This window comes from Rutidosis leptorrhynchoides, chromosome 3 (assembly GCF_046630445.1).
Source record: "Rutidosis leptorrhynchoides isolate AG116_Rl617_1_P2 chromosome 3, CSIRO_AGI_Rlap_v1, whole genome shotgun sequence".
In the NCBI taxonomy this organism is placed as follows: Eukaryota; Viridiplantae; Streptophyta; class Magnoliopsida; order Asterales; family Asteraceae; genus Rutidosis; species Rutidosis leptorrhynchoides.
The window spans coordinates 308,893,745-308,965,833 of NC_092335.1; the positions used below are offsets into that span (position 1 = coordinate 308,893,745).

General features: G+C 31.1%; 1 protein-coding gene across 1 annotated transcript; it reads right to left on the reverse strand.

Annotated features, from left to right (window-relative positions):
* Positions 1-31,210: 31,210 nt before the first annotated feature.
* LOC139897444 (uncharacterized) lies at positions 31,211-34,813 on the reverse strand. The gene is made up of 6 exons (XM_071880142.1): positions 34,706-34,813; positions 33,285-33,372; positions 33,001-33,065; positions 32,119-32,187; positions 31,688-31,737; positions 31,211-31,597 (listed from the first exon to the last, which is right to left on the reverse strand). Exons 1-6 carry the CDS (start codon positions 34,769-34,771, stop codon positions 31,489-31,491), a joined length of 447 nt encoding a protein of 148 aa, XP_071736243.1. The 5' UTR covers positions 34,772-34,813; the 3' UTR covers positions 31,211-31,488.
* Positions 34,814-72,089: the final 37,276 nt, after the last annotated feature.

A 72,089-nucleotide genomic window follows, 5' to 3' on the forward strand; every position in this document is an offset into this window, starting at 1 on the left:
GTTCATAAACTTTGTATAGAGCTGAGAAAATTATAAAAATTAATTTATGGGTCTAATTAATAATTATTACATAATTAAACACTATTATTATGTAAATAGGAGGTAAATAAGGAAATAATTGTAAAAATAAATAAATACTTTTATAAATACTTTTATATAGGTTATTTAACTATAAGAAACTTATAAAATTTTAAAAATAATTATTTATGTTTATTTGGTATTTTATGTAGAATTAAACTTATTTTGTGATTAAATTAAGAATAAAAACAAATATAAATACAAAATTGTAATAAAAATACTTTCTTAAATTTTTTTACTGATTTTTATAATTAACTAAGACTATAAAAATTATGTATATGATTATTAGGTATTTAATTAATTATTTAGGTATTTATGGATAATATTGGGTTAATAAGGTACTATATTATTAAGTATCTTGTAAATTAAACAACAAATAGTATAACCAATTATGTTATATATTGTATGTGTTAGTAATTAGTATATTATAAGTATTAATTAATCTATGTCATAAGTTAGTAATATTAGCTTGAATAATAATACATATATAATTATTAAACTATTAATAGTTATATAATATAAATACTATTTATATATATATATATATATATATATATATATATATATATATATATATATATATATATATATATATATATATATATATATATAATTAACTTAGTTATATAATAGAAGTCTATACACCTATAATATGTGAAGGTTATAATCAAGATAACGTGCATTATATACGAACCTCACCACTACATATGGCATAAGGTGGTCCTTGTTGCCTTATGGGAACCGCTTGTGGATTTCGAATGCCATGACATAGATTTTGGTCAAGAATCCTGGGCGCCCAGTAATAACTGATCATTCAAGTGACTTGTATGATAGCAACGAGATTTGGGTAAAGGTGTACAACGTCTTATTATAGATTATAACCCGAACTTTCTATAATTAGAAAGTTACTATAAGTGGAAACTTTCCATAAATGGTAACTTTCCGAAAATGGAAATTATTTTGGAAAATCATCATCATTAGTATAATTATTATACTTATGTCTATTAGGCTATATCTTATCGTACATTCTAACTCTAGGTTGAGATTCCGATCACATTCTTCCATTCAATTCATTTCTCTTGTGGAATAACTCTTCTGTGCTACTAAGGTGAACTCATAGCCCCGCTTTTACATGTTTTAATGTATATTATAAATCTTGGGGTGAGACACATGCTTGCTTTTAAATGATTTACAATTTAGACACAAGTGCCTAAACTTTTGATATGCAACTTCGTGAGACTTTGTTAACGTGTATTCTTACATGTAAATCCCCGCCATAATTTCGTTAATTGCTGGAATTGAAATGTTGCAAGCTTAATTATTGTGAGTAGGCCTATTGAGAGCGACGTCTCTACCCATTGACCGATCGTCAAGGGGGTACAAAATAATGAGTACTGACACCCGTACAGTGTCAGGGGTTAATGTTTAGCTCGATATTATAACTCATGACATATTAAATATTTTTATTTTTTGAAATAAATCTTGTGGTCTAAACTTATTAATTATTAAACCTATGATGTTCACTCAACCATTGTGTTGACATTTTAAGCATGTTTGTCTCAGGTGATGAATAGCTTATGTGCTGCCCTATGTTGCTTGCTTGCTGTTGCATTGGTATGATGACCCGGATTTTTCCGACTACTTGATTATACTATTAACATGAATTAATAATTTTGACTTAATAAGCAATGAATATTGATAAATCTTGAACCTCCAAATAGAGTTTTATACATACATTTGGTCATCCTTTTATTCCTACAATTCACGAACGTCATAACTTGTATTAATTATATATATGTACATATGTATATAATTTAATATAAACAAAAGTATATATAATAATTTAAAATAATAACATATAATTTAAACATTAGATTTAAATATATAAAAAAACAAAATACAAAATAATTAAGTCATAATTTAAAAAGAAACTATATATAAATAGACATGATTTGTATGTATAATTATTATTAAATATATATTGTAATATATATAAATAGTGTATAAATGTTCAAATATATATTAGATGTGATTATAAGTTTAAATATAAATGTTATATTAATATTATTATTATTACTTTCTTTATTATGATTAATGTTAATGTTAAATATTAAAATTTGTGTTATTAATATTGTTATTTCTAATATAAAATTTAATACATATAACTTGTTATATTTAAATTGTTAATTGTATGATTATTAGATATTATTATTACCTTTATCATTAAAAATCATTATTATTATCAGTAATAATATTATTATTATTATTTTTAAAAATAGTATTATAATTATCATTATTTATCATTACTAATACTAGTATTATTGATATTATTATCATTATCATTATTTCTATTATTATTCTATTGTTATAATTATCAGTATTTTTATAATATTAATAATATTAATATATTTATATTTACTAATTATTAATATTAATATTAATTATAAATAAAAACTTTATACAGAATCAAATTCTGTTTTGCATCCCAATCATACTATTTTACTTTCTTGTTTCTGCCTCTAAACATGTACGAATCAAAGACTTAATTAGATAAAAATCCAAATCAGTTGAAGGTCCCTTTCTATTTTTGTTTTTTTCTCTATATTTGTTTATACGATCGAATATTTCTGTTTAATCCTGTCGACCATCTTCCATTATATAATCGATCAATTCTCATGTAATTTAGTCATTCCAATTCCTTTACACAATCACTATCAATTACTAATTATAATTAATTCAAATTTCAAATTGAAATATAAGCTGAAACCGTCGGTCTCTCTGTTCTTGAGTTTAATGATCAAAAGCTCAAATTCGTAATGTTTTTCAAAATCTAAAAATATGGTCTTGTTAGGAATCTCCTACCTTAACTATCTGCAAAAGTTCAAAAACAAATTTTTCATATCGAGTATGAATTTAAGAGTCAAAGTTAATTTTACAAAAGTCAAACTATATGTTCTTGATAAAATTCGAACTCTAGTTGCTGTTTCTGATTCAATTGGTGATTTAGAAAGTTTCTTTGAAAGATTTAAAGGGTATTTCATGTTGTAAATATAAGCTAATACGACCTGGAATTCAAAATCAAATTTTTAGTTTTTGGGTTCTTCAAGAGCTGTTTTATTTTTATTATAATTTTTTTTCTTTCTGTTATTCTTTGAGTCTACTTTGAAAATAACCATTACAAGTTGTGTTGTTTCGTTGCAATTCAAAAACCCAATCTTGTTTGCTGCTATGGATTGAAGGTCACAGTCGTTTGATTTGGTAGAAGATGATGAAAACTTAAATGGTATTTAATAAAATTAAAATTCATAATATAAACAGAAAAGTAATCACAGAGCAATGGTTTGATGTGTGTTGGGTTAAGCAAGAGGTCGGGGGTTCGAGCCTAGGTATGGGCTGTTATTTTTGGAAGTCATTCCATTTAAGGTAGTTTTCAAATTTTATTATTATTATTATTATTATTATTATTATTATTATTATTATTATTATTATTATTATTATTATTATTATTATTATTATTATTTCTATTATTATTATTATTATTATTATTATTATTATTATTATTATTTTTAGTATTATTATGGTTATAATTATAATTATTGTTGTTATCAAGATTGTTATTATTATGGTTATTATTATTATTAATTAGTGTTATTTTTACTAGTATTATAATTATTATTAGTATTATAAATATTATTATTATTATTATTATTATTATTATTATTATTATTATTATTATTATTATTACTACTAATAAAAGTGTATTTATAAAAGTTATCATCTAGTACTATTATAATATTAGAAACAAATATGATTATTATTAAGATTATTATGAAAGTAATAAAAATTATTATTATTTTCATTAATATTAGTATTAGTATCACTTTTGTAACTATTAGTATTATTATTATTAAACAAATGTATCATTATTAACAATATCAATATTATTATTAATATTATCATTTTTAATAAAGTTATTATTATTATTATTATTACTAAATCATTAATATCATAACTATCATAAACAGTAAAATTAATATTTTTACAAGTATTATTATTAATATCATTGTTATTATCACTAATAGAGTTATTATTAACATAAGTATATTATTAATGTTATTACCATTATTTTTACTAATATTAACTTAGTATAATTAGAACTACTGTTTCGATAAACAAATGAAATACATACATAAATATATATATATATATATATATATATATATATATATATATATATATATATATATATATATATATATAGATTTAACACATATAACATAACAAAATTTAATATTTTTATATGCAAAATGAACATATAAAACATATATATATTATTAACATAAAAATGATATAACTAATACATTTATATATATATATATATATATATATATATATATATATATATATATATATATATATATATATATATATATATATATATGTGTGTGTGTGTGTGTGTGTGTGTGTATATGTGTGTGTGTGTGTGTGTGTTCAATTGCAACTATGAATATTAATAAATATACAAATGATATAGGTTCGTGAATCTGAGGCCAACCATGCATTGTTCAATGTTGTCATATGTATTTTTACTACAAAATACAGTATTGTGAGTTTCATTTGCTCTCTTTTTATATGCTTTTGCAATATATATTTTTGGGACTGAGAATTCATGCGCTGTTTTATCAATGTTTGACGAAATAGACACAATTACTTAAAACTACATTGTATGGTTAGATTATTAAACCGAATATCGCCCCTTCAAGTCTGGTAACCTAAGAATTAGGGAAATGGCCCCTAATTGACGCGAATCCTAAAGATAGATCTATGGGCCTAACAAACCTCATTCTGGAATTTGGAATGCTTTAGTACTTCGATTTAAATGGTGATTGTGATTGCCAATATTAATGGCATACTTGCGAGTATGCGGGGGATATTCTATATGCATCATGTTAACGTCGGTTACCAGGTGTTCATCTTACGAATGGATTTTATACACTTGCGAGTGTAATGATATTTATGAAAATATGAAATCTTGTGGTCTATTAAAATGATGGAAATGAATATTTACGATAAACTAATGAACTCACCAACCTTTTGGTTGACACTTTAAAGCATGTTTATTCTCAGGTATGAAAGAAATCTTCCGCTGTGCATTTAATCATTTTAGAGATGTTACTTGGAGTCATTCATGACATATTTCAAAAGACGTTGCATTCGAGTCATTGAGTTCATCAAGATTATTATTAAGTAATTATAGTTGGATATATTATGAAATGGTATGCATACCGTCAACTTTCGATGTAATGAAAGTTTGTCTTTTAAAAACGAATGCAATGTTTGTAAAATGTATCATATAGAGGTCAAGTACCTCGCGATGTAATCATATGTTATTGTATTCGTCCTTATGGATTAGGACGAGTCGCTTCATGTGGTATCAGAGTGGTGGTCTTAGCGAACAAGGTCTGCATTAGTGTGTCTAACTGATAGTCATTAGGATGCATTAGTGAGTCTGGACTTTGACCATGTCTGCATGTCAAAAGTTTTGCTTATCATTTTGTGTCAAAAATTACCTGCTTATCATTCTTAGGGAATCACTTGCTTATTATTCTTAGTCTAGACACATCTTACTGCATTAATTGCATGAATAGTGTATAGACAAAATTCATATCTTAGCGTATCTGCTAATTCATATCTTAGCATATCTATTACTGTAAATTTTGCCTGACATATCCCGCAAATTCCTCCGTAATCTACGGGATCTTCTGTACTATGTATAGATATTCTATGTAATTAGAATACCATCTGATCGCCAGAAATCATTTCATATCAAAAAATCCTTTATTCAATCATATGAAATGGAACTCGCCACTAGTTCAAGTTCCTCGGATTCCGACAGCTATTCCGATATGGAAACACACTTGAGCTCCGAAAGTAGTATAACCGGAATGGATCAACAAATCAGTCATCACCAATTCTAGATGAATTGGGGATGGGTTCGTAGTCGACTTAATCAATGGAGACGCGAAGAAGGCGATCCCTTCCACTGAAATGTCCCGTTCATATTGATTATAAACGTTCCATATTAATTGATTTCGTTGCGAGGTTTTGACCTCTATATGAGACGTTTTTCAAAGACTGCATTCATTTTTAAAACAACCATAACCTTTATTTTATCTATAAAGCTTTAAAAAGCATTACGTAGATTATCAAATAATGATAATCTAAAATATACTGTTTACACACGACCATTACATAATGGTTTACAATAAGAATATATTACATCAAAAATAAGTTTCTTGAATGCAGTTTTTACATAATATCAGACAAGCATGGACTCCAAATCTTGTCCTTATTTTAGTATGCAACAGTGGAAGCTCTTAATAATCACCTGAGAATAAACATGCTTAAAACGTCAACAAAAATGTTGGTGAGTTATAGGTTTAACCTATATATTATCAAATCATAATAATAGACCACAAGATTTCATATTTCAATATACATCCCATACATAGAGATAAAAAATCATTCTTATGGTGAACACCTGGTAACCGACATTAACAAGATGCATATAAGAATATCCCCTATCATTCCGGGAAATCCTTCGGACATGATAAAAACGAATTCGAAGTACTAAAGCATCCAGTACTTTGGATGGGGTTCGTTAGGCCCAATAGATCTATCTTTAGGATTCGTGTCAATTAGTAGATCGGTTTACTAATTCTTAGGCTATCAAGCAAAAGGAGCATATTCGGCTTCGATCATTCTGAAATGTCCCGTTTTATTGATTAAAAACGTTCCATATTAATTGATTTTGTTGCGAGGTTTTGACCTCTATATGAGACGTTTTTCAAAGACTGTATTCATTTTAAAACAAACCATAACCTTTATTTCATCAATAAAGGTTTAAAAAGCTTTACGTAGATTATCAATTAATGATAATCTAAAATATCTTGTTTACACACGACCATTACATAATGGTTTACAATACAAAATATGTTACAACAAAATAAGTTTCTTGAATGCAGTTTTTACACAATATCATACAAGCATGGACTCCAAATCTCGTCCTTATTTAAGTATGCGACAGCGGAAGCTCTTAATAATCACCTGAGAATAAACATGCTTAAAACGTCAACAAAAATGTTGGTGAGTTATAGGTTTAACCTATATATATCAAATCATAATAATAGACCACAAGATTTCATATTTCAATACACATCCCATACATAGAGATAAAAATCATTCATATGGTGAACACCTGGTAACCGACATTAACAAGATACATATATAAGAATATCCCCATCATTCCGGGATCCTCCTTCGGACATGATATAAATTTCGAAGTACTAAAGCATCCGGTACTTTGGATGAGGCTTGTTAGGCCCAATAGATCTATCTTTAGGATTCGCGTCAATTAGGGTGTCTGTTCCCTAATTCTTAGATTACCAGAGTTAATAAAAAGGGGCATATTCGATTTCGATAATTCAACCATAGAATGTAGTTTCAGGTACTTGTGTCTATTTTGTAAATCATTTATAAAACCTGCATGTATTCTCATCCCAAAAATATTAGATTTTAAAAGTGGGACTATAACTCACTTTCACAGATTTTTACTTCGTCGAGAAGTAAGACTTGGCCACTGGTTGATTCACGAACCTATAACAATATATACATATATATCAAAGTATGTTCAAAATATATTTACAACACTTTTAATATATTTTGATGTTTTAAGTTTATTAAGTCAGCTGTCCTCGTTAGTAACCTACAACTAGTTGTCCACAGTTAGATGTACAGAAATAAATCGATAAATATTATCTTGAATCAATCCACGACCCAGTGTATATGTATCTCAGTATTGATCACAACTCAAACTATATATATTTTGGAATCAACCTCAACCCTGTATAGCTAACTCCAACATTCACATATAGAGTGTCTATGGTTTTTCCGAAACATATATAGATGTGTCGACATGATAGATCGAAACATTGTATACGTGTCTATGGTATCTCAAGATTACATAATATACAATACAAGTTGATTAAGTTATGGTTGGAATAGATTTGTTACCAATTTTCACGTAGCTAAAATGAGAAAAATTATCCAATCTTGTTTTACCCATAACTTCTTCATTTTAAATCCGTTTTGAGTGAATCAAATTGCTATGGTTTCATATTGAACTCTATTTTATGAATCTAAACAGAAAAAGTATAGGTTTATAGTCGGAAAAATAAGTTACAAGTCATTTTTGTAAAGGTAGTCATTTCAGTCGAAAGAATGACGTCTAGATGACCATTTTAGAAAACATACTTCCACTTTGAGTTTAACCATAATTTTTGGATATAGTTTCATGTTCATAATAACAATAATTTTCTCAGAATAACAACTTTTAAATCAAATTTTATCATAGTTTTTAATTAACTAACCCAAAACAGCCCGCGGTGTTACTACGACGGCGTAAATCCGGTTTTACGGTGTTTTTCGTGTTTCCAGGTTTTAAATCATTACGTTAGCATATCATATAGATATAGAACATGTGTTTAGTTGATTTTAAAATTCAATTTAGAAGGATTAACTTTTGTTTGCGAACAAGTTTAGAATTAACTAAACTATGTTCTAGTGATTACAAGTTTAAACCTTCGAATAAGATAGCTTTATATGTATGAATCGAATGATGTTATGAACATCATTACTACCTTAAGTTCCTTGGATAAACCTACTGGAAAATAGAAAAATGGATCTAGCTTCAATGGATCCTTGGATGGCTCGAAGTTCTTGAAGCAGAATCATGACACGAAAACAAATTCAACTAAGATCATCACTTGAAATAAGATTGTTATAGTTATAGAAATTGAACCAAAGTTTGAATATGATTATTACCTTGTATTAGAATGATAACCTACTGTAAGAAACAAAGATTTCTTGAGGTTGGATGATCACCTTACAAGATTGGAAGTGAGCTAGCAAACTTGAAAGTATTCTTGATTTTATGTAACTAGAACTTGTAGAATATATGAAGAACACTTAGAACTTGAAGATAGAACTTGAGAGAGATCAATTAGATGAAGAAAATTGAAGAATGAAAGTGTTTGTAGGTGTTTTTGGTCGTTGGTGTATGGATTAGATATAAAGGATATGTAATTTTGTTTTCATGTAAATAAGTCATGAATGATTACTCATATTTTTGTAATTTTATGAGATATTTCATGCTAGTTGCCAAATGATGGTTCCCACATGTGTTAGGTGACTCACATGGGCTGCTAAGAGCTGGTCATTGGAGTGTATATACCAATAGTACATATATCTAAAAGCTGTGTATTGTACGAGTACGAATACGGGTGCATACGAGTAGAATTGTTGATGAAACTGAACGAGGATGTAATTGTAAGCATTTTTGTTAAGTAGAAGTATTTTGATAAGTGTATTGAAGTCTTCCAAAAGTGTATAAATACATATTAAAACACTACATGTATATACATTTTAACTGATTCGTTAAGTCATCCTTAGTCGTTACATGTAAGTGTTGTTTTGAAACTTTTAGGTTAACGATCTTGTTAAATGTTGTTAACCCAATGTTTATAATATAAAATGAGATTTTAAATTATTATATTATCATGATATTATCATGTATGAATATCTCTTAATATGATATATATACATTAAATGTCTTTACAACGATAATCGTTACATATATGTCTCGTTTAAAAATTATTAAGTTAGTAGTCTTGTTTTTACCTATGTAGTTCATTGTTAATATAATTAATGATATGTTTACTTATCATAGTATCATGTTAACTATATATATATCCATATATATGTCATCATATAGTTTTTACAAGTTTTAACGTTCGTGAATCACCGGTCAACTTGGGTGGTCAATTGTCTATATGAAACATATTTCAATTAATCAAGTCTTAACAAGTTTGATTGTTTAACATGTTGGAAACATTTAATCATGTAAATATCAATCTCAATTAATATATATAAACATGGATAAGTTCGGGTCACTATAGTACCTACCCGTTAAATAAATTTCGTCCCGAAATTTTAAGCTGTTGAAGGTGTTGACGTATCTTCTGGAAATAAATGCGGGTATTTCTTCTTCATCTGATCTTCACGCTCCCAGGTGAACTTGGGTCCTCTACGAGCGTTCCATCGAACCTTAACAATTGGTATCTTGTTTTGCTTAAGTCTTTTAACCTCACGATCCATTATTTCGACGGGTTCTTCGATGAATTGAAGTTTTTCGTTGATTTGGATTTCATCTAACGGAATAGTGAGATCTTCTTTAGCAAAACATTTCTTCAAATTCGAGACGTGGAAAGTGTTATGTACAGCCGCGAGTTGTTGAGGTAACTCAAGTCGGTAAGCTACTGGTCCGACACGATCAATAATCTTGAATGGTCCAATATACCTTGGATTTAATTTCCCTCGTTTACCAAATCGAACAACGCCTTTCCAAGGTTCAACTTTAAGCATGACCATCTCTCCAATTTCAAATTTTATATCTTTTCTTTTAATGTCAGCGTAGCTCTTTTGTCGACTTTGGGCGGTTTTCAACCGTTGTTGAATTTGGATGATCTTCTCGGTAGTTTCTTGTATAATCTCCGGACCCGTAATCTGTCTATCCCCCACTTCACTCCAACAAATTGGAGACCTGCACTTTCTACCATAAAGTGCTTCAAACGGCGCCATCTCAATGCTTGAATGGTAGCTGTTGTTGTAGGAAAATTCTGCTAACGGTAGATGTCGATCCCAACTGTTTCCGAAATCAATAACACATGCTCGTAGCATGTCTTCAAGCGTTTGTATCGTCCTTTCGCTCTGCCCATCAGTTTGTGGATGATAGGCAGTACTCATGTCTAGACGAGTTCCTAATGCTTGCTGTAATGTCTGCCAGAATCTTGAAATAAATCTGCCATCCCTATCAGAGATAATAGAGATTGGTATTCCATGTCTGGAGACGACTTCCTTCAAATACAGTCGTGCTAACTTCTCCATCTTGTCATCTTCTCTTATTGGCAGGAAGTGTGCTGATTTGGTGAGACGATCAACTATTACCCAAATAGTATCAAAACCACTTGCAGTCCTTGGCAATTTAGTGATGAAATCCATGGTAATGTTTTCCCATTTCCATTCCGGGATTTTGGGTTGTTGAAGTAGACCTGATGGTTTCTGATGCTCAGCTTTGACCTTAGAACACGTCAAACATTCTCCTACGTACTTAGCAACATCGGCTTTCATACCCGGCCACCAAAAATGTTTCTTGAGATCCTTGTACATCTTCCCCGTTCCAGGATATATTGAGTATCTGGTTTTATGAGCTTCTCTAAGTACCATTTCTCTCATATCTCCAAATTTTGGTACCCAAATCCTTTCAGCCCTATACCGGGTTCCGTCTTCCCGAATATTAAGATGCTTCTCCGATCCTTTGGGTATTTCATCCTTTAAATTTCCCTCTTTTAAAACTCCTTGTTGCGCCTCCTTTATTTGAGTAGTAAGGTTATTATGAATCATTATATTCATAGATTTTACTCGAATGGGTTCTCTGTCCTTCCTGCTCAAGGCATCGGCTACCACATTTGCCTTCCCCGGGTGGTAACGAATCTCAAAGTCGTAATCATTCAATAATTCAATCCACCTACGCTGCCTCATATTCAGTTGTTTCTGATTAAATATGTGTTGAAGACTTTTGTGGTCGGTATATATAATACTTTTGACCCCATATAAGTAGTGCCTCCAAGTCTTTAATTCAAAAACAACCGCGCCTAATTCCAAATCATGCGTCGTATAATTTTGTTCGTGAATCTTCAATTGTCTAGACGCATAAGCAATCACCTTCGTTCGTTGCATTAATACACAACCGAGACCTTGCTTTGATGCGTCACAATAAATCACAAAATCATCATTCCCTTCAGGCAATGACAATATAGGTGCCGTAGTTAGCTTTTTCTTCAATAACTGAAACGCTTTCTCTTGTTCATCATTCCATTCAAATTTCTTCCCTTTATGCGTTAATGCAGTCAAGGGTTTTGCTATTCTGGAAAAGTCTTGGATGAACCTTCTGTAGTAACCAGCTAGTCCTAAAAACTGGCGTATGTGTTTCGGAGTTTTCGGGGTTTCCCACTTTTCAACAGTTTCTATCTTTGCCGGATCCACCTTAATACCTTCTTTGTTCACTATGTGACCGAGGAATTGAACTTCTTCCAACCAAAATGCACACTTTGAAAACTTAGCGTACAATTCTTCCTTCCTCAATACTTCTAGCACCTTTCTCAAATGTTCACCGTGTTCTTGGTCATTCTTTGAGTAAATAAGTATGTCATCAATGAAAACGATGACAAACTTGTCAAGGTATGGTCCACACACTCGGTTCATAAGGTCCATGAACACAGCTGGTGCATTAGTTAAACCAAACGGCATGACCATAAACTCGTAATGACCGTAACGTGTTCTGAAAGCAGTCTTTGGAATATCATCTTCTTTCACCCGCATTTGATGATACCCGGAACGTAATTCAATCTTTGAATAAACAGACGAGCCTTGTAGTTGATCAAATAAGTCATCGATTCTCGGTAGTGGGTAGCGGTTCTTGATGGTAAGTTTGTTCAACTCTCGGTAGTCGATACACAACCTGAATGTACCATCTTTCTTCTTGACAAACAAAACAGGAGCTCCCCACGGTGATGTGCTTGGTCGAATGAAACCACGCTCTAAAAGTTCTTGTAATTGACTTTGCAGTTCTTTCATCTCGCTGGGTGCGAGTCTGTAAGAAGCACGAGCTATTGGTGCAGCTCCTGGTATAAGATCTATTTGAAATTCAACGGATCGATGTGGGGGTAATCCCGGTAATTCTTTCGGAAATACATCGGGAAATTCTTTTGCAATGGGAACATCATTGATGCTCTTTTCTTCAGTTTGTACTTTCTCGACGTGTGCTAGAACAGCATAGCAACCTTTTCTTATTAGTTTTTGTGCCTTCAAATTACTAATAATATGCAGCTTCGTGTTGCCCTTTTCTCCGTACACCATTAAGGGTTTTCCTTTTTCTCGTATAATGCGAATTGCATTTTTGTAACAAACGATCTCTGCTTTCACTTCTTTCAACCAGTCCATACCGATTATCACATCAAAACTCCCTAACTCTACTGGTATCAAATCAATCTTAAATGTTTCGCTAACCAGTTTAATTTCTCGATTCCGACATATATTATCTGCTGAAATTAATTTACCATTTGCTAATTCGAGTAAAAATTTACTATCCAAAGGCGTCAATGGACAACTTAATTTAGCACAAAAATCTCTACTCATATAGCTTCTATCCGCACCCGAATCAAATAAAACGTAAGCAGATTTATTGTCAATAAGAAACGTACCCGTAACAAGCTCCGGGTCTTCCTGTGCCTCTGCCGCATTAATATTGAAAACTCTTCCGCGGCCTTGTCCATTCGTGTTCTCCTGGTTCGGGCAATTTCTAATAATGTGGCCCGGTTTTCCACATTTATAACTAACTACATTGGCATAACTTGCTCCGACACTACTTGCTCCGCCATTACTCGTTCCGACACCATTTGTTCCTTTCGTTCTATTAACCCCTGGTCCGTAGATCTCACACTTCGCTGCGCTATGACCATTTCTTTTACACTTGTTGCAAAATTTGGTGCAGAACCCCGAGTGATACTTTTCACACCTTTGGCATAGCTGCTTCTGATTGTTGTTGTTGTTGCGGTTATTATTGTTGTTGGGATGATTGTTGTAGTTGTTGTTGCTGTTGTTGTTGTTTTTGTTGTTGTTGGGCCGTTTGTTGTAGTTGCGATTGATGTTGCGATTGTTGGGATAATTGTTGCGATTATTGTTGTAATTGCTGTTGTTGTTGTATTGGTGATTCTTATCACCGTTTTCCTCCCACTTTCTTTTGACTTGCTTCACATTGGCCTCTTCAGCAGTCTGTTCTTTAATTCTTTCTTCAATCTGGTTCACTAGTTTGTGAGCCATTCTACATGCCAGTTGTATGGAGGCGGGCTCGTGTGAACTTATATCTTCTTGGATTCTTTCCGGTAATCCTTTCACAAACGCGTCGATCTTCTCTTCCTCATCTTCGAATGCTCCCGGACACAATAGGCACAATTCTGTGAATCGTCTTTCATACGTGGTAATATCAAATCCTTGGGTTCGTAACCCTCTAAGTTCTGTCTTGAGCTTATTGACCTCGGTTCTGGGACGGTACTTCTCGTTCATCAAGTGCTTGAATGCTGACCACGGTAGTGCGTACGCATCATCTTGTCCCACTTGCTCTAGATAGGTATTCCACCATGTTAACGCAGAACCTGTGAAGGTATGCGTAGCGTACTTCACTTTGTCCTCTTCAGTACACTTACTTATGGCAAACACCGATTCGACCTTCTCGGTCCACCGTTTCAATCCGATCGGTCCTTCGGTTCCATCAAATTCCAAAGGTTTGCAGGCAGTGAATTCTTTGTAGGTGCATCCTACACGATTTCCTGTACTGCCAGATCCAAGGTTATTGTTGGTATGTAGCGCAGCCTGTACTGCGGCTATGTTAGAAGCTAGAAAAGTACGAAATTTCTCTTCATTCATATTCACGGTGTGTCGAGTAGTCGGTGCCATTTCCTTCAAAATAGTCAAATGGAACAAGTTAATCATACAGAATATTAAGAGTAGTTAATAGTATTTCGTAGCATAATATGAACTCATTTATAAAAGCTTTTTCTTCATATTAGCGTTTTATAAGTTTAAATTCGGGTAGTACCTACCCGTTAAGTTCATACTTAGTAGCTAATATACAATTCAACTACTACAATTCTATATGAAAAACTGATTGTAATAATATTTCGCGTTCAAACTTTTATACAATATTTTACAAACTTACAATACCGCTTATTTTACATAAAGCATGAAATATAGCACACAATAACTTTGATACAAGATAGTTGTGAAGATAATTCTAGCTAGTACACAAGTCGTTCAGCAAAGGCAATAAAGACACGTAATTCATACGTCCAGAAACAAGTCATGCATTCTGGTTTTACTAGGACTACTTCCCATCCTTGGTCTTGTGGAACATAACCGTTATGGCCATTGATAAGACAGCGTGTTGTAACGTCATCAAAGGTACGAGGGTTACGTAATGACCAACAGTCTCGTAATAACCTAAAAACCTCATTTCTTACCCCAATTACCGACTCCGTCACTTGTGGGAACGTTTTGTTTAATAGTTGTAGCCCGATGTTCTTGTTCTCACTTTGGTGAGAAGCGAACATTACTAACCCGTAAGCATAACATGCTTCTTTATGTTGCATGTTAGCCGCTTTTTCTAAATCACGAAGTCCTATATTCGGATATACTGAGTCAAAATAATTTCTTAACCCGTTGCGTAAAATAGTATTTGGGTTCCCCGCAATATATGCGTCAAAGTAAACACATCGTAACTTATGGATTTCCCAATGTGATATTCCCCATCTTCCGAACGAAAGCCTTTTATAAACCAAGGCATTCTTGGAACGTTCTTCGAATGTCTTACAAACTGATCTCGCCTTAAATAGTTGTGCCGAGGAATTCTGACCGACTCTAGACAAGATTTCATCAATCATGTCTCCGGGTAGGTCTCTTAAAATATTGGGTTGTCTATCCATTTTGTGTTTTTATACTGTAAAATAGACAAGAGTTAGATTCATAAAAAAAAATACTTATTAATACAAGCAATTTTTACATATATCATAAAGCATAAGCACACTATATTACATATATTACACCACACGAATATAACTATCTTATTCTGACTCGCTCGTTTCTTCTTGTTCGGTTTTGGTTCGTTTTGCCAAGTTTCTAGGGATATATGATGTTCCCCTAATACGAGCCGTCGTTATCCACATTGGTTTAGAAAAACCTGGTGGTTTAGAGGTTCCCGGGTCATTGTTACAACTTAAGGACTTCGGGGGTTGACGATACATATAAAGTTCATCGGGGTTGGAATTAGATTTCTCTATTTTTATGCCCTTTCTCTTATTATTTTCTTTTGCCTTTTTAAATTCAGTTGGGGTAATTTCTATAACATCATCGGAATTCTCGTCGGAATCCGATTCATCGGAGAATTGGTAATCCTCCCAATATTTTGCTTCCTTGGCGGAAACACCATTGACCATAATTAACCTTGGTCGGTTGGTTGAGGATTCTCTTTTACTTAACCGTTTTATTATTTCCCCCACCGGTTCTATTTCTTCTTCCGGTTCCGATTCTTCTTCCGGTTCCGATTCTTCTTCCGGTTCCGACTCTTCTTCCGGTTCCTCTTCGGGAACTTGTGAATCAGTCCACGAATCATTCCAATTTACATTTGACTCTTCATTATTATTAGGTGAGTCAATGGGACTTGTTCTAGAGGTAGACATCTATCACATAATATCAAACACGATAAGAGATTAATATATCACATAATATTCATATGTTAAAAATATATAGTTTCCAACAAAAATGTTAAGCAATCATTTTTAAGGAAAACACGGTCGAAGTCCAGACTCACTAATGCATCCTAACAAACTCGATAAGACACACTAATGCAAATTTTCTGGTTCTCTAAGACCAACGCTCGGATACCAACTGAAATGTCCCGTTCTTATTGATTAAAAACGTTCCATATTAATTGATTTCGTTGCGAGGTTTTGACCTCTATATGAGACGTTTTTCAAAGACTGCATTCATTTTAAAACAAACCATAACCTTTATTTCATCAATAAAGGTTTAAAAAGCTTTACGTAGATTATCAATTAATGATAATCTAAAATATCTTGTTTACACACGACCATTACATAATGGTTTACAATACAAATATGTTACAACAAAATAAGTTTCTTGAATGCAGTTTTTACACAATATCATACAAGCATGGACTCCAAATCTCGTCCTTATTTAAGTATGCGACAGCGGAAGCTCTTAATAATCACCTGAGAATAAACATGCTTAAAACGTCAACAAAAATGTTGGTGAGTCATAGGTTTAACCTATATATATCAAATCATAATAATAGACCACAAGATTTCATATTTCAATACACATCCCATACATAGAGATAAAAATCATTCATATGGTGAACACCTGGTAACCGACATTAACAAGATACATATATAAGAATATCCCCATCATTCCGGGATCCTCCTTCGGACATGATATAAATTTCGAAGTACTACAGCATCCGGTACTTTGGATGGGGCTTGTTAGGCCCAATAGATCTATCTTTAGGATTCGCGTCAATTAGGGTGTCTGTTCCCTAATTCTTAGATTACCAGACTTAATAAAAAGGGGCATATTCGATTTCGATAATTCAACCATAGAATGTAGTTTCACGTACTTGTGTCTATTTTGTAAATCATTTATAAAACCTGCATGTATTCTCATCCCAAAAATATTAGATTTTAAAAGTGGGACTATAACTCACTTTCACAGATTTTTACTTCGTCGGGAAGTAAGACTTGGCCACTGGTTGATTCACGAACCTATAACAATATATACATATATATCAAAGTATGTTCAAAATATATTTACAACACTTTTAATATATTTTGATGTTTTAAGTTTATTAAGTCAGCTGTCCTCGTTAGTAACCTACAACTAGTTGTCCACAGTTAGATGTACAGAAATAAATCGATAAATATTATCTTGAATCAATCCACGACCCAGTGTATACGTATCTCAGTATTGATCACAACTCAAACTATATATATTTTGGAATCAACCTCAACCCTGTATAGCTAACTCCAACATTCACATATAGAGTGTCTATGGTTGTTCCAAAACATATATAGATGTGTCGATATGATAGATCGAAACATTATATACGTGTCTATGGTATCTCAAGATTACATAATATACAATACAAGTTGATTAAGTTATGGTTGGAATAGATTTGTTACCAATTTTCACGTAGCTAAAATGAGAAAAATTATCCAATCTTGTTTTACCCATAACTTCTTCATTTTAAATCCGTTTTGAGTGAATCAAATTGCTATGGTTTCATATTGAACTCTATTTTATGAATCTAAATAGAAAAAGTATAGGTTTATAGTCGGAAAAATAAGTTACAAGTCGTTTTTGTAAAGGTAGTCATTTCAGTCGAAAGAATGACGTCTAGATGACCATTTTAGAAAACATACTTCCACTTTGAGTTTAACCATAATTTTTGGATATAGTTTCATGTTCATAATAACAATCATTTTCTCAGAATAACAACTTTTAAATCAAAGTTTATCATAGTTTTTAATTAACTAACCCAAAACAGCCCGCGGTGTTACTATGACGGCGTAAATCCGGTTTTACGGTGTTTTTCGTGTTTCCAGGTTTTAAATCATTAAGTTAGCATATCATATAGATATAGAACATGTGTTTAGTTGATTTTAAAAGTCAAGTTAGAAGGATTAACTTTTGTTTGCGAACAAGTTTAGAATTAACTAAACTATGTTCTAGTGATTACAAGTTTAAACCTTCGAATAAGATAGCTTTATATGTATGAATCGAATGATGTTATGAACATCATTACTACCTTAAGTTCCTTGGATAAACCTACTGGAAAAGAGAAAAATGGATCTAGCTTCAATGGATCCTTGGATGGCTCGAAGTTCTTGAAGCAGAATCATGACACGAAAACAAATTCAACTAAGATCATCACTTGAAATAAGATTGTTATAGTTATAGAAATTGAACCAAAGTTTGAATATGATTATTACCTTGTATTAGAATGATAACCTACTGTAAGAAACAAAGATTTCTTGAGGTTGGATGATCACCTTACAAGATTGGAAGTGAGCTAGCAAACTTGAAAGTATTCTTGATTTTATGTAACTAGAACTTGTAGAATATATGAAGAACACTTAGAACTTGAAGATAGAACTTGAGAGAGATCAATTAGATGAAGAAAATTGAAGAATGAAAGTGTTTGTAGGTGTTTTTGGTCGTTGGTGTATGGATTAGATATAAAGGATATGTAATTTTGTTTTCATGTAAATAAGTCATGAATGATTACTCATATTTTTGTAATTTTATGAGATATTTCATGCTAGTTGCCAAATGATGGTTCCCACATGTGTTAGGTGACTCACATGGGCTGCTAAGAGCTGATCATTGGAGTGTATATACCAATAGTACATATATCTAAAAGTTGTGTATTGTACGAGTACGAATACGGGTGCATACGAGTAGAATTGTTGATGAAACTGAACGAGGATGTAATTGTAAGCATTTTTGTTAAGTAGAAGTATTTTGATAAGTGTATTGAAGTCTTCCAAAAGTGTATAAATACATATTAAAACACTACATATATATACATTTTAACTGATTCGTTAAGTCATCGTTAGTCGTTACCTGTAAGTGTTGTTTTGAAACTTTTAGGTTAACGATCTTGTTAAATGTTGTTAACCCAATGTTTATAATATAAAATGAGATTTTAAATTATTATATTATCATGATATTACCATGTATAAATATCTCTTAATATGATATATATACATTAAATGTCTTTACAACGATAATCGTTACATATATGTCTCGTTTAAAAATCATTAAGTTAGTAGTCTTGTTTTTACCTATGTAGTTCATTGTTAATATACTTAATGATATGTTTACTTATCATAGTATCATGTTAACTATATATATATCCATATATATGTCATCATATAGTTTTTACAAGTTTTAACGTTCGTGAATCACCGGTCAACTTGGGTGGTCAATTGTCTATATGAAACATATTTCAATTAATCAAGTCTTAACAAGTTTGATTGCTTAACATGTTGGAAACATTTAATCATGTAAATATCAATCTCAATTAATATATATAAACATGGAAAAGTTCGGGTCACTACACATTCACCCATATAATGTAGAGTCATTTACTTGTGTCTATTTCGTAAAACATTTATAAAACTGCATGTATTCTCATCCCAAAATATTAGATTTTAAAAGTGGAACTATAACTCACTTTCACAGATTTTTACTTCGTCGGAAAGTAAGACTTGGCCACTAGTCGATTCACGAACCTATAACAAATATGTACATATATATCAAAGTATGTTTAAAATATATTTACAACACTTTTAATACATTTTAATGTTTTAAGTTTATTAAGTCAGATGTCCTCGTTAGTAACCTACAACTAGTTGTCCATAGTTAGATGTACAGAAATAAATTGATATATATTATCTTGAATCAATCCATGACCCAGTGTATACACGTCTCAGGATAGATCACAACTCAAAGTATATATATTTTTGGAATCAACCTCAACCCTGTATAGCTAACTCCAACATTACTGCATATAGAGTGTCTATGGTTGTTCCAAATAATATATATTCCAAATAATATATATAGATGGGTCGATATGATATGTCAAAACATTTGCATACGTGTCTATGGTATTCCAAGATTACATAATATATTAGAATACATGTATAATACAATATAAGTTAGCTAGGATATGATTAATATAGATTTGTTACAATATTTCCCGTAGCTACAACAATCAAAAAATATCCAATCTTGTTTTACCCATAACTTCTTCGTTTTAAATCCGTTTTGAGTGAATCAAATTGCTATGGTTTCATATTGAACTCTATTTTATGAATCTAAATAGAAAAATTATAGGTTTATAGTCGGAAATATAAGTTACAAGTTGTTTTTGTAAGAGGTAGTCATTTCAGTCGAAAGAACGACGTCTTGATGACCATTTTGAAAAACATACTTTCACTTTGAGTTTAACCATGATTTTTGGATATAGTTTCATGTTCATAAGAAAAATCATTTTCCTAGAAGAACAACTTTTAAATCAAAGTTTATCATAGTTTTGAATTAACTAACCCAAAACAGCCCGCGGTGTTACTACGACGGCGTATGTCCGGTTTTACGGTGTTTTTCGTGTTTCCAGGTTTTAAATCATTAAGTTAGCATATCATATAGATATATAACATGTGTTTAGTTGATTTTAAAAGTCAATTTAGAAGGATTAACTTTTGTTTGCGAACAAGTTTAGAATTAACTAAACTATGTTCTAGTGATTTCAAGTTTAAACCTTCGAATAAGGTAGTTTTATATATATGAATCGAATGATGTTATGAACATCATTACTATCTCAGGTTTTGTGGATAAACCTACTAGAAATTAAAAAAATAGATCTAGCTTCAAAGGATCCTTGGATGGCTTGAAAGTTCTTGAAGCAGAATCATGACACGAAAACAAGTTCAAGTAAGATATCCACTCGAAATAAGATTGTTATAGTTATAGAAATTGAATCAAAGTTTGAATATGAGTATTACCTTATATTAGAAAGATATCTTACTATAAATAAGAAAGATTTTTTGAGGTTGGATGATCACTTTACATGATTGGAAGTAAGCTAGCAAACTTGGAAGTATTCTTGATTTTATGAAACTAGAACTTATAGAATTTATGAAGAACACTTAGAACTTGAAGATAGAACTTGAGAGGGATCAATTAGATGAAGAAAATTGAAGAATGAAAGTGTTTATAGGTGTTTTTGGTCGTTGGTATATGGATTAGATATAAAGGATGTGTAATTTTGTTTACATGTAAATAAGTCATGAATGATTACTAATATTTTTGTAATTTTATGAGATATTTCATGCTAGTTGCCAAATGATGGTTCTCACATGTGTTAGGTGACTCACATGGGCTACTAAGAGCTGATCATTGGAGTGTATATACCAATAGTACATACATCTAAAAGTTGTGTATTGTACTAGTACGAATACGGGTGCATACGAGTAGAATTGTTGATGAAACTGAACGAGGATGTAATTGTAAGCATTTTTGTTAAGTAGAAGTAATTTGATAAGTGTCTTGAATTCTTTCAAAAGTGTATGAATACATATTAAAACACTACATGTAAATACATTTTAACTGAGTCGTTAAGTCATCGTTTGTCGTTACATGTATATGCTGTTTTGAAACCTTTAGGTTAATGGTCTTGTTAAATGTTGTTAACCCATTGTTTATTATATCTAAAGAGATGTTAAATTGTTACATTATCATGATATTATGATATATAATATATCTTAGTATGATAAATATACAGTTAAATGTAGTTACAACGATAATCGTTGCATATATGTCTTGTTTCGAAATCATTAAGTTAGCAGTCTTATTTTTACATATGTAGTTCATTGTTAATACACTTAATGATATATTTAATTATAATTTAACATAAATTACCAAATGTATCAATATCTTAATATGATTCATATGTACTTAGTAAGACGTTGTTATAACGATAATCGTTATATATATCGTTTTCGAGTTTCTTAATTCAATAGTCTCATTTTTATGTATATAACACATTGTTAAAATACCTAATGAGATATTTACTTGTCATAATATTATGTTAACTATATATATAACCATATATATGTCATCATATAGTTTTTACAAATTTTAACGTTCGTGAATCACCGGTCAACTTAGGTGGTCAATTGTCCATATGAAACCTATTTCAATTAATCAAGTCTTAAAAAGTTTGATTGCTTAACATGTTGGAAACACTTAATCATGTAAATAACAATTTCATTTAATATATATAAACATGGAAAAGTTCGGGTCACTACAGTACCTACCCGTTAAATAAATTTCGTCCCGAAATTTTAAGCAGTTGGAGGTGTTGTCGTATCTTCTGGAAATAAGTGCGGGTATTTCTTCTTCATCTGATCTTCTCGGTCCCAGTTTAACTCAGGTCCTCTATGAGCATTCCATCGAACTTTAACAATTGGTATCTTATTTTGCTTAAGTCTTTTAACCTCACGATCCATTATTTTGACGGGTTCTTCGATGAATTGAAGTTTTTCGTTGATTTGGATTTCATCTAACAAAATAGTGAGATCTTCTTTAGCAAAAAATTTCTTCAAATTTGAGACGTGGAAAGTGTTATGTACAGCCGCAAGTTGTAGTGGCAATTCAAGTCGGTAAGCTACTGGTCCGACACGATCAATAATCTTGAATGGTCCTATATACCTTGGATTTAATTTCCCTCGTTTACCAAATCGAACAACGCCTTTCCTAGGTGCAACCTTAAGCATAACCATCTCTTCAATTTCAAATTCTATATCTTTTCTTTTAATGTTGGCGTAGCTCTTTTGTCGACTTTGGGCTGTTTTCAACCGTTGTTGAATTTGGATGATCTTCTCGGTAGTTTCTTGTATTATCTTCGGACCCGTAATCTGTCTATCCCCCACTTCACTCCAACAAATCGGAGACCTGCACTTTCTACCATAAAGTGCTTCAAACGGCGCCATCTCAATGCTTGAATGGTAGCTGTTGTTGTAGGAAAATTCTGCTAACGAAAGGTGTCGATCCCAACTGTTTCCGAAATCAATAACACATGCTCTTAGCATGTCTTCAAGCATTTGTATCGTCCTTTCGCTCTGTCCATCAGTTTGTGAATGATAAGCAGTACTCATGTCTAGACGAGTTCCTAATGCCTGCTGTAATGTCTGCCAGAATCTTGAAATGAATCTGCCATCCCTATCAGAGATAATAGAGATTGGTATTCCATGTCTAGAGACGACTTCCTTCAAATACAGTCGTGCTAACTTCTCTATCTTGTCATCTTCTCTTATTTGCAGGAAGTGTGCTGATTTGGTGAGACGATCAACTATTACCCAAATAGTATCAAAATCACTTGCAGTCCTTGGCAATTTAGTGATGAAATCCATGGTAATGTTTTCCCATTTCCATTCCGGGATTTAGGGTTGTTGAAGTAGACTTGATGGTTTCTGATGCTCCGCTTTGACCTTAGAACACGTCAAACATTCTCCTACGTATTTAGCAACATCGGCTTTCATACCTGGCCACCAAAAATATTTCTTGAGATCCTTGTACATCTTCCACATTCCAGGATGTATTGAGTATCTGGTTTTATGAGCTTCTCTAAGTACCATTTCTCTCATATCTCCAAATTTTGGTACCCAAATTCTTTCAGCCCTATACCGGGTTCCGTCTTCCCGAATATTAAGATGCTTCTCCGATCCTTTGGGTATTTCATCCTTTAAGTTTCCCTCTTTTAAAACTCCTTGTTGCGCCTCCTTTATTTGAGTAGTAAGGTTAGTGTGAATCATTATATTCATAGATTTTACACGAATGGGTTCTCTGTCCTTTCTGCTCAAGGCGTCGGCTACCACATTTGCCTTCCCTGGGTGGTAACGAATCTCAAAGTCGTAATCATTTAACAATTCAATCCACCTGTGCTGCCTCATGTTCAGTTGTTTCTGATTAAATATGTGTTGAAGACTTTTGTAATCGGTATATATAATACTTTTGACCCCATATAAGTAGTGCCTCCAAGTCTTTAATGCAAAAACAACCGCGCCTAATTCCAAATCATGCGTCGTATAATTCTGTTCGTAAATCTTCAATTGTCTAGACGCATAAGCAATTACTTTCGTTCGTTGCATTAATACACAACTGAGACCTTGCTTTGAGGCGTCACAATATATCACAAAATCATCATTCCCTTCAGGTAATGACAATATAGGTGCCGTAGTTAACTTTTTCTTTAACAATTGAAATGCTTTCGCTTGTTCATATTTCCATTCAAATTTCTTCCCTTTATACGTTAATGCAGTCAAGGGTTTTGCTATTCTGGAAAAGTCTTGGATGAACCTTCTGTAGTAACCAGCTTGTCCTAAAAATTGGCGTATGTGTTTCGGAGTTTTCGGGGTTTCCCACTTTTCAACGGTTTCAATCTTTGTTGAATCCACCTGAATACCTTCTTTGTTCACTATATGACCGAGGAATTGAACTTCTTCCAACCAAAATGCACACTTTAAAAACTTAGCGTACAATTTTTCTTTTCTCAGCAACTCTAGCACTTTTCTCAAATGTTCTTCGTGCTCTTGATCATTCTTCGAGTAAATAAGTATGTCATCGATAAAAACAATGACAAACTTGTCAAGATATGGCTCACACACTCAGTTCATGAGGTTCATGAACATAGCTGGTGCGTTAGTCAATCTAAACGGCATAACCATAAACTCGTAATGACCGTAACGCGTCCTAAAAGCAGTCTTCGGAATGTCATCCTCTTTCACCTGCATTTGGTGATATACAGAACGTAAATCGATCTTCGAATAAACCGACGAGCCTTGTAGTTGATCAAATAAGTCGTCGATTCTCAGTAATGGGTAACGGTTCTTGATGGTAAGTTTGTTCAACTCTCGGTAGTCGATACACAACCTGAATGTACCATCTTTCTTCTTGACAAACAGAACAGGAGCTCCCCATGGTGATGTACTTGGTCGAATGAAACCACACTCTAAAAGTTCATGTAGCTGACTTTGTAATTCTTTCATTTCGCTGGGTACGAGTCTGTATGGAGCACGAGCTATTGGTGCAGCTCCTGGTACAAGGTCTATTTGAAATTCAACGGATCGATGTGGGGGTAATCCCGGTAATTCTTTCGAAAATACATCAGAAAATTCTTTTGCGACGGGAACATCACTGATGTTCTTTTCTTCAGGTTTAACTTCCTCGATGTGTGCTAGAATGACGTAACAACCTTTTCTTATTAGTTTTTGCGCCTTAAAACTACTAATAAGATTTAACTTCGCGTTGTTCTTTTCTCCGTACACCATTAAAGGTTTTCCTTTTTCACGCATAATGTGAATCGCATTTTTATAACAAACGACCTCTGCTCTTACCTTCTTCAACCAGTCCATGTCAATTATTACATCAAAACTCCCTAACTCGACTGGTATTAAATCAATCTTAAACGTTTCATCACCCAGTTTAATTTCTCTATCCCGACATATATTATCTGCTGAAATTAATTTACCATTTGCTAATTCGAGTAAAAATTTATTATCCAAAGGCGTCAATGGGCAACTTAATTTAGCAGAAAATTCTCTACTCATATAGCTTCTATCCGCACCCGAATCAAATAAAACATAAGCAGATTTATCGTCAACAAGAAACGTACCCGTAACAAGCTCCGGGTCTTCCTGTCCTTCTGCCGCATTAATATTGAAAACTCTTCCACGGCCCTGCCCATTAGTATTCCCCTGATTAGGGCAATTTCTAATAAAGTGGCCTGATTTTCCACATTTATAACAAACAGCGTTGGTATTACTTGCTCTGACACTATTCGTTTCGGCATTAATTTTTTCGACATTATTTGTTCCTTTAGTTCTGTTAAACTTTGGTCCGTAGACCTCACACTTTGTCGCGCTATGACCATTTCTTTTACACCTGTTGCAAAATGTCGTGCAAAACCCCTGATGATTTTCTTCACACCTATGACATGGCTGTTTTTGGTTTTTATTGCCGTTGTTGTTATTGAGGTTGTTGTTGGGATTGTTATTGTTGTTGAAACGGTTGTTGTAGTTGTTGTTGTTGTTGTTGGGATGTTTGTTGTAGTTATTGTTGCGATTGTTGTTGCGGTTGTTGGGATAGTTTTGCGATTGTGGTTGTAATTGTTGTTGTTACATGAAACGTAGGGTAAACGGAAACTTAATTGAGTCATGAGACTTAATAGGTAAATGAAAACTTAATTGGGCTAATTAATAGGTTCGTGAATCCGAGGCCAACCTTGCACTTGTTCAATGCCATCATATGCATAATTACTACAAAATACAGTATTGTGAGTTTCATTTGCTCCATTTTTAAATGCTTTTGTAATATATATTTTTGGGACTGAGAATACATGCGCTGCTTTTATAAATGTTTTACGAAATAGACAAAAGTAATTGAAACTACATTCTATGGTTGGGTTATCGAATCGAATATGCCCCTTTTTAGCTTGGTAGCCTAAGAATTGGTGTTTATTATAATTGCCACCAATTGACGCGAATCCTAAAGATAGATCTATGGGCACTAACAAGCCCCGGTCAAAGAATTTGAATTGTTTTAGTACTTCGATTTATCATGTCCGATGAGAGTCCCGGAATGATGGGGATATTAAATATGCATCCTGTTAAGGTCGGTTACCAGGTGTTCAATCCATACGAATGATTTTTATGCAGATGCATGATGTTTATGAGAAATGAAATGAAAATCTTTTGGTCTATTAAATTAATGGAAATAATTGTTTATGATAAACTAATGAACTCACCAACCTTTTGGTTGACACTTGAAAGCATGTTTATTATCAGGTTTGAAAGAAATCTTCCGATGTGCATTTACTCATTTTAAAGATATTACTTGGAGTCATTCATGGCATATTTCAAAAGACGTTGCATTCAAGTCGTTGAGTTTAATAAAGATTATTATTAAATATATGACAGAATAGGTCATTTATAGTTTGGATATTATGAAATGGTATGCATGCCTGTCAACTTTCGATGAAATGAAAGTTTGTCTTTTAAAAACGAATTCAATGTTTGTAAAATGTATCATATAGAGGTCAAATACCTCGCAATGTAACCATATGTTATTGTATTCGTCCTTATGGATTAGGACGGGTCGTCTCAATACACTATCTCCTTACCTCTTCATCGTTGCGGCCGAAGGACTTAATCACTTGACTAAACGGGCGGATTCTAGAAACAAATTCTAGGGATGGTCTATTAGGCGCAACAACGCTCCTCTCATCTCCAATATGCGGACTATACTTTATTCTTCGGAGAATGGAATAAGAGAAATGCCAGAAATCTAATGAAATTCTAAAATGTTTCGAGGAAACTTCGGGGCTTAAATTTAATTATTCTAAAAGTTGTTTATTTGGGATAGGTGTATCTTCAAGTAAAACAGGGAGCTTAGCATCTTCGCTTGGTTGTTCATCGAGTTCGCTTCCTTTCACTTACTTAGGTATTCCAATCGGAGCTAACATGAAACAGTTGAAAGAATGTCACCAATGTTCGAGAAATTTCATAACGCCTAGCGGATTCGAAGGAAAAATTGATTTCTTTTTGTGGTAGGCTCACGCTCATAAAATCGGTATTAAATAGTCTCCTTTTTATTTTATTTTTCTCTTTACAAAGCTCCCTCTTGCGTTATAAATGAACTTGAGGGTCTTAGACGTATATTCTTTTAAGGCTGTGCAAATGACTCACTTAAAATGTCGTAGATTAAGTGGGATTTGAATTTGCTTCCTTATGACAAGGGTGGATTAATTATTGGTTCATTAATAAATAAAAACTGCTTACTACTATGTAAATGGTGGTGGTCGTTTTAAACTGAAAATAATTCGCTTTGGACTCGGGTATTAAAAGCATTTATGATAAAGAAGGTGGGATGGGTGAATATTATAATTTGAATAATAACAAATATGGTTGTTCAACATAGGCGAATATGTTAACAACTAGTCTGAGAGTTATATATCTTGAACACCCCTTTCGAAAGTTCGTTTAAAAGATGTATCGATGATGGTAAATCGACTTCTTTTTGGAATGATTTTTTGTTAGATAACACTAAACTTAATGTCCAATTTAAACGTCTTTTTAGATTAGATGTTGATAAAGATGCACTTATCCACCGCAAAATAAGATAGTCAAATAACTCTATTACTTTTCCTTGGTGCTAGTCCCGAGCTATCTCTGGTAGATTGCTAGGGGATCTCACCAATTTATCTAACATTTAATCAAGTTTTGTATTGAGTAGCAGTGGCTAGGACAAGTGGACATGGACACTTGATGTGAACAGATCTTTCTCGATATTCAAAACTAGTCGAAACTTATTAATCAGACAGTGGCTCTTGCTGATGTTAGCATGTCTGCTACTTTAATTAGCAAAATGGTTCCATCAAAAATTGGTGTGTCCGTGTGGCGTGCCAGGAGGAAGAGGTTGTCGGTACGTGCTAAACTTAACAATGCAGTCTGGATTTGGGATCAATACGCTGTCCGATATGTGATAATGATCTAGAATGCGTGGATCAGGCTATCATTAATTGCAAATCTGCTTTTGATATTTGGTCGTGCATTTTTAATTGGTAAAAAATAAACATCCTCTCGAATTTTTGTCTCGGTGAAGATTTTCTAGGCAAGGGATACAACTTTTCGTCGCCACACGGTAAAGAATTGTGACAAACGGTAGAATGGATAACTGGTTATGAAATTTGGAAAAATAGAAACGCTTTCGTCTTCAGTAAAAACCACCAACCTAATGTTATGATTGTTAAGGAAATCCAACTTAATAGCTTCAAATGAATATCTAACCTTTCGAAAAAAACATGTCTTGAATGGAATTGTTGGCTCGTAAATCCGTTATCCTTCTATGTGTGCTTAACAACCTTAACCGGAATTAGATAATCACCTGGAAAATTCCGAGTGGTGCGAATAATAATCAAGTTTATTTCCTTTTTACGGTAGTGAATGAACTATAATTGTGAGGATTCGAGGTCTGTTTATTTTGTTTATAGATGCTCTCTCTCTCTCTCTTGTGCAGGTCCAAGGCATTGGGGCTAAATGGGTGGGGTTTTTTTTTCTATAAAGGGGGGAATGGGTGGGTTTGGGGCTTCTTTATCGTTGGTTTGTCAACATTGTGGCTCATGCTTGCCTAGTTGACATAAAATATAGTTGTTTGTACCTATTTTCGGCTAGCGGCTACATGCACATGTACAAATCTTAGAGTCGTCAGCGGGTGGATTATTGATTGACTGTTTAGCGTTCGTGCAGACACAGATCATGGTGGGGACAACGTGGGGTGGCTTAAGTCAATCTTGTGGAGCCAATTTGTACTTTGGTCCGTCTAGCGTTATACTGCTAAGTTCTTGATTTTCAGACAATGAAAATACTATGTATGAGAGAAAGTGTGCTCTCCGCTACCAGTCCAAGTGTTTCAAAAGTGATGACCAATGTGTCATATATATAGGCATAGGAGATCCAGGATGTTCATAGTCAGGTGTCACGTTATCATTGATTGTCTTATGCAAAAATACGTAACCGAATTTGGATTTTTAATTTGACGTGGCATATATGCTGTTTACGTGCTTTGTATTTAGATTTATAGAGCTTAAGCATTAGAAGTGACCTGCAGGAGCGGCATGTTTTGCTATTTGTTTGATATATCTCAACGGGAGGCGTTGAACGTCTTAACATAAAAAAATGCATTTAACCCTTCTTTTCATGACTTGTGACTGTCTTTTTTTATCTTGTGAACGCATTATTAAAATTAACCGACATAAATAACTTAAAAGCTAAACATTATATTATTCTTATTGACAAGGTAATATATGTATTTTCAAAGATAGTTTTATTTTAAGTACCATTTTATTTAGTCTAAAAATACACAATTTCTTATGTAAATTGCCTTGGTGGTATTGCTTTTTGTTAAAGCATCTTCTTAAATATTGATACTACATTAAGTCATTTATTTTTTTTAAGATATAAATCAAATTTACTATGATATATAAACGCGTGGGTAATTTAGTCCCCTGTGTGATTCCAAACTGATATCCAAAAAAAATACAAGCAACGCAACACAAAATGTTTAAAACGTAACACAAAGACAGTAGAACTACAAAACAACAGTAAAAAATAGGAACCAACATCGATCCGCGCCCACCACACACACCCAAACCGCAACTCGAACTTCAAATATCCTTCACGAAAATGACCGAACTCTTCTAACTCGGCGTCTTGAACAATTTTTTTTTTTTTTTTTTTTTCTTTTTTTGGACTTCGGAGGTTTGGAATATATAAGAATAGAAGGCTTGCTTTAGTTAGTGTGTTATTGACCGTATTTGTTTAGTTTTAGCTTTTATTTTTTTCTTGTTTCATGTTTAGTTTGCGGCCATGTTGGTATTTTCAGGCTTCGCTTAGCTCGGTTGTAGATAGCGGTCGCTCGAAGTTTTCTTTTCGGTTATGTTTTCTAGTCTCGAACATTAGCCGTTAAGCTAATTGTAATCTTGTTTGACCTCTTTCATTATTCTATAAAATTGCTTAGTTATAAAGCTTTCGTTATTTTTTTTATAAAGAAATTATGAATAAAAATAATCTGAGACCTAAATGCCATATGTACAAAATACTCGTAATGCAAGACTAAATGGCAAGTTTGATTGATAACTTATATCCTTGATTTTCAGTCTTTTCTTCTTGTGAAAGCGAGGTTATATTAATATGGTATTAAACTTGATAAAATAAGTTGTTAATGAGCTTGTGGCCCGTCATCGAAAGCAAGGACGGAGTTAATATGTATCAGAAGGAGTCGGTAGAACCCGCTCAACCAAAACTTTTTATATTTTTAACGTTACATTAGCGTAAACAATATCAAAGTACATCAACGCCACACTGAGACTGAGACGGGAAAATGAAAACAATATCAACCCAGCAACGCCTACATGAATACAGACATCCAACCAACAACAAAAACGGAAAATTAACTATCTTTCCCTTTAGTTTACACGTTGCTATATAACGTTCCATACATAAAAATGAACCTCAAGGGTTTCAGTTAAAAATCTTGAAACCATTAAATGCTTGTTCCTGCAAGGTCAGCTTGTGCCACTGCAGCGTTGATGGCATCAATGACTTCCATTTTTCCACTAACGGCAGCTTCATCCATGGGAGTCCGTTCATGTCTAAGTAACACAAAAGCAATAATATTAACTTTCGAATGTATAAACACATGGAAAACGACAAAGATAATAACAAACTAAAAAGTAACATACCGATTTAAATTTGATACGTTGGCTCCAGCGAGAATCAATATCTTAAGAACCTAAAAGGGGCCAAGTGTGACAAAAGTTATCACTCAGTTTCAGCTAATTGCAAACTACATTATATAACAAGAAAAACCTTGTGTTGTAGCTCATGTGGTAGTGACATAAGAGAGGTCAGGAGTTCGACTCTCGTAGGGTGCAACATTGCACACAAGGTTGTCACTTTACCCTTGAATTCCACCCAAGGGTGCCTTCCGCACATCACGTTGCGGGGTTTTACCGCCCATGTCCTCGGATTGGGCCGGGATTCCTCCTGGGCGGTAGTTGGGATCGGGTTATGCAACTGCGGGAGATGAACGCGTGGGTGGTTAAGTCCCATGAATGATCCCGTATTGCTGTTTAAAAAAAGTATATAACAAGAAATAAACAAATGACATTACTTCTATGTGACCATTGACGCAGGCCCAATGAAGAGGTGTGTTGTTCTCCACATTTAAAGCATTGACATCCTGCATTGAGAAAAGAACGGTTCATGGGTTTTGCTCTAATATATATCACGAATCGCAAGGTCAAAATTGGATACAGAAAATTCATGTACATATAGAAAAGTATGTTATATGAATTGCAAAATTATGAACAATTGTAAGCATTCGAATACAACAAAATTGATTTTTAATCTCTAGTAAGCTATACAGCTTTACATAAATCAGTTCTCCATCTCCAGTGAATATTAGACGACTATTAAACCATTCCAAGCAATTGACGTGTTATCAACGAAATAAAGCCCGAATAGACCCAGTTTACATAAATCGATTTTCCAATCTTATTAAACAACTCACAAGACATAAATCATCCCCATGTAAACGAATATGGATGACTTTTCCAGACATTTTGGAAAACATGGTAGGATTTGAAAAGGTTTGCTTAGTTACCATCATATTCAATAGATTTTATGTGCTAGCAACTATTTCATAAATATACTCTGTTTCTTTTATGTAAAGAATTTAAAACTGGATAAGGTTGTTACTTTACTACAGAGGTGATCCTAGCTTGATAACTATACGGTATTTTTTTTCTTGAACCTAAAAGTCATTTTGAGAGTATATTTACTTCATCATTAATTAATATGTAACCAAATTTCTAAGTGAACAATGAACTTCATGAACATAAGTGAACAATAAATAAAACAGATACATGTAATAGGTAGAATTATTGCCATGCCAACTATGGGTAACATGCTCAATAAAGTATAGTCATATTCATTATTAATTATTAATTAATTATAAATGACCATGAATTATCTCACAGGATGATTCACTTACCGCTTTATTACTGATAAGATAGTTGACTATATCAACGTGTCCATTTGCTGATGCCATATGAAGTGCTACAGTTAATTTAAAACCACAAAAACATAGTCAAAAGAGTAATAAGTAAACAACACATGCTGTCAAATGAACATGTAAATGAATTGCATCTAGTATTCAACGTCTGCAAGAAACATAAAAATACTTTCATTTATTTAATAACAGGTTATCTATTTGGTAATTATAGGTCTTTAAGATTAAGGGATTAAGATAATAACTGAGATGATTTATAATTTTACCTGTTCTGCCTTGTGCATCCTTGGAGTTAAGTGATACCCCAATAGCAGCTAAGTTTTTCAGATCATCGATATCATTATATCTAGCCGCCTACTTATAACATACATAAACACATCAGGTTGGCAATATTCGTGTTCAATTAGCATTCGACATAGCGAAATTAAAAAACTTAATTAATGTCATTTAAGCAAATACAACTTAAATCAACAATGAAACTAAAACAACCATAAGCTCTCTATGTATTTCACCAGATTTACAACAGCAAATTAACTTGGTGTTTACTGATCTACACACATTGCATATTTTTAACACCCTAGCTAATGACTTGTTATATGTACTAACAATAATAATACTCCTAAATCAATTCGTTTGATCACACTAAAATCACCAACAAAAATATTATTAACTACAACCAGAACAAGTTTGGAGAATTCGGAACTCGGGGAGAAGTCGGTTGGAAGATTTTGAGTAGTTCTCGGCAACAAGGGGGAGACTCGGATGTTGACTTCCGTTGAATTTTTAATATAATATATATTTTTAATATATAAGTATTATTAATATCGAACTTTTGTGTAATATTTAAAATAAAAATAACACTTGATGTATAAATATTTGATTTGTAAAAATAATGTTTAAAGCTAATATAAAATAAAATGAAATATTATTATTATAAATTATTTTATGTAAAAAAGTAGAAGGTTTTCCCTGTTCAGGCTTCAGGCTACCCAAGAGGGTGAGTAATCTGACCCCATACTTTGATGTACGCAGTCCAACTGGATTACTCCAGCCTGTTTCCAACCCTTCCCTGGTCACCAGAAAACACCAGAAAATACTCATCAAAGTGATAGCAATCCTCTGCTTTTGTTGAAAGCATCATATGTAACATTTATTTCACTGAAGACCATCTCCCAAACGACCTAGCGGTATTATGTATTCGAAAGGCAAGTGACACCATACCTTTTTGTCACCATACTTTTATGATCATCCCGAATTCATACGAATCGAGGAGACCTGAAATTAACCCGGGGAAGAAGTCTGAGGGGATAGTACCATAAGAATAAGCCCAAGTGTAGAACTAACTCCCATAAACTAGCCCAAAAACTAGCTTGAATAAGGAGGGACACCTAGACTTATAAGTCATCAAAGTTCTTATTCTTTCCTTCCTATTTGCGTGAACTCCCATAGTTAGTTTTAGGTCTCCTCGATTCGTATGATTTCAGGATGATCGTAACACATACTTGGTGGATTTATCAAAAACCTAGCACATGTTAATAGGATACTAGTAACTAATATAAGCATGTTTATTGCAACGAATATATCAGATGAAATAATCATCCATCAGTTAAGTATAATATAACCCAAATATTAGAGGATAAAAAAACGTTTGGGAAAGTGAATTGGGAATGAAAGTACTTAGTAGTACCTCAAGCAAGGAGTCGACGTATTCAGAGTCGAGGTTCTGTTGTGGTGTGTTTGCGTCCGCCCCCATTTCTTCACTCACACCGTCTTTCTGTTTGTATTTTAGATTACTTTCTAGTCTAGTCTAGTTTTAGGGTTAAAAGAGATAATATTCTTTTATTTTATTTATTTTTAATTATATTAAATTAAAATTTGAGATTGACCAAAATCCCATCGATTAAATTAAATTTACATCTTAATTGAATGTTTGATGGGAATGATCACCCGATTCAGCGGATATCTATTCGATCCATCTATTTCGTGATGAATATGGATGAAACTAAATGGATATGAATACGGATATAGATAAACTTAAATGGATATGGATTTGAATACGGATGAAAAGTTTCATCCATGGATATATCCATTACCACCCGAAATACATATAGAAATACATAAATATAAATATGCTTACACATTCACTAATACAAATGCATTTACCGTTAGATTTACATTTTGCTTTCAACATTATAATAAAATAAATATAAATATGATATATTATAATAAAACACGTATATCTAACAAAATAAACGAACAAATTACATATTTAATTTTTCATAATCTATGTTTAATAGTAAAATTCAACAAATGTGTTCTATCTTCGACAAATATTACACATTCTTTTGCATATATTTTGATTATGTCATGTTATATATATTTTTGATATAAAATATTTTTGTTTTCATCGCATATTAGAAAATATTATAACATCTTTTGAATATCTAATAGATATTCATTAACCCGCTTCATCCGGTGGATATGGATATGGATGGATGAACAACAATTAAATGGATATGGATATGGATATGAATATGGATATGGATATGGATGAACAAAAACTAAATGAATATGAATTTGGATACGACATCACTCGATCCATATCCGATTCATTGCCGTCCCTAGCTTCAGCGTTACATAATGGGACTTATTATTCAACACATTTGTTTCTGACATTTAAATAACATATGGTGCTGAATGGTTCATTATTCATTCACATTGAACCATTAAGAGTTAACCATTAAGCACTATAATTTTATTTAATATCCTTTTTAAATTATACCAGAAATATTTAATAAACAGCTATAATATCTTTTCGAAATGTAAAAGATTAATAATATAATTTTAAATCACATTGTTCATTCAAAATTACTATCAAACAAGTTATTGTTATTCAAAATCAATTTCATGTAGAACCTTTAAATCATTCAAATTATGAACCATTCAGTAATTAATAGTTAAGTTTTATCAAAGGTATTCTTAGACTCTTAATAGATGCACCTAAATTACTCAAAATACCATTAAATAATGCATTACACAAATTTTATTAGAATTGGTTTAAAGATATTTTTAGAAAATAACATGAAAAAATAAAGAATATATCAAACACAAAAGTGAAAAGTCCACCTGTGTATTCATTTATTATACATTTTTTTGAAAGACAAAATGATGAATAATGTGGTTTTCAATTATTTCAAATCAATAGAAAACTTTTCACTTTTAACAAATTAATCACAAAACTTTTCACTGATTATAAACCAGTCAAATAACTTTTCACTTTTATACTTTTCACTTATTACAAACAACCACATCACTTTTCACTTTTATTATTATTTTTCATTTTTATACTTTTCGGTTATTATAAATCAATCACATAACTTTTTACTTTTATTATTATTTTTTACTTTGACAAATTAACCACAAAATTTTTCGCAATTTTTACAAATCAACCACAAAAATTTTCAATTATTACAAATCAATGGCATAACTTTTTTTTATTATTATTATTATTATTATTATTATTATTATTATTATTATTATTATTATTATTATTATTATTATTATAATATGCACTCATTACAATTCAATCACATAACTTTTCACTTATTACAAATTAACAATATATATCTTTTTTAAAGCAAGGTAATATATATAGAAATAATCGAGTTTTGTACAATGCCAAGTTGGAAACCAACAGGATGGATATCCAACAACAAAAGCACACCCACAATCACGAAACAGATTGTTGTTTGTGAGTTATTAAACAGACAAAAACTATGTAGGTGACTACACGAAATATACACGAGTTAACGTATGATAAGTTATCAAACAAACAAAAACTATGTAGGTGACTACACAAAATATACACAAGTTAACATACGCTAAGATATACAATCGGTTTGCTTACCCAAGTGAGCCAGTCGATCTTCGTCCCTCTTAATCATTGAGATATCCATTTGAAAGACTTGGTTTGAATTTCATTAAGAGCCACCGGGGTGTTCCACGAGGATCCGCTAAAAACCACGTTCTTCTGATTTCTCTAAATGAAGTATGCACAAACCCATTCAACCGCTTGCCACACTTTTTTTCCAAGACATGTCATCGAAACTGGATCTAAGAATCTCACTAACACTAAGGCTTGAGAAACTACCAAACCCCCACCATTTAAAAAGAAGATTCCAATTCTCCATTGAATGCTTGCAAAATATTAACGTATGGTTAACCGATTCCAAATCATCATCGCATAAGGGACATCTAACAGTATGTAAGTCTATACCTCTTTTCTGGAGTTCTATTCTAACCGGAAGACATTTCTTTGTTTCCCGCCAAACAAAAACCTCAAGTTTCTTTGGGATTAAATTGTAGCGAAGAGTCTCTTGAGAAGTTGTACCATTCTCCATAACTTGTTCATCGATTAAAGAAGTAAGATGTTTTATCCTGAAGCGACCATTCCTAGCCATCGACCATGACCAAATATCAGGCTTGTTGGCATCGAATTTGTAGCCTGCAACCATCTGCAATAGCGTGCTCAGCTCAGATTCTGTACGTCCAGAAGGGACAGGGGACCACTCAAATTTTGTTGTTAAAACATTACCTGCAACATCCACACGATCACTGTAACACCCCACTTTTCAGAAACGTGTTGCCTTGGGCGGTAATTAAGTTCCTAGTGAAGTAGTGGAGCTTGCGAAATGATTAACGTTGACTGCGTGCGAATTCAAGGAGTGAAAAAGAAAGAAATCTGAAGAAGGATAAAAACCAGAAGTCACTGTCACGACCCCCTGACTCGTGGGCGCGAGATTCAGTCAGGGAAACAGATGTTTTGAGCTGCATGCTTGTGGGCGCGATCTTTGACCTCGCGGTCGTGAGGTGAGTCAGACAGGGGTATTTTTAACTTTTTCTTTTTTTGTTAAATGAGGGTGTTTTGGTCTTTTCACTTGGGTGTCGGTTTGGAGCCATCAAAATTGATCTAGATCTCAGTTTGGATCTCATTTTCACCCACACAAACACTCTCACTTATCTTGGTAAGAGAAACCTTCATTTTAGAGAGAGAGGGAGCTTGATTTAAGAGAGAAGAAATTGGAATCTCTTCAAGGGGCAAGAGTTAAGGTTGTTCATCTCGTTCCTAGCTACATTTTGGTAGTAGTGGTACATTCTAACTCCGAATTTCATTTGTTGATTTGATATTCAAATTAAAGTTTGAGCTTAAATTGATGAGAAACCCATTAATGCTCATGAAATGAGTTGTGGTAGCTAGTAATTGGGTTTAAGACCCATTGTTGGTTGGTTTTGGGCTGGAAGATTAATTGATCATGTTTAGGTCTAAATGTTAGTGATAATCACTTGAAAGTGTGTAAACTAGTGATTGTGTTATTGTTGAACTTGTAAGAGTAAGGTTGGAAACTTGATTATGAAATGGGTCAAAATTAGGGTTTGTGAATTGATTTGGGGAAGACAAGTGTTTAACACTTGTGATTTGGAGTAATTGGCGTTATAGGACTATTTTCACTAGTGTTAAGTGATTATTGGTTAATTTAGGCACGGGTTGTGCTTGGAATTGCAATTGGGTCAAAATTGCACTAAGTGTCAATGTGGGTTGGTTTGTAATCCACCCTAATTGTGTTATTTGTTATGTGATAAATGGAATAGGTACATTCCATTGATGGATTGCGGATTTGGTTTGCATTCATCAAGGCGACAAGGTGAGTGTAAATATATTATATGCGTATGTATGCATAGAATGGGTGCGGGCTGGTAGAGTGATCCTTGTGCGTTTGGTTTCACTTTACGTGTGTGTGGGATGATGAACCCCGTGAGTTTCAGGTCCACTTGGCACGTTTGTGCGTTTTGGGTTACCACCCTTAGGGTAGTGGATCTCGTGTGTTTTCGGATTCACATTGGCGTGAGTAAGCCAATCCCGTTCGTTGATGTTGTTGAGGTGATCTGGGTAGTGAATCTCATGTAGTTCGGATTCACAACGTCGCATATGGTTTCGGACATTCCCATTGTTGTTATTATGGATTAGGGTAGTGAATCTCTTGTAGTTCGGATTCACTATGGCGCGTGTAGTTCGGCCAACCCTATTGTCGTATGGATTGGGGTAGTGAATCTCGTGTAGTTCAGATTCACTAGGGTGCGTGTGGTTCGGCCAACCCCAATTGTAGATGAGATGAAGGTAGTGAATCTCGTGTAGTTCAGATTCACTAGGGCGCGTGTAGTTCGGCAACCTTCGTGTGTTTAAGTTAAAGGGTTAACCATGGGATATTTATTTATTGCGTATATATATATATATATATATATATATATATATATATATATATATATATATATATATATATATATATATATATATATATATATTGTTGTGTTGTAGCTAATCATGTGGATTTGACATGGTGGTACGTAGCGTATAGCTTGCTTGGTTATACGTTGGCATGATATGTGTTTATTACTTGTGTTGGTGATACGTATTCATTTTATGCATATGTATGGATATAGTATGTTTACATTCACTAAGCTTTATAGTTTACCCTCTCGTTGTTTATATTTTTATAGATTCGCAAGGAAGAGGTGGCAAGGGTAAGCACGGGGACTAGTGGATTATTGGGGGTTGCTTTAGAATACTTTGCTTTTGGATTCGACTTAGGAATGGGTAGTACTATGACAACCCGGAAATTTCCGACCAAATTTAAACTTTAATCTTTATATGTTTCCGACACGATAAGCAAAGTCTGTAATGTTGAATCTCAAAATTTTAAACTATGTTCATACATTCATTTAACCTTGACCAAATTCCGACGATTCACGAACCATTATTTAATTGGATATGAATATGTATATGTACGTATATGTATATATTATAACTTGAGAATATTAACAAAGTATTAAACGTATAATACTTTACATGAATGTATTGGTTTCAATATGTTTATCGATGGAATTAGAAGATAAGATCAAATGATTGATTTATCAGATACATTGTATGATTATGAGTCTCTGTTGAGAGGTCCACTTTGATTTAGGAAACCTTTTTTTTAAGGTATTCGGAATAAATGGTAAAGTATTTTACAAGTAAGAACAAATGTGTCAATTGACGAAGGTTAGACAAAAGTTAGTGGAGAACTAGATTCCATAATATTCGACTGATCTATTTTCAAACGTATGAAAACGATTTCAAAAAAACTGAGTTATTGTAATCTGTTATTTATAAAGGTAAATTGATTATATAGAATTAGAAGAATTTAAGTAAAGTTTTTATATTATATATATATATATATATATATATATATATATATATATATATATATATATATATATATATATATATATATATATATATATATATATATATATGTATATATATATATATATATATATATATATATATATATATAGTGTTTAAAAAACGTGAACGTAATATGACATAGTATTTTCTATCATTTAAACAATTGTAAATGAGTCTTGAAATATAATTACTTTTGAAAAACTAAATATTGATTCAAAATATTATATTTTGGTAAACAACGAGACATTAATTTATAGAAGCAAATGACCACAACACTCAAAATATTAAGTTACACTTTGAGTGAGTTAGTTTTTCATTAATCAAAGTCTAATTATTAATAAAGGTACACGTCGCGAAACGTAAAGTACAAGTTTTCTAAGCGTACGAAAGGACGTTTGAAAAACCGGAACCGGTACGTAAGTCAAGCGTCAATGTACAATTCATCGGTGCAAAAATTACAAATCAACTATGCACGAGAATATAATATAATATTTAATTAATTCTAAAGATTAAATATATTATATATTAAATAATATATATATATTATAAATCATAAGTGTCGGCAGATTAAACAATACAATTGTGGCCACTTCCATTTAGCCATGCGATCGCATGGCTCTACCATTTAAACCCCATGCTATCGCATGGGGGGTAGGTGAGGGAGAGGTTCTTTAAATTGCTCGTTTTCAGGTCGACTGAATCCATTCATCTTCTCTCAATCTCTCTGATTTATATTTATATTAATATTATTATTAATATTATTATTATTATTATTATTATTATTATTATTATTAATCTTATGGTTAGGAGTATTATTATTAGTATTATTATACATAAAATACTACGATGAGGTCATAAGCGAATTATCTCAAAATGGGTTTTATGAGCGGGATTGAGCTAAGAAAATTATGAGTTATAGCTATGGAGGTTATGGGTAATGTTCGGGGGTATAGTTCGTGAGGTCAAATTAGTGTTTATCATCTCCATTGCGTCTACATACTTTCCTGCAATATTGAATCACAATATAGATACGTGAGCACTCATAACTTAACTTTTATATATTAATAGTGTATCCCTGATTATTGCTCGAGTATATATGATTATGCATGCTTGTATGTTTAGTTTTGTCGTTAAATAGTTTATGATAAACCATGAATTTGATACATATGCGATTGAGATAAGGTATATGATATGTATGTCGTTGGAAAGCTGGCGAAAAATTAAGAACTTTTCATTTAGAACTCGTGTGATTTCGATGAACAGATTAAAAGATATGGCCAACTGAATGTTAGTATTAATATTAAAAATGATTATTATTATTATTACTATCATCGTTATTATCGTCGTTATTATTATCTAATAATTATTATTATTATTATCATTATCGTTACCGTTATCAATATTATTATTATTCTTATTATTATTATTATTATTATTATTATTATTATTATTATTATTATTATTATTTATTATTATCATTAAAATAATTATTAGTATTATCATTAGTATTATTATAATTAGTACCATTATCATAAAAACCGATATTAGTATCAACTAATTATTATGATTAATATTTTTATCATTATTATGAATGCGATATAAAAGAGAACTAAAAGGTATTAAACAAATAGATTAGAAAATAATGAGTATGCGTATCATGATGAAATTAAAATATTGTAAGATACTGATTTAAGAGAAAAATATCGTTTTCATTATTTTATTGTTATTATTAAAAGTATTATTAATATTAAAACAATCATTTTTACTAAAACTGTCATTTTTAATAGAAATATCATTGTTATTATAAAATATCATTATTATTATCATTTTAGTATTACTATTATTAAAAATTATCATTTTCAATAGAATTATTATTTTTATAAAATATTATTATTATTACAGTTAATATTAAAAAGTATCGTTATTATTAAAATTATCATGATTAGAATTATCATTTTATTATAATTAATATTATCATTAGTAAATAAATATTATTATTATTATTAGTAGAATAATAATAATTATTATTATTACAAAATAATACAACTTTATTTATTTTTATTATCAATATTGTCTTATCAAATAAATAAGTGATACAAAGATATTTTTACCACACGTAATATAATAACACATGCCAGTATATTTTTATGATATTAAGTGAATTTTATAAATTTTATTACTTAAAATATAAAAGTATATTCTATCATATATAAATTTTAAATATAAAATTTTATTTATTAATAAAGGACTTGTATTATTTACTCTAATAAATTATGATAAATATATTTAAATATATAAAATGACTTTTATTATTTACGCTAATAAAATCTGATAAATATATTTACATATATAAAATGACTACATTTAAGTTGTATAATAAACATAAATAGATTTTAAAAGTCTTTTTGACTCGAACTGACTTTTGTTGACTTTTGCATGATAATCTCGAGCATTAGGATTGTGATACACTATGATTTGACCTAAATTGTTAGACAGATATTGACCATTATATAAATATATATACTTAATATAGGTTCGTGAATCCAAGGTCAATCCTACACTTGTTCAATGACGTCATATGTATTTTTACTACGAAATACAGTATTGTGAGTTTCATTACTCCCCTTTTAAATGCTTTTGCAATATATATTTTTGGGACTGAGAATACATGTGCAACTTTTATAAATGTTTGACGAAATAGACACAAGTATTCAAAAATGACATTCTATGGTTGGATTATCGAAATCGAATATGCCTCTTTTTAGCTTGGTAGCCTAAGAATTAGGGAAATGGCCCTAATTGACGTGAATCCTAAAGATAGATCTATGAACCTTGACATGTCCCATTCGGGTTACGAATGCTTTAGTACTTTGATTATCATGTTCGATGAGAGTCCCGGAATGATGGGGATATTCTATATGCATCCTGTTAGTTCTGTTATCAAGCGTTCACCATATGAATGATTTTTATCTCTATGCCGTGCAAAATGCCTGATATGAGATTATGTTTATGAGAAATGAAAATGAAAATCTTGTGGTCTATTAAATTATGGAAATGATTAATTACGATAAACTAATGAACTCACGAACCTTTTGGTTGGCACTTTTAAGCATGTTTATTCTCAGGTATGAAAGAAATTATCCGCTGTGCATTTGCTCATTTTAGAGATATTACTTGGAGTCATTCATGACATATTTCAAAAGACGTTGCATTTGATTCGTTGAGTTCATCAAGATTATTACTAAGTCAATTATAGTTTGATATATTATGAAATGGTGTGCATGCCGTCAACTTTCAATGTAATGAAAGTTGGACTTTTAAAAAAGAATGTAATGTTTGAAAAATGTATCATATAGAGGTCAAGTACCTCGCGATGTAACCAAATGCAATGTATTCGTCCAGATGGATTAGGACGGTTCATTTTAGTTGGTATCAGAGCGGTGGTCTTAGTGAACCAGGTCTTGCATTAGTGTGTCTAACTAATAGTTGTTAGGATGCATTAGTGAGTCTAGACTTCGACCGTGTCTGCATGTCAAAAAGTTTTGCTTAACATTCTTGTCAGAAATTACCTACTTATCATTCTTAAGTCTAGAAACATTTTAGTGCAATTATTGCATAAATAGTGTATAGACAAAATTCATATCTTAGTATATCTATTACTATAAACTCTGCCTGACAGCTTCCGAAAGTTCCTCCGTAATTTATGGAATCTTTTGGACTATATATAGGTATTCTATGTAATCAGAATATCATCTAAAAATCACTTCATATCGAAAATCCTTTAGCTAATCGTGTAAGATGGATCCTGTACCAAATTCAAATTCATATAATTCCGAAGACGATTCTGAAGACTCTGAAGGTAGTGTGACCTAAGTGCCCCAACTGGTTGACTACGCTTCTTTCTGGAGAAGATGGAGATGGGTTCGAGACATACTCACTCACTGGAGAAATGAAGAGGGATAACGCTACCGCGAACCAAATTTACCTCCCGACATCGAAGAACTTGACGCGCTCACCGGTTGTGACGACCCCGAAATTTTTGACCAAATTTACACTTGATCTTTATATGTTTTCGACACGATAAGCAAAGTCTGTTAAACTGAATTTCAAAAAATTTGAACTGTGTTCATGTATACATTTGATCTTTGACTAATTCCGACGATTCACGAACAATTGATTATAAATAAATATGTGTGTGTATATATATATATATATATATATATATATATATATATATATATATATATAAGTACATATAATTAATTTGAAATTATAAAATATAAACGAAACATTAAAATTAAATATGTGAATTAAGTTATAAGATAATTAAGTTATAAATGAAATGAATATATACACAGTTATATGATTTCTATAATCATTATTATTAATACAACTATTATTATTTGACATTATTATTATTAATGGTATTAGTATTCTATTAAAATTAATAATGGTATTAGCATTATATTAATATCATTATCAATGTTATTATTAATATTACTATGAATATTATCATTAAGAATTAATATTATCAGTATTATTATTATTTATTTGTTATTCTTATTAATAAATTATTATTAATATTATTAGTATTACTATTTTTTTTATATAAGATTATTGATATTTTTATCATTATTATAAATTGTATTACTATTATTTATATATTTATTATTAGTACAAATATTATTATTAATACATGTATATATTTAATAATACAAAATATAAACCAGATACATATACTTATACATACCCCAAGTACGGATATATATATATATATATATATACATATACATAATACAGACGTATAAATACACACATATATATAATTACAAAAACAATTAAATACGAAAATATATTAGAAAGCAATATCTGATCTGCCTAATTTGTCGGTCCAATTGGATTTCTCAATCACGATCCCAAATCAAGAAAATCGTGTATCATATATCTGGATTATGCTTTTGAGAAAGAGTTAAACAAATAATTACAAAATCAGTTTTCCTTCACTATCTACTTTTAATATTTTGTTTCCTGATTTGAAATTGATGTCGAGGCACATTGTTCCATTTAATTCATTCTGGAATTGGTTATCGAAACATCCAAATTTTTATCAATCACGAACACTTTCCACATCCCTTCCTCTCTCTATGTCTCTCTCTTCTATCTCTCTTGAACTCACCATAAATGTCACCATCCACGCCTTTTCCTTTACGCCTGCAAAAATCCCAAACATCACCACTTCACCTTTGAACAACATTATTTATCGTTTCTACTGCTACACGATCTTGTTTCTACTTCTGTTGTAGCCGTAATTCAAGTACCATAATACCACAAAACAGCCACCCACCACTTTTAATTAGCAAACAACTACTACACGTTTCTGTTTATCCTAAAGCAACTCTAACGGACCAATAAAAGAAAATCCATGACCTATTATACATGTATGCAAGTGGATTATGGGTCCTAGTGATCCTTGCTTTCATTATCATATATAGGTATAGCCAAACAGATAATCACACTTTTCAATTCAAAAAGAAAAAGATGCCGACACCTTTTTTTTTTTTTTAGCTGCCATGGTTCCTTGTTTTGATTGGACAGAAATATTCCTTTTTTCATCTTGCTCTATATTTTATTGTTCTTGGTTGAGTGGAAGCCTTGTTGTCGACTTAAAAAGAAAGGGATACAGCATGACAATTTTTTTTTTATTATATGTATCTATTATAATTGGGGATGATGACAGGTAGGGTACGTATAAACAAATCTACAGTGAAGAGCTGGACAAACATTTGGTTTAATCGAATAAACTGCAGAAATATAAGCGACCCAATTTGATTTAGGGACTGTAAACTTGTTTCAATGGTGGGTCGATAATGGACTGGTTTGTTGGTTGGGCCATGATCTTTGAAGTAGTATTTTGGGCTGCCATATTGGGCCGAGACCCTAGCCTGCTAGCTGTGACCCAGTTCTGGTTTCCGGATGAACTGTAACGAGTGAATGAGCTAAGATGATGATATTAATTAAATTTTTTTTTCAATTAAGAGATATAAGAATGATGATGAGGTTAGGGTATGTTAATGATGATTATAATTCACGATTGATGAGGACGACGATGTTATGATTCGATATGATTATGAAACGTTAAAATAATGATGATGAGTGAAAATGGTGATGAAATGATACTGTATGATGATGCCATGGATTATTGATGTGGTGATGATAAACAAAATAATGATTATGATGGAGTGATGGTAAACGAGAAGATGATGTCGGGTACATGAAGAATCGATGATGTACATGAAAATGATTCGGTAATGAATGATGGTGGACGTTGTCAAATGATGAAGATAATTTGATTATGATTTTGATTAGGAAATTCGATGTATATTGATGATGATATTAGGAAGGTGATGATGAATAATCTGGGTTTTGTGTTGTGAATAAGAAGGAAGTAGAAACAGAAACAGTGGGTTAAATATGAATGATTATGGAATAAAACAGAAAAGAGGCAATGGAGCCATGGTCTTGAGTGTTAGCATGTGAGCGAGAGGTCGCGGGTTCGAGCCCGGGCAAGGGCGTTATTTTTTTTTTTTAGACCTATTCTTTGAGGTAGCCCTCTTTTATTTTTATTATTATTATTATTATTATTATTATTATTATTATTATTATTATTATTATTATTATTATTATTATTATTATTATTATTATTATTATTATTATGTCATTATTATTATTAAGATAAGTATTATTATTACCATTAACATTATTATCATTATGAATATAAGTATTATTACTATCATGACTATTAAAATTATCATTTTAAAACTATCACTTTTATTACTAATAATTATCATTTTTATTAAAACTGTTATTTTACTTATCATTAATAGTATTATTATCATTATTATTTTATTAAAACTATTATTTTACTTACCACTAATTGTTGTGAATATTTTTCCCCTGATTATTATTGCTTGGTAACCTAAGAATTAGAATCGGGTATGGCCCTAATTCACGTGAATCCTAAAGGTAGCTACCGGGTTTAACACCCCCACCCGGAATGTTCACTAGACGGAAGGGCTAGTGGGCGTGGTGTTTAGTACTTCGAAGTTTATATGATTATTATACAGAAGAGATGTTCTGTTTTGGGGATATTATTATGCGCATTATATGTTAAGGTCGGTTACCAAGCCAAGCTATGAAAGCAACGAAAAGTGAATGTTATGTATCGAGAGAATGATTTTATACACAGGTTATGTGCATGTTATTTTTGTGCACAAGATATGTGTACGGTTACTAAGAATTATGAAAAAGGTTTTCGTACACGAGAAAGGTGTACTGTATTTAAAAGATATCGCATGTACATTACAGGTGGGTATAGGATTCGGGCCCATTTGTACCATGCAACATTTAAATTTTGTGGTCTATCAAAATGATGAATTTTTTTTATTGTTTATGATAAACTTATAAACTCACCAACCTTTTGGTTGACACTTTAAAGTATGTTTATTCTCAGGTATGAAAGAAATCTTCCGCTGTGCATTTGCTCATATTACATGGAGTCGTTTATGGCATATAGAGGTTAAAACCTCGCAATGGGACCAACTGTTGAAGACTTCGTCCAGATGGATTAGGACGGGGCATTTCAGTTGGTATCAGAGCGGTGGTCTTAGCGAACCAAGTCTTGCATTAGTGTGTCTAACTGATAGTTGTTTAGATGCATTAGTGAGCCTGGACTTCGACCGTGTCTGCATGTCAAAAGTTTTGCTTATCATTTCTAGTCGAAAATCATTTGCTTATCATCCTTAGAAAATTACCTACTTATCATTTTTAGTCTAGACACGTCTTACTGCAGTTAGTGCATCGACAGTGTATAGACAAAATTCATATCTTAGCGTATCTGTTACTATAGACTTTACCTAACAGTTTCCGTAGATTCATCTGTAACTTATGGGATTTTAGTATTATATATGCATATTTAAATTATGTATTGCAGGGTACTAATTTACATCCTATAATCTATTTCTTATCGAAAATCCTTCATCTGATCGTACGAGATGAATCTCTCAACCAGTTTGAATTCCTCGGATTCCGACAGCTATTCCGATATGGAGTTTCACCTAAGCTCCGAAAGCAGTATCACCAGAATGAATCAACCAATCATCCATCCCCAATTCATCTGATGAGTTCGTAGCCTACTTAATCATTGGAGACAAGAAGAAGGCGATCCCTTCCACCCACCACATTCCTTTCTTGGTGAAGAACCTGAAGCACTTACCGGCGAACCTGTCCGAAACACCATTTTCTCTCTCATTTCCAGAATAGCTCGACACGATTATATTCTATCCACAATTCTAAACCTTATTCATCCGCTCGTTCCGACCGACAATCATCCCGGAATAATAGAAGAAGTTAGCGAACTTCGCGCTCGAGTAATCAATTTGGAGAATATGGTACAAAATTTACCAGCTTCAGCAACATCACCGGCACCAATATTACCATCAATAACAACACCAGTATCATCAACAATCCATGCCTCAATATCACCATCTGTACTTCAAGTATGAACTTCATTCTACGTATTATTCTACCTCATTTATCTTCGTTCGGCATGGCGATTAGGTAATCTATAATATTTTAGAGATTATGTATTCTAGTTCTAACGATAAATCAAATGAGATTAATATCATTTTGACTCATTAAATCCATAGTTACATCTGAAGAAAATATATATGTATATATATTTTCATAAAGATTGTAATTAAAAGTTCTTTCGTACAAACTGTTAATGGTGAAAATATTTTAACGGGTAGGTAATACCCAAGGAATATTCAGATTTCACATTAATAAGTTATACTGTACATTCTTCGAAGTTGATTCAACAGTCGTTTACTATCCTACTTACATCCACCGATATACGTATCTGTTCACCGTAGAATAACTATTTTCATTCAATTTCATATTCCGATTTTTACCTATCAGAATCCAACAAGTGGCATAATGAAGAAAACATTAGACAAAAAAAAAAAAAATTTGTTAGAAACAAACAAATTAACTATGAGAAAATTTTGTTAAGAATCCACGCTATCAAAATCCTAGCTAACTGTTCCTAGCTAACTGTTAATTCCGCATTACATTTTATTTATCGCAATTTATTTATCACAATTTTAATTCTCGCAATTTTATTTATCGTCATTTAATTTCTGTTAGTTATTTTACGCACTTTAAATATCGGGACACGTATACAAGGTTTTGATATATCATATCGACGCATCTATATATATTATTTAGAATAACCATAGACACTCTATATGCAGTAATGCTGGAGTTAGCTATACAGGGTTGAGGTTGATTCTACAATAATATATATAGTTTGAGTTGTGATCGAGTCGGAGACATGTACACGGGTCACGAATACGTATTAATTAATTCGAATATTATATATTAAATTATATATGAATTATTGAACTGCTAACTGTGGACTATCAACTGAGGACTACAAACATTGGACAATAAAAATGAATTAAAATATTGATTATAACATATGAAACTAAACAATTCTTCAAGTTTGCCACTTGATTTTATCTTAAACCTCATTTGTATCTTGACGATTACAATCTGCATCCAAACCTTTCATGATTCTTGAAAACACCTCAATCGAGAGGATGAACCAACCGCACTTCATTTACGGAAGAAAAGATTGATGCACATAGTGTTGCACCTGAAAAACACACGGAACCTGAGTAAACGTTTAACACATAGCTGTGCTAATTCCTTTAGTGTTATTATTACCGAAAATAACTTTGCAACTCCTGATCGAAATAGCCAGTTTTGTAACAGCTCCAGCAAGTCAACTTCGACTTTTCGTTCGAAAAAACCTTATTATCACCTTGATATAGATGTGTACTCTTTTATTGTTACCAGGGAACCTTTTATATTCCACCATATTACAATCAACGTTTAATCATCTAAAAACACAATTCTCTTGAAACCTCTCGAATTGATAACCGTTGATTCAGATATGGTAGGATTAAATGAAGAGGAAACAGCAAAATCGTAGATGGTCTAAACGGTCAAAAGTTTGATAATAAAGAATGGAATGTTGGGAACGCTCGATAGAAAATTTGGTACTGAAAAACGAATTGAGCTAACCATGAAGGACACCAAGGACAAAGACAAGGACCAAACCCTATATTCAAAGAATCCAGGTAATTCTGGATCCGATGAAATCTTTAGAGAATATCTTGCTCGGAAGTCATGTTAAAATCTTGCGGAAAATTTTTCTTCATCAACCTTCGAACTTAGAAATTCCAAAATATCATCACAAATATCTTCGATATTTTTGAGGATATTTTCATAAATATTCTTGTTCGAAATTATCTACCTCTTCGTGCTTTCCGTATTCCATTATATTGGAAATATCTGTAAAATCTAAGTATAAATTATGAATGAATTGTGGAGAAGTGTTGGGAATTGAAGCATGGGTTAGTATAATATAATGATGCCCGGCCAACGTGATTATATTACAGTAAGTCATGCTGAGTTTCTAATGGAACGTGATGATTCACAGATCTTAACGTCATCATGTGCCATGTTACATAACTCTTTCATTCTGCTTAACTTCTGAACATATCAAGAAAGTATATTCTTGATAGTTCTATTTTCAGTGATTCTGATATTTTGACAAATCAAATCGTGCTAATACGTTCTTTCTTGTTTAGAACATTAAGTCCATTCAAAACTTCATACTTACAAATTCTGGACCATTACTCGCTTCATTAGAGTTCGGGAAGAAAATAAAAAGACAAAGAACTCCAAAATATAATAGAAAATATAAAGCTCAATAACAACATGGAGGTCACAAACCGTGGACATTAATACGAATAGCAATATAAAGACCCGGGAGAACTAAAAACATTATAAACCCAAGAGCATAGTAGAAGTAGACAGATTCCTCTGGTGGTAGATGAAAAAGGAGAATGACAGATATGAAAGTCAGGAATATATCCGGAATTAAAAACTGGATGAAGCATATTGACTGATGATTTGAAAATATGCATTAAAGTATAGAAAATGGAAGAAGTGAAAAACATTGGAACGGGAGAAGCTTAATTTATAATAGAAATATCGGAGAGAGTAATCGAGGCAGATCACCGTATTTAATTATAGAGATCTTAATTTCCTTATTCTCCGAAGAATCAAATCTTTTAGATTTCGAAGATTTTCTTTAAATCCCTTGAATTCCGGAACTCAACCATGATTAGTCAAAAGTTATGATGAAACCGTCTTTATCATTTCAATATTTAGTGATGTCTTCACTCATACTCTTCGAGTAATCGAATTAGTTTAGCTTTATTAACCAATGGTAATAAAACTCTATTTATCAGCTTATATAAGTCATGAAAACATTTGTATTGTTAGCCATGACCACCTCACTCAAATTTCGGGATGAAATTTCTTTAACGGGTAGGTACTGTGATGACCGGGAAATTTTTGACCAAATTTAAACTTGATCTTTATATGTTTTCGACACGATAAGCAAAGTCTGTTAAACTGAATTTCAAAAACTTTGAACTGTGTTCATGTATACATTTGATCTTTGACTAATTTCGATGATTCACGAACAATTGATTGTAAAAAAATATGTGTGTATATATATATATATATATATATATATATATATATATATATATATATATATATATATATATATATATATATATATATATATATATATATATATATAAGTACATATAATTAATTTGAAATTATAAAATATAAATGAAACATTAAAATTAAATATGTGAATTAAGTTATAAGATAATTAAGTTATAAATGAAATGAATATATACATAGTTATATGATTTCTATAATCATTATTATTAATACAACTATTATTATTAGACATTATTATTATTAATGGTATTAGTATTCTATTAAAATTAATAATGGTATTAGCATTATATTAATATCATTATCAATGTTATTATTAATATTACTATGAATATTATCATTAAGAATAAATATTATCAGTATTATTATTATTTATTTGTTATTCTTATTAATAAATTATTATTAATATTATTAGTATTACTATTTTTTTATATAAGATTATTGATATTTTTATCATTATTATAAATTGTATTACTATTATTTATATATTTATTATTAGTATTAATATTATTATTAATACATGTATATATTTAATAATACAAAATATAAACCAGATACATATACTTATACACACACCAAGTACGGATATATATATATATACGTATACATAATACAGACGTATAAATACACATATATATAATTACAAAAATAATTAAATACAAAAATCTATTAGAAAGCAATATCTGATCTGCCTAATTTGTCGGTCGAATTGGATTTCTCAATCACGATCCCAAATCAAGAAAATCGTGTATCATATATCTGGATTATGCTTTTGAGAAAGAGTTAAACAAATAATTACAAAATCAGTTTTCCTTCACTATCTACTTTTAATCTTTTGTTTCCTAATTTGAAATTGATGTCGAGGCACATTGTTCCATTTAATTCATTCAAGAATTGGTTATCGAAACATCCAAATTTTTATCAATCACGAACACTTTCCACATCCCTTCCTCTCTCTATGTCTCTCTCTTCTATCTCTCTTGAACTCACCATAAATATCACCATCCACGCCACTTTGCTCCCTCTTCTTTTCCTTTACGCCTGCAAAAATCCCAAACATCACCACTTCACCTTTGAACAACATTATTTATCGTTGCTACTGCTACACGATCTTGTTTCTACTTCTGTTGTAGCCGTAATTCAAGTACCATAATACCACAAAACAGCCACCCCACCACTTTTAATTAGCAAACAACTGCTACACTTTTCTGTTTCTCCTAAAGCAACTCTAACGGACCAATAAAAGAAAATCCATGACCTATTATACATGTATGCAAGTGGATTATGGGTCCTAGTGATCCTTGCTTTCATTATCATATATAGGTATAGCCAAACCGATAATCACACTTTTCAATTCAAAAAGAAAAAGATGCCGACACCTTATTTTTTTTTTTAGCTGCCATGGTTCCTTGTTTTGATTGGACAGAAATATTCCTTTTTTCATCTTGCTCTATATTTTATTGTTCTTGGTTGAGTGGAAGCCTTGTTGTCGACTTAAAAAGAAAGGGATACAGCACGACAATTTTTTTTATTATATGTATCTATTATAATTGGGGATAATGACAGGTAGTGAACGGACCTGTTCATATACATTATAAACGATTCACAATAGTTGATTACATTGCGAGGTATTTGACCTCTATATGATACATTTTACAAACATTGCATTCGTTTTTAAAAGAAAAACTTTCTTTACATTGAAAATTGACAGGCATGCATACCATTTCATAATATCCACTATCCAACTATAAATTGATTTAATAATAATCTTTGATGAACTCAATGACTCGAATGCAACGTTCTTCGAAATATGCTATGAAAGACTCCAAGTAATATCTTTAAAATGAGCAAATGCACAGTGGAAGATTTCTTTAACACCTGAGAATAAACATGCTTTAAAGTGTCAACCAAAAGGTTGGTGAGTTCATTAGTTTATCATAATCATTTATTTCCATCATTTTAATAGACCACAAGAATTTCATTTCCAGTTCTCATAAATATACGTCCCATGCATAGAGACAAAAATAATCATTCATATGGTGAACACCTGGTAACCGACATTAACTAGATACATATAAGAATATCCCCTATCATTCCGGGATCCTTCTTCGGACATGATATAAATTTTGAAGTACTAAAGCATCCGGTACTTTGGATGGGGTTTGTTAGGCCCAATAGATCTATCTTTAGGATTCGCGTCAATTATGGTGTCTGTTCCCTAATTCTTAGATTACCAGACTTTAATAAAAAGGGGCATATTCGATTTCAATAAATCAACCATAGAATGTAGTTTCAATTACTTGTGTCTATTTCGTCAAACATTTATAAAAGCGCATGTATTCTCAGTCCCAAAAATATAAAGGGTAAAAAGGTAAATGAAACTCACCATACTGTATTTCGTAGTAAAAATACATATAACGTCATTGAACAAGTGCAAGGTTGGCCTCAGATTCACGAACCTAAATTAATTATATATAATTATGTGTTGGTCAATATTTGTCTAACAAATTAGGTCAAGTCATAGTGTACCACAATCCTAATGCTCGAGACTAATATGCAAAAGTCAACAAAAGTAAATTTGACTCAAAATAATTTCCAAAAATCTATACATGATTAATATATAGTTTAAATATCGTCGTTTTATATTTTTAAATATTTTTAAAAGATTTATTAGAGTAAATAATATAATTTATTTATTAATAAATAAAATTTTTATATTAAATTTATATAATAAAGTATACTTTTATATATATTAAGTAATAAAATTTATAGGGTTCATTTAATATCATAAAGATAATATGATAGGTATTATTAAAGTAAGTTATTACACGTAGTAAAATATGTTTGTATCACATATTTATTTGATAAAATAATATCTATAATGATAGTAAGTAAAAGTTGTATTATTTTGTAATAACAATTATTATTATAAAAATATCAATATTTATAATTACTAAGATGACATTATGATAAAACGATAATTCTAATTATGATAACTTTAATATTTACGATAATTTTTAATATTATCTTTAAAATAATAATTCTATTTAAAATAATAATAATAATGATATTTTATAGTAACAATGACATTTCTATTAAAATGATAATTTTTGTTAAAATGATAGTTTTAATACTAACGATACTTTTAATAATAATAGTAATGATAAAAATAATAAGAACGATAATTTTATCTAAATCAATATCTTATAATATTTTAATTTCATCATGATACTCTTACTCATTATTTTCTAATAGTTTCGTTTAATTGCTTTTAATTGTCTTTTATATCGTGTTCATAATAATGATAATAATAGTAATCAAAATAATTAGGTGTTACAAATATTTGTTTTAATTACACTAATATTAATAATGATAGTTACTATAACATTATTAACGATAATACTAATAATTATATTAATGATAATATAGTAATAATAATAATAACAATAACAATAACAATAACCATTTTTAAATAATGATATATATACATTAATAATGATAATAATAATAATAATAATACTAATAATAATAATAATAATAATAATAATAATAATTGGATAATAATAATAATAATACTAATTATAACTTTAACGATAATAACGATAGTAATAATAATAAAAAATAACAATTTTTAATGGTAAATCCCTTTTATTGATAAAGATAATAATAATGATAATAATAAGATAAAACTAGAACGACGATAAAAACGACGATAATAATAATCATTTTTAATAAAAATATCGAAAATTCAATTGATTATAACTTCTAATCCCTTCATCAAAACCATTCGATATCTAAAGGAAAAGTTCTTAATTTTTCGCTAGCTTTCCAAGGACATGCATATCTTATTCATTATCTCAACCGCAAGTGTAACTAATTCAATATTCAACCTAACCTGTCTAAGGGCAATATCAAAAGTACAAGCATGCATAATCCTAAATACTCGAGCACTAGTCAGGGATACACTATTAGTATGTAGAAGTTAAATTATGAGTACTAACGTATCAATATTGAGATTCAGTATTGCAGGAAAGGTACGTAGACGTAACGGAAATGATAAACACTATATTGACCTCATGAGCATACCCATGAACCATACTCAATCACCTCCATAGCTATAACCCATAATTTCCTTAATCATATCCTACTCGAAAAACAATTTCGAAATCACTCGGACAGCACTCCGTCGTAATATTTTATGTATACTAATAATATATTGAAATAATACGGAGTAAATATATATATGTAAATCGATTGAGAGAGTTTAGAGAAAAATATTTTCAAGTTTCTATGAAATAATGAAACCTATTGAATTCTATTTATAATAGATTTTTGAATTATTAAAGTGAATTATTAAAGTATGAATTATTAAAGTGAATTATTAAAGTATGAATTATTAAAGTGAATTATTAAAGTATGAATTATTAAAGTGAATTATTAAAGTATAAATTATTAAAGTGAATTATTAAAGTATGAATTATTAAAGTGAATTATTAAAGTTAAAGTAAAGTAAAAATAAAGTAAAGGTAAAGTTTAAGTATAGTAAAAGTATAAAACTATGTACATATAATACGCGTTTAAATATATATAATATTAATTTAAATCATTATATATATTTAATAAAATAAAATATAAATATCGTTATCTTTATCATACTAGTTAAGTAATGAGTTGTCAAAAGTGGTTTTAGATATTTATAAAAGTTATATACGTTTTAATAATAAAGTTGTTTTTAAACTGAAAACGTTTTTTTACGTTTGAAACTAAATAGATCAATTGAGTCTTTATGAGATTCAATCTTCCACTATCCTTTGTCTAGTTCTCAATGATTGACAATTTGTTCTTATTTATAAATCACTTTACCATTTTACGAATATTGTTAAAATGGAAAGATTTCTCAAATCAACGTGGGCCTTTCAACAGAGACTTGTAATCATAATTCAATATTTCTGATAATTCAATCATTTGATCTTATCTTCTAATTCCATTGATAAACATTTTGAAACAGATACAATCATATAAAGTATTTAATCTAATATTTTGTTTACGTTTCAAGTTATAATATATATATACACATATACATATATAATCATATTCGTTCAATGGTTCGTGAATCGTTGGAACTTGGTCGAGGTTGAATGAATGTATGAACATAGTTTAAAATTCTTGCAATTTAACTTAACAAATATTGCTTATCGTGTCGAAAACATATAAAGATTAAAGTTTAAATTTGGTTGGAAATTTCCGGGTTGTCACAGGTAGGGTACGTATAAACAAATCTACAGTGAAGAGCTGGACAAACATTTTTTTTAATCAAATAAACTGCAGAAATATAAGCGACCCAATTTAATTTAGGGACTGTGAACTTGTTTCAATGGTGGGTCGATAATGGACTGGTTTGTTGGTTGGGCCATGATCTTTGAAGTAGTATTTTGGGCTGCCATATTGGGCCGAGACCCTAGCCTGCTAGCTGTGACCCAGTTCTGGTTTCCGGATGAACTGTAACGAGTGAATGAGCTAAGATGATGATATTAATTAATTTTTTTTTCAATTAAGAGATATAAGAATGATGATGAGGTTAGGGTATGTTAATGATGATTATAATTCACGATTGATGAGGGCGATGATGTTATGATTCGATATGATTATGAAACGTTAAAATAATGATGATGAGTGAAAATGGTGATGAAATGATACTGTATGATGATGCCATGGATTATTGATGTGGTGATGATAAACAAAATAATGATTATGATGGAGCGATGGTAAACGAGAAGACGATGACGGGTACATGAAGGATCGATGATGTACATGAAAATGATTTGGTTATGAATGATGGTGGAAGTTGTCAAATGATGATGATAATTTGATTATGATTTTGATTAGGAAATTCGATGTATATTGATGATGATATTAGGAAGGTGATGATAAATAATCTGGGTTTTGTGTTGTGAATAAGAAGGAAGTAGAAACAGAAACAGTGGGTTAAATATGAATGATTACGGAATAAAACAGAAAAAAGGCAATGGAGCCATGGTCTTGAGTGTTAGCATGTGAGCGAGAGGTCGCGGGTTCGAGCCCGGGCAAGGGCGTTATTTTTTTTTTAGACCTATTCTTTGAGGTAGCCCTCTTTTTTTATTATTATTATTATTATTATTATTATTATTATTATTATTATTATTATTATTATTATTATTATTATTATTATTATTATTATTATTATTATTATTATTATTATTATTATTGTTATTATTATTATTATTATTAATATTATTATTAATATTATTATTATTATTAATATTATTATTATTATTATTATTATTATTATCATGTCATTATTATTATTATGATAAGTATTATTATTACCATTAACATTATTATCATTATGAATATAAGTATTATTACTATCATGACTATTAAAATTATCATTTTAAAACTATCACTTTTATTACTAATAATTATCATTTTTATTAAAACTATTATTTTACTTATCATTAATAGTATTATTATCATTATTATTTTTATCAAACATGATTTTTTATTATTATTATTATTAATATTATTATTATTAACTTTATTTTATCATATAAATACTTATATAGAACATGTATAAAAAGTATATATATATATATATATATATATATATATATATATATATATATATATATATATATATATATATATATATATATATATATATATATATATATATATATATATATATATATATATATATATATATATATATATATATATATAACAATTGAAATAATATATATTAATATTAATATATAAATTCGTAGGATTACAATTATATGTGTTAATATGTATATAAATAATATAGGTTCGTGAATCCGAGGTCAACCTTGCATTGTTCAATTCATTCGTATGAATATTTTTACTACAAAATATCGTATGGTGAGTTCATTTGATTCCCTTTTACTCTTTACATTTTTGGGACTGAGAATACATGGGCTACTCTTACAACTACTTTATTAAATGTTTTTGAAATATATTTTGAACTGCGAATACATGAAATGCTTTTATAAATGTTTGACGAGATAGACACAAGCAAAACATTCCTCGAATGAATTATTATGCAGACAGAAGTTCTGTGGATTATTATTTAATTATGTGGACTTGATAATTGCCACTAATTGTTGTGAATATTTTTCCCCTGATTATTATTGCTTGGTAAACTAAGAATTAGAATCGGGTATGGCCCTAATTCACGTGAATCCTAAAGGTAGCTACCGGGTTTAACACCCCCAACCGGAATGTTCACTAGACGGAAGGGCTAGTGGGCGTGGTGTTTAGTACTTCGAAGTTTATATGATTATTATACAGACGAGATGTTCTGTTTTGGGGATATTATTATGCGCATTATATGTTAAGGTCGGTTACCAAGCTAAGCTATGAAAGCAATGAAAAGTGAATGTTATGTATCGAGAGAATGATTTTATACACAGGTTATGTGTATGTTATTTTTGTGAACAAGATATGTGTACGGTTACTAAGAATTATGAAAAAGGTTTTCGTACACGAGAAAGGTGTACTGTATTTAAAAGATATCGCATGTACATTACAGGTGGGTATAGGATTCGGGCCCATTTGTACCATGCATCATTTAAATCTTGTGGTCTATCAAAATGATGATTTTTTTTTATTGTTTATGATAAACTTATGAACTCACCAACCTTTTGGTTGACACTTTAAAGTAAGTTTATTCTCAGGTATGAAAGAAATCTTTCGCTGTGCATTTGCTCATATTACATGGAGTCGTTTATGGCATATAGAGGTCAGAACCTCGCAATGGGACCAACTGTTGAAGACTTCGTCCAGATGGATTAAGACGGGGCATTTCACCGGTCAACCAATTCGCAATACCGTTTTCACACTTTTTGCCCGAATACTCCGTCTTGAAGAACACATTTATAGAATTATGTTGGTGATTTAGCCTCTACTCCCGACTACTAATCAAGTAGGATTAGTGGAAGAAGTTAGAGAGCTTCGTGCTAGGTTTGAAGAAAGAGTGGAGTTTCTGGAGAGTACAGTACGCAATTTGGGAGATAGACTTACATCTACAGCAACAACACAAGTACCAGCAGCATCACTTGCATCAACAGAACCACCATCATCAACATCAACAGTACCATCACCACCATCAACAACATCCACATCCGCACCGCAAGCCTCAACTTCACAATCTGTCCCACAAGCATCAACGTCATACGCCCTGTAGATATCAAGGAATACCAACAACAATAACCGATGAAGTATTGATTCATAACTTTATCGGAGAAACAATCTACAGCGATTATGTAATTTCTAAATTTTAGAGATTATCTATTCTAGCCTTAACCGTAAATCAGATAGAGTAGTTGGAATGCCCCGTTCATATCGATTATAAACGATTCACAATAGTTGATTACATCGCGAGGTATTTGACCTCTAAATGATACATTTTACAAACATTGCATTCATTTTTAAAAGACAAACTTTCTTTACATCGAAAGTTGACGGCATGCATACCATTTCATAATATATCCAACTATAATTGACCTAGTAATAATCTTGATGAACTCAATGACTCGAATGCAACGTCTTTTGAAATATGTCATGAATGACTCCAAGTAATATCTCTAGAATGAGCAAATGCACAGCGGAAGATTTCTTTCATACCTGAGAATAAACATGCTTTCAAGTGTCAACCAAAAGGTTGTTGAGTTCATAGGTTTATCATAAAACAATAAAATTCATCATTTTGATAGACCACAAGATTTAAATGCTGCATGGTACAAATGGGCCCGAATCCTACACCCACCTGTAATGTACATGCGATATCTTTTAAATACAGTACACCTTTCTCGGGTACGAAATCCATTTTTCATAAATCATAGTAACCGTACACATATCTACAAAATATAATACACATAACCTGTGTATAAAAATCATTCTCTCGATACATAACATTCACATCAATTGGTGGCAATTATCATGTCCACATAATTCAATGGTGGCAATTATCATGTCCACATAATTCAATGGTGGCAATTATCATGTCCACATAATTCAATGGTGGCAATTATCATGTCCACATAATTCAATAATAATCCGCAGAACTTCCGTCTGCATAATAATTCATTCGAGGAATGTTTTGCTTGTATCTATCTCGTCAAACATTTATAAAAGCATTTCATGTATTCGCTTTGACGACCCGAAAATTTTCGACCAAATTTAATATTGATCTTTATATGTTTCCGACACGATAAGCAAAGTCTGTAATGTTGAGTCTCAAAATTTTTTTTTCTTTTACTGTTTATATGAATTCATTTACCCTTTGACTACTCCCGACGATTCATGAACAATTGTGTGTAAATAAATATGTAAATATATATATAGATATATATATAAATATAAGTGTATACATAATATTTTGAATTAATAAAGTACACTTAATCAATTGAAATTAAAAATGTAAAATAATAAATAAAATAAATAAGTTACTATTATTAACTATGAATCTAGTTATATGATTTCTATAATTTATTATTATATTATTGGAAGATATAAAAATTAAATGTTCAAAATATGTTATCATATATATATATATATATATATATATATATATATATATATATATATATATATATATATATATATATATATATATATATATATATATATATATATATATATATATATATATATATATATACGTTATTATTAACAATATTAGCATAATTAGTATTATGGTTAATAATAATATTATTGTTATATATTTCATAATGATTAATATTATTATTATTAGTAATAATATTATTACTATTACTATTATATTTGAATTACTATTATAATATTAAAGAGTATTATTATTGTATTTACATTTAACAATAAGATTAATTATAATCTATAAGTATAAATATTATTGTAGGAATAATTAAAGTATAACTTAGTTATAATTTAAATGTCATTAGTTATTATTATTATTATTAAGAATTTCATTGTTTATATTGTTATTAATAATTATCAATATTTTTATAAGTAACATTATAAAAACTATATGATTTTAGTTATTAATAAGATTACTATTATTATTATTATTATTTTGATTTTGATATTATTACTATAAATATTATTATTATTTCTATTATTATTATTATTAGTATTTTTTTTAATAATATTAACAGTATGTATTTATTTATTATTATTAATATATTATTAATATTAATATAATTATTAATTATTATATTATCTATATTATAGATAGATTGTTAGATATATACGCATGATCCTGATATCTCTATCATCTTCCCCTTTATTGTATTTCTTTTCCTTTCTTTTGGCCCGTGATTCTACTAATCGATACACACCAACCCTACAAAAACCAAATCGATCATATCATGTTCCCTGCTTTAAATCATTTGATTACCAACCCCATTATCATTTACACACTGATATACGCTGTTGCTATTGGAGGAATTAAACCAAAAATAACAGAACATGTTCGGCTTTTCTCTTCATGAACGGTTTCAGTCAACAGCACAATTCCGAATCAATTATAAAAATCTTCAAATGCAAATCTGTTAGGAATCACCTAGTTGAGCTATCTGCAAGCTTTCAGCCTCTAATTCCTTCAATTGTTTATGAATTTCGAAGTCAAAGTTTGAAGACAAAAAAAGTCAACTGTTATGTTCTTCTTTAAATTCGAATTCATGTTACTGTTTATGAACTAAATGATGAATTGCGAGTATTAGGAAGGTAATCCCTGACATCTTTTATGAAGCAATTATAACTTATAAACAACCGGGATTTGTTTTGAAATTATATTTTTTTCTTTTTCTTTTTATTTATATTTTTTTTGAAGAGATGAATCTGCGATGTTGAACCAAAATACCTGCTACTTGTTCGTTGATGCTACTAATATTCTGTCATCATAATCTTCAAACAGACCATCACTCAATCATCATTATTTGCCACTGCTACTATTACACGCTTCTAGTTGCAGCTCCAATACCAACCACAAACACCGGACTATATTCTGTTCTATTTTTTTTCTTCGATGGTTGTTCTCCTAGATACTATACCGGGCTGCAGAACCACAAAGTGGCCCAACTTGTATCCTAACAATAATAAGCCCAACTACATTTCAGGCCCAATTGGTATTAATTTGTTATTATTATTATTATTATTATTATTATTATTATTATTATTATTATTATTATTATTATTATTATTATTATTATGATATACGCGATATAGATAATGATGAGGATGATAGAATACGCGAATGATGTATAGGATGATAATGACAAATGGTGTTATGATGATGAAGAGGATCGGCAGAGCATTGGTTATGAATGTTTGCGGGTGAGCGAGAGGTCACGGGTTCGAGCCCCGTCAGTGGCGTATTATTTTTTTAGGCTTTTCTTCAAAGGTTGTAAATCCTTATTAATTATATTATTAATGTTATTATTATTATTATTATTATTATTATTATTATTATTATTATTATTATTATTATTATTATTATTATTATTATTTCTGTATTTATTATTTTTATTGTTATTGTTATTATTAATGAGTGTTATTTTTATTAATGCAAGTATTGTAATTATTATTATTATTATTATTATTATTATTATTATTATTATTATTATTATTATTATTATTATTATTATTATTATTATTATTATTATTACTATTATTATTATTATTATTACTAAAATAAGTATTAGTTATCATTTATTATTATTATTATCACCATTATAATTACAAATATGATTAGTATTGTTATTGTTGTTACTAATATTATTATCACCATTTAAAATATGATTATATCATTTTTAAGTATTATTAATATTATTATGATTATGATTATTATATTATTATTATTATTATAAAAGTAATAAAATTTATTAATACTTTCATTAAAATTAGTATTAGTATCATTTTACAAACTGATAATGCTAAAAACGAACATATATTTCTTAGCATTATCCCTCAAGAAACACAAGCTTTTAGTTGCAATTGTTCTATTTACAAGTGATATTCGTTTAAATAATAAAAGGTGAAGACAAAAGACAGATTCGACGAATTGAAGACGCAAATGACCAAAACGCTAAAAAATACAAAGTACAATCCAAGAGGTTCAATTTATTGATGAAAAACGTCTAGAAATTACAAGAGTACGAGCCGCAAAACGCAAAGTACAAAATATTAAATAGTACTCAAGGACGTTCGAAAATCCGGAACCGGGACATGAACCAACTATCAACGCGCGACGCAACGGACTAAAAATTACAAGTCAACTACGCACATGAATATAATATAATATATATATAATTATATAAAATTATATATATTATATTATATTATTTATAAACCGTCGGCAAACAAGAAAACAAAGTGAAATGAGCTGTCCTAGGCGGCCATGCGATCGCATGGCCATGAAGAAGAAACTCCATGCGATCGCATGGAGTACTGTAGCTGGTCAGGTTCTATAAATTTCAAATTTCGAACGAGTTTATGTACACCAATATATATCATATATCTACTCTCTATCTCTCAAATATATATTTATATTTATATTTTAATAATAATTTTAATATTAAAGTTTAATAATAATAATGTGATGGCCCCGTCAAAACACTTAACGGCTCCGTCACTTGGTCCCACAGCTTGATCGAACTTAAATGAATTTAACAAACGACATTGCATTCTTTTATTTCAAAAGTTTCCCAAAAAGGAAAGTATACCAAAATATGTAGTTTAAATGTAACCCAACATATTAATAAACCAAAGTTGACATAAAACATTGTCAATAAACCACAAGTTTAAATTATTCAAAAACATAATGCAAGCCTAAGTTTCATAATTGTTTCATTAAAATCTGCCCAAATGCATGCAGACTCTTCTAAACACAGCGGAAGCATCATATAAACTCAAGTACATGTGAAAACATGCGAGTAAACTGTCAACACAAAGGTTGAGTGAATTATAGGTTTAAATAATTGAATATACTTTAGACCACAAGATTTAAAAATGTTAGAAAACATTAAACATTATTCCATTATCAATGAGCCACCTGGTAACCACTTAACCCTTTATTTACCCTTGCCAAACATAATAAAAGATATACACCGGACAGTGTATCTACAACAAAATACGAAGTACTAAACATTCCAATTATAAATTGCTATTACGACTAGCTCAAAATAGGGTTGTCAAACCCGATAGATCTATCCGTAGGATTCGCGTTCACAGTAGAAACTAGTGATTACAGTTACCAGACTAGGGAATATTTTGTCCAACTCACAATGAATAATTTAAATTTAATTGTCACTTGTGTCTAAACGTGAAATGAAATGCATGTAATCACATCCCAAAAATATACTTTGAAAAGTATGTAAAAACGGGACTATAACTCACCTTAATAGTAACGAAGTAACCAACACAAATAAGCGAACAGCAAATGAGTACAGTGATCAGGAATGATCACAACGCTGACCTATAAATAAAGCAGGTCGATATAAATAACTAACTTAGGTCAAGTCTTAGTATGATAGCTATTGTACATGTTGCAAGTAGACATAGAACAATACTTAGCATGTATCGGTTGTAGTGACCCGAACTTTTCCATATTTATATATATTAATTGAGATTGATATTTACATGATTAAATGTTTCCAACATGTTAAGCAATCAAACTTGTTAAGATTTAATTAATTGAAATATGTTTCATATAGACAATTGACCACCCAAGTTGACCGGTGATTCACGAACGTTAAAACTTGTAAAAACTATATGATGACATATATATGGATATATATATAGTTAACATGATACTATTATAATTAAACATATCATTAAGTATATTAACAATGAACTACATATGTAAAAACAATACTACTAACTTAACGATTTTTAAACGAGACATATATGTAACGATTATCGTTGTAAAGACATTTAATGTATATATATCATATTAAGAGATATTCATACATGATAATATCATGATAATATAATAATTTAAAATCTCATTTGATATTATAAACATTGGGTTAACAACATTTAACAAGATCGTTAACCTAAAGGTTTCAAAACAACACTTACATGTAACGACTAACGATGACTTAACGACTCAGTTAAAATGTATATACATGTAGTGTTTTAATATGTATTTATACACTTTTGAAAGACTTCAATACACTTATCAAAATACTTCTACTTAACAAAAATACTTACAATTACATCCTCGTTCAGTTTCATCAACAATTCTACTCGTATGCACCCGTATTCGTACTCGTACAATACACAGCTTTTAGATGTATGTACTATTGGTATATACACTCCAATGATCAGCTCTTAGCAGTCCATGTGAGTCACCTAACACATGTGGGAACCATCATTTGGCAACTAGCATGAAATATCTCATAAAATTACAAAAATATGAGTAATCATTCATGACTTATTTACATGAAAACAAAATTACATATCCTTTATATCTAATCCATACACCAACGACCAAAAACACCTACAAACACTTCCATTCTTCAATTTTCTTCATCTAATTGATCTCTCTCAAGTTCTATCTTCAAGTTCTAAGTGTTCTTCATATATTCTACAAGTTCTAGTTACATAAAATCAAGAATACTTTCAAGTTTGCTAGCTCACTTCCAATCTTGTAAGGTGATCATCCAACCTCAAGAAATCTTTGTTTCTTACAGTAGGTTATCATTCTAATACAAGGTAATAATCATATTCAAACTTTGGTTCAATTTATATAACTATAACAATCTTATTTCAAGTGATGATCTTACTTGAACTTGTTTTCGTGTCATGATTCTGCTTCAAGAACTTCGAGCCATCCAAGGATCCGTTGAAGCTAGATCCATTTTTCTCTTTTCCAGTAGGTTTATCCAAGGAACTTAAGGTAGTAATGATGTTCATAACATCATTCGATTCATACATATAAAGCTATCTTATTCGAAGGTTTAAACTTGTAATCACTAGAACATAGTTTAGTTAATTCTAAACTTGTTCGCAAACAAAAGTTAATCCTTCTAACTTGACTTTTAAAATCAACTAAACACATTTTCTATATCTATATGATATGCTAACTTAATGATTTAAAACCTGGAAACACGAAAAACACCGTAAAACCGGATTAACGCTGTCGTAGTAACACCGCGGGCTGTTTTGGGTTAGTTAATTAAAAACTATGATAAACTTTGATTTAAAAGTTGTTATTCTGAGAAAATGATTTTTATTATGAACATGAAACTATATCCAAAAATTATGGTTAAACTCAAAGTGGAAGTATGTTTTCTAAAATGGTCATCTAGACGTCGTTCTTTCGACTGAAATGACTACCTTTACAAAAACGACTTGTAACTTATTTTTCCACCTATAAACCTATACTTTTTCTGTTTAGATTCATAAAATAGAGTTCAATATGAAACCATAGCAATTTTATTCACTCAAAACGGATTTAAAATGAAGAAGGTATGGGTAAAACAAGATTGGATAATTTTTCTCATTTTAGCTACGTGAAAATTGGTGACAAATCTATTCCAACCATAACTTAATCAACTTGTATTGTATATTATGTAATCTTGAGATACCATAGACACGTATACAATGTTTTAACCTATCATGTCGACACATCTATATATATTTCGGAACAACCATAGACACTCTATATGTGAATGTTGGAGTTAGCTATACAGGGTTGAGGTTGATTCCAAAATATATATAGTTTGAGTTGTGATCAATACTGAGATACGTATACACTGGGTCGTGGATTGATTCAAGATAATATTTATCGATTTATTTCTGTACATCTAACTGTGGACAACTAGTTGTAGGTTACTAACGAGGACAGCTGACTTAATAAACTTAAAACATCAAAATATATTAAAAGTGTTGTAAATATATTTTGAACATACTTTGATATATATGTATATATTGTTATAGGTTCGTGAATCAACCAGTGGCCAAGTCTTACTTCCCGACGAAGTAAAAATCTGTGAAAGTGAGTTATAGTCCCATTTTTAAAATCTAATATTTTTGGGATGAGAATACATGCAGGTTTTATAAATGATTTACAAAATAGACACAAGTACGTGAAACTACATTCTATGGTTGAATTATCGAAATCGAATATGCCCCTTTTTATTAAGTCTGGTAATCTAAGAATTAGGGAACAGACACCCTAATTGACGCGAATACTAAAGATAGATCTATTGGGCCTAACAAACCCCATCCAAAGTACCGGATGCTTTAGTACTTCGAAATTTATATCATATTCGAAGGGTGTCCCGGAATGATGGGGATATTCTTATATATGCATCTTGTTAATGTCAGTTACTAGGTGTTCACCATATGAATGATTTTTATCTCTATGTATGAGATGTGTATTGAAATATGAAATCTTGTGGTTTATTATTATGATTTGATATATATAGGTTAAACCTATAACTCACCAACATTTTTGTTGACGTTCTAAGCATGTTTATTCTCAGGTGATTATTAAGAGCTTCTGCTGTCGCATACTTAAATAAGGACGAGATTTGGAGTCCATGCTTGTATGATATTGTGTAAAAACTGCATTCAAGAAACTTATTTTGTTGTAACGTATTTGTATTGTAAACCATTATGTAATGGTCGTGTGTAAACAGGATATTTTAGATTATCATTATTTGATAATCTACGTAAAGCTTTTTAAAACCTTTATCTATGAAATAAAGGTTATGGTTTGTTTTAAAAATGAATGCAGTCTTTGAAAAACGTCTCATATAGAGGTCAAAACCTCGCAACGAAATCAATTAATATGGAACGTTTTTAATCAATAAGAACGGGACATTTCAGTTGGTATCCGAGCGTTGGTCTTAGAGAACCATAATTTTACATTAGTGTGTCTTATCGAGTTTGTTAGGATGCATTAGTGAGTCTGGACTTCGACCGTGTTTACTTGAAAAATGATTGCTTAACAAATTTTGTTGGAAACTATAAAATTTTAACATGTGAATATTATGTGATATATTAATCTCTTAACGCGTTTGATACTATGTGATAGATGTCTACCTCTAGAACAAGTTCCATTGACTCACCTAATAATAATGAAGAGTCAAATGTAAATTGGAATGATTCGTGGACTGATTCACAAGTTCCCGAAGAGGAACCGGAAGAAGAGTCGGAACCGGAAGAAGAATCGGAACCGGATGAAGAAATAGAACCGGTGGGGGAAATAATAAAACGGTTAAGTAAAAGAAAATCCTCAACCAACCGACCAAGGTTAATTATGGTCAATGGTGTTTCCGCCAAGGAAGCAAAATATTGGGAGGATTATCAATTCTCCGATGAATCGGATTCTGACGAGAATTCCGATGATGTTATAGAAATTACCCCAACTGAATTTAAAAAGGCAAAAGAAAATAATAAGGGAAAAGGCATAAAAATAGAGAAATCTAATTCCAACCCCGATTAACTTTATATGTATCGTCAACCCCCGAAGTCCGTAAGTTGTAACAATGACCCGGGAACCTCTAAACCACCAGGTTTTTCTAAACCAATGTGGAAAACGAAGGCTCGTATTAGGGGAACATCATATATCCCTAGAAACTTGGCAAAACGAACCAAAACCGAAGAAGAAGAAACAAGCGAGTCGGAATAAGATAGTTGTATTCGTGTGGTGTAATATATGTAATATAGTGTGCTTATGCTTTATGATATATGTAAAAATTGCTTGTATTAATAAGTATTTTTTTTTATGAATCTAACTCTTGTCTATTTTACAGTATAAAAACACAAAATGGATAGACAACCCAATATTTTAAGAGACCTACCCGGAGACATGATTGATGAAATCTTGTCTAGAGTCGGTCAGAATTCTTCGGCACAACTATTTAAGGCGAGATCAGTTTGTAAGACATTCGAAGAACGTTCCAAGAATGCCTTGGTTTATAAAAGGCTTTCGTTCGAAAGATGGGGGATATCACATTGGGAAATCCATAAGTTACGATGTGTTTACTTTGATGCATATATTTCGGGGAACCCAAATGCTATTTTACGCAATGGGTTAAGAAATTATTTTGACTCAATATATCCGAATATTGGACTTCGTGATTTAGAAAAAGCGGCTAACATGCAACATAAAGAAGCATGTTATGCTTACGGATTAGTAATGTTCGCTTCTCACCAAAGTGAGAACAAGAATATCGGGCTACAACTATTAAACAAAACGTTTCCACAAGTGACGGAGTCGGTAATTGGGGTAAGAAATGAGGTTTTTAGATTGTTACGGGACTGTTGGACATTACGTAACCCTCGTCCCTTTGACGACGTTACAATACGCTGTCTTATCAACGGCCATAACGGTTATGTTCCACAAGACCAAGGATGGGAAGTAATCCTAGTAAAACCAGAATGCATGACTTGTTTCTGGACGTATGAATTACGTGTCTTTATTGCCTTTGCTGAACGACTTGTGTACTAGCTAGAATTATCTTCACAACCATCTTGTATCAAATTTATTGTGTGCTATATTTCATGCTATATGTAAAATAAGCGGTATTGTAAGTTTGTAAAATATTGTGTAAAAGTTTGAACGCGAAATATTATTATAATCAGTTTTTCATATAGAATTATAGTAGTTGAATTGTATATTAGCTACTAAGTATGAACTTAACGGGTAGGTACTACCCGAACTTAAACTTATAAAACGCTAATATGAAAAAAAGCTTTTATAAATGAGTTCATATTATGCTACGAAATACTATTAACTACTCTTAATATTCTGTATGATTAACTTGTTCCATTTGACTATTTTGAAGGAAATGGCACCGACTACTCGACACACCGTGAATATGAATGAAGAGGAATTTCGTACTTTTCTAGCTTCAAACATAGCCGCAGTACAGGCTGTGCTACATACCAACAATAACCTTGGATCTAGCAGTACAGGAAATCGTGTAGGATGCACCTACAAAGAATTCACTGCCTGCAAACCTTTGGAATTTGATGGAACCGAAGGACCGATCGGATTGAAACGGTGGACCGAGAAGGTTGAATCGGTGTTTGCCATAAGTAAGTGTACTGAAGAGGACAAAGTGAAGTACGCTATGCATACCTTCACAGGTTCTGCGTTAACATGGTGGAATACCTATCTAGAGCAAGTGGGACAAGACGATGCGTACGCACTACCGTGGTCAGCATTCAAGCACTTGATGAACGAGAAGTACCGTCCCAGAACCGAGGTCAATAAGCTCAAGACAGAACATAGAGGGTTACGAACTCAAGGATTTGATATTACCACGTACGAAAGACGATTCACAGAATTGTGCCTATTGTGTCCGGGAGCATTCGAAGATGAGGAAGAGAAGATCGACGCGTTTGTGAAAGGATTACCGGAAAGAATCCAAGAAGATATAAGTTCACACGAGCCCGCCTCCATACAACAGGCATGTAGAATGGCTCACAAACTAGTGAACCAGATTGAAGAAAGAATTAAAGAACAGACTGCTGAAGAGGCCAATGTGAAGCAAGTCAAAAGAAATTGGGAGGAAAACGGTGATAAGAATCACCAATACAACAACAACAGCAATTATAACAATAATCGCAAAAATTATCCCAACAATCGCAACATCAATCGCAACTACAACAAACGGCCCAACAACAACAACAACAACAACAACAACAGCAACATCAACTACAACAATCATCCCAACAACAATAATAACCGCAACAACAACAACAATCAGAAGCAACTATGCCAAAGGTGTGAAAAGTGTTCTGCACCAAATTTTGCAACAAGTGTAAAAGAAATGTTCATAGCGCGGTGAAGTGTGAGGTCTACGGACCAGGGGTTAATAGAACGAAAGGAACAAATGGTGTCGGAACGAGTAATGGCGGAGCAAGTAGTGTCGGAGCAAGTTATGCCAATGTAGTTTGTTATAAATGTGGAAAACCGGGCCACATTATTAGAAATTGCCCGAACCAGGAGAACACGAATGGACAAGCCCGCGGAAGAGTTTTCAATATTAATGCGGCAGAGGCACAGGAAGACCCGGAGCTTGTTACGGGTACGTTTCTTATTGACAATAAATCTGCTTACGTT

What these genes read in the sequence shown, in the direction of transcription:
- LOC139897444 (XM_071880142.1), bottom strand. Translation starts at nt 34,771, where the DNA reads ATGGGGGCGGACGCAAACACACCACAACAGAACCTCGACTCTGAATAC. An exon ending in ACGTCGACTCCTTGCTTGAG is followed by an intron (nt 33,373 to 34,705) that starts GTACTACTAAGT and finishes TGTTATAAGTAG; the next exon opens with GCGGCTAGATATAATGATAT. An exon ending in GCGTCAATGGTCACATAGAA is followed by an intron (nt 31,738 to 32,118) that starts GTAATGTCATTT and finishes GGCCCCTTTTAG; the next exon opens with GTTCTTAAGATATTGATTCT.